At 39.2% G+C, this 72,089-nt stretch overlaps 2 protein-coding genes across 2 annotated transcripts; one reads left to right on the top strand and one right to left on the bottom strand.

Annotated features, from left to right (window-relative positions):
* Positions 1 to 41,313: 41,313 nt before the first annotated feature.
* LOC113360574 lies at positions 41,314 to 43,453 on the bottom strand. The gene is made up of 4 exons (XM_026604072.1): positions 43,056 to 43,453; positions 42,453 to 42,838; positions 42,221 to 42,398; positions 41,314 to 42,169 (listed from the first exon to the last, which is right to left on the bottom strand). Exons 1-4 carry the CDS (start codon positions 43,451 to 43,453, stop codon positions 41,314 to 41,316), a joined length of 1,818 nt encoding a protein of 605 aa, XP_026459857.1.
* Positions 43,454 to 45,994: 2,541 nt separating this feature from the next.
* Positions 45,995 to 52,770, top strand: LOC113358538 (26S proteasome non-ATPase regulatory subunit 1 homolog A-like). The gene is made up of 14 exons (XM_026602130.1): positions 45,995 to 46,137; positions 47,218 to 47,281; positions 47,529 to 47,634; positions 47,730 to 47,841; positions 47,916 to 48,084; positions 48,856 to 48,990; positions 49,074 to 49,429; positions 49,542 to 49,677; positions 49,769 to 50,017; positions 50,116 to 50,336; positions 50,429 to 50,687; positions 50,851 to 51,083; positions 51,281 to 51,791; positions 52,026 to 52,770. The coding sequence occupies exons 1-14, from the start codon at positions 45,995 to 45,997 to the stop codon at positions 52,371 to 52,373; spliced, it is 3,042 nt and encodes a 1,013-aa protein (XP_026457915.1). The 3' UTR covers positions 52,374 to 52,770.
* The last annotated feature ends 19,319 nt before the right edge of the window (positions 52,771 to 72,089 follow it).

The raw sequence follows: 72,089 nt of genomic DNA, 5'->3' as shown, positions 1-72,089 counted from the left end.
GACGTAAGGAACGCGACTGTACCTTAATCAGTTTGAGATTGGTTAGGGCTCAACTACGTTCCAGTCTGAAGTTAACTTGTAGTGGGCTAGAGTCTGTAGCGTCTTAATACAGTGTGGTGTTCAAATATGGACTAGGTCCCGGGGTTTTCTGCATTTGCGGTTTCCTCGTTAACAAACCTTCTGGTGTCTGTGTTATTTGTTTTTTGCATTATATTTTCTATATAATTGAAATATCACAGGTTGTATGTAGTTCAATCAATTGGTAAATCCAACCTTTGGTTGTTGATTGAAATTAATTGACACTTGAACATTGGTCTTTGGTACTGTTCAAGTTGTTTCTCATAATAATCAGGCTCGCGGATTTCTATCTATTTGATTTTTTGATTATATTGAGAAACAAAGATATAACTCTTGGATATATTTTCCTTGATTGAGTCTGACTGTCTAGTTGATTCTCTTGGAATTATATTGGAGTTAGTCCATACAAATTTCTTAAACGAAATATTGGGTGTGGTTGTTAGACCCCCGCTTTTTCAATTGGTATCAGAGCAGGCTAACACGTTTAAGACCTTATAAGTCTGCGTTTGTAGCAATATGACTCTATAGACAGAAACGCTATCTCAAACAATGCAACATCAGTTCAGAAACGTTCTAACTTGGTTCAAAACAATGTTTCTCCGGATAAGTCTATCACATCTTCTACATGGTCTGAGACTGTGTATAACTGGGAAGCACGCCTAAATGAACAGTTGAATGATTTTCAGATAAAAGTGATTCAGACGATGAATACGATGTTGATGAGGAAGTCTCACAATACATCAAGATTTTTGACCATCTCATAAAGAAAAAGAAGTCAACATCTTGCTTGGCTGAGTTTCTGACTCCTCTCTGTCTAGAAAACAAGAAAATGAGAAAGCTCTTTAAAGGTAACGATTGTGGATATAATCTCTTAAAATCCCTTCTTTAAGATTGAGAAGAAGATGTACGTTCAAAGAATTCTGAATGTGAAAATCTTCGTCGAAATCTCTTTTTGTTGAAAGAAGAACTTGCTGAATCTGAAGCTAAATATAGCTCTCAACAATATTCTTTTAAAGATAGAGAGAACATTTTTCTCTCACGAGAGAAACAAATGGAGGATGAGCTTTCTGCTGCTCAGAATAAGGTAATTATGCTGGAGGAAAACTTGAAAAAGTTTAATCTTAGTTCAACAAAATTATCCACTATGCTGGGAGCTTGTAAGAATTATCGTGATACGCAAGGTTTGGGCTACGAAGGAATAGACGCTCCAAGCAGTAGCAAGATTAATTTTGTTTGTACTGATAGAAATTTCCTGCAGAAAACTTGCTCTAATGGCAAAAATGAAAAATTACCTTCTACGGCAGAAGCTTCAATAAACAAAGGAAGTCAACCTCCTACTCATAACAGAAAGATTAATAACATTCCCCTAAGATGTTATTATATCGGAAACAAAGGTCATCTTGAGAAAAGATGTGGTTTTCGCTTGTGGAATGAAAAACTTCATAACATTCTTATCTGGATGTCTAAGGAAGTAATCAAACTGGTTTCTCATGTTACTGGTCTTAAACGTACAACTCTCAGACAAGAAAAGTGTTATGATGAGCCAAGTCTTGCACGTAATGATAACACGGAGGCTTTCTATAATTGTAAAAAAAATTATGGTATATAGGAACAAATGACTGCCTTGTTGATCCAATGAGTAAGGAAGACTCTTCAAACCCTTCTTCCGTAACTAAAGGAAGGGTTGGATCAAAATTGTCAATCGTTTCTGAATATATTCACATCAATAATCGTGTTTCGGAACTGAATACCAGTATAAATAGACTCAAGCACAACATTAAGAGGGAAAGGAAGGCAATAACTTCGGGTATTTCTTGTCCTCCTCTTGTTAATTCTCTTGAGACTAACTCTATTGACTTTTCTGATAATATTCTAGAAGGAAAATGGGAAAATGTCAATACTTTTGATGAGCTATATGCTCGTAAAATTACAACTTGACTACTTACAAATGTGCATCCTCTTTGAGACCGTGTGAGGATGCGCATAATTCTCAAGAAGTTCTTCTTCTTGACAAAGTGGTCTTTGTTGAATCTGCTTTTCGTTTTAAAAAATAAATTGATCATCTTACTGCCGAGCCTTGCTCCGGTTAATTATTACATGATGCAATATATTTGATCAATATCTCTTGAGAAATTTTTCTTTGTTGTTCACTTTGAAAATCTTCGTTTTTCCTTATTGACAGTTGATTTATTGACTATCAACATTTACCTTGTGCTCTATTTCTGAGCTAAGAGGTTCTGTCTTTAGAATTTGTTTTTATGAAAACATACTTCCAAAAATAAGCTCTATTGGTTCCTTGGTTTTGAACATGGTTCATAACCACGAACGTACGTGCACCCGACCCCTGCCAAACAAAGACGAGTAACCGTAGGGTGTCCCTATGAAAATCTCGTATAAATATATATCATGGGTTCCTTCTTCTGATATATACTCGTTCCGTAACATCAATATTTCTTGCGGTATTATGGTGTTCACAATGGAAGGATGCAAAAAGGAAGACAAAGTTGAAGAGGGAAAAGTCATTGAGTTTCACGAGAACCATGTTTTCATAATCTGCTACCATGCAGTCGATCATGAAAACGATCTTCCAGTTCAGATGTCATCTCAATTGGTTGGTTATCTTCTTCGAGAATTTGAGATTGTTCGTGATCAACTTGAAATTGTGACAAAGAATCTTGAATTTCTGAAGGTTAAACTGAAGAAAGCAACTGATGAACTCGTTTTTGTTCGATCCGTGGTTGTTGATTATGTCTAAAGTTTGATTTTGTCTAGGAAACTTCTTATGAGAATTTATTCTTGTGTTTTAAGAAGGATAACTAGGGTTTGGAGCAACATATATTGTGATTACACATAGCTATTGCCAACGATTTTCATCTTACAATGTTTTTAGATTTATTTATCTAAATTCGAAGTTATTTGGAAGATGATTTTGCAGTATTAATCTTCATTGGTTTTATATATTGCAAATAATGTTATGGGATATGTGTGTTTACGTCCGTGAACTATGATTGTCCCATATATGTCAAAAGTTAAGTCTACCACGTCACTATGCAAATATTGATGGAAAATAGAATGAACTTTTGAATTATATGTCAAAGATTGAGTCTATGGTATCATTATGCAAATATTGATGAAAAATAGGATGAATCTTTGAATATTCCGCAGTATTGATCTTTACCTGATCCACTTCTATGTGAAAGTACTGTACGGCTCCGTAAGTTTTCTTATGTTAAGCATTTCTGATTAAATTAATCATTAAAGTTCCTTTGTGGTCAATTTAATTAAGTATTCTGGATACAAATTCATGTTTCATGTGATTTGTTAATATCCAAAGAAATCCTTCTTTTCTTGCAAAAGTAAGATCGCTTTTGTTGTTCTTTCGGGAATGACATTATATGGGGGAGAGTTCTTAATTGAACTTGTACTTAACCGCCAAATCTTTGTGGGGAGTGCGGTTGTGGAATATTGTAGGAGTTTTTCTTGCATCTTTATAAACTCCTTGATGAATACACTAAGTTTCGACTATGTGAAATCGTCAAAACAAAGTTGATATGTTCTCTTTTAGTCATGAAGTATTTCTTTGAGAATTTCATTATGATCCCGCTAGTTTTAGTACCTTTTCCAATTTATATTGACAAAAAGGGGGAAAATTATTTTGTAGTTCACACTACATATACATGAAAAAGCGGGGGTCTAACAACCTCACCCAATATTTCTCTTAGCAATCTGTATGGACTAACTACAATATACTTTCAAGAGAATCAACTAGACGAAAAGACTCAATCTTAATAAAAAATATATCAAAGAGTTATATCCCAATCTCTCAATTCAATCCGAAATCAAACAAATACAATTTGCGAGCCTGATTGAATATAAGAGAAATAACTTGAATGGTACCAAAGACCAATGTTCAAGGATCAATCAATTTCAATCAACAACCAAAGGTTGGATTTATCAATTGATAGACTCAACACACAACCTATGATATTTCAATTATATAAAAAAATATAATGCGGAAAAGTAATAACACAGACACCAGAGGTTTTGTTAACGAGGAAACCACAAATGCAGAAAAACCCCGGGACCTAGTCCAGATTCGAACACCACATTGTATTAAGCCGCTACAGACACTAGCCTACTACAAAACTAACTTCGGTATGGACTGTAGTTGAACCCTAATCAATATCACACTGATTCAAGGTACAGTTGCATTCCTTACGTCTCTGATCCAAGCAGGATACTACGCACTTGATTCCCTTAGCTGATCTCACCTACAACTAAGAGTTGCTACGACCCAAAGTCGAAGACTTGATAAACAAATCTGTCTCACACGGAAAAGTCTATTGAGTAGATAAATCTATCTCCCACAGATATACCTACGAGTTTTTGTTCCGTCTTTTGATGAATCAAGGTGAATATGAACCAATTGATAACCCAGACTTATATTCCCGAAGAACAGCCTAGTATTATCAATCACCTCACAATAATCTTAATCGATTAACAAAATAAAATATTGTAGAATCACAAACAATGAGAAGAAGGTGTTTGTGACTACTTTTCTATCTTGCCTATCAGAGAAATAAATCTCAAGCCGATCTTACGATTGCACTCAATCACGATAGAAAACAGCAAGATCAGATCACGCAACTACAGAGAAAATAGTTGGGCCTGGCTTCACAATCCCGATGAAGTCTTTAAGTCGCTAACCTACAGGGTTTCGTGAAAAACCTAAGGTTAAAGGAGAATCGACTCTATCTTATACAACTAGTATCACACAGGAGATGTGGGGATTAGGTTTTCCCAGTTGCTAGAGTTCTCCTTTATATAGATTTCAAATCAGGATTTGCAATATAAGTTACCTTGGTAACAAAGCATTCAATATTCACCGTTAGATGAAAACCTGATTAGATTCAAGCTAATATCTTTCAACCGTTAGCTCGAACTTAGCTTGTTACACACAAATAAAATGCATCTTCGTTTAGGTTTGAGTAACCGTACCTAAACGTGTACACTTAGTTGGTTCAACAATAGTTGACCAATGGTTAGCCATATGAGCACTTTCATATCAACCTTATTCATCTTCACCATAACTAGTTCAAATGACTCAAATGAACTAGTTAAAGAGTTGTTCAATTGCTTAGATTTCATAGAAGTATACAAGATACAATTGAAGCAAACTCGATTTTGATTCACTCGAGTCAATTCATGAACATTATAGCCACAGTTTGCAAAGATTGCATTCCTTATTATATAAATGTTTTAGTTCATGAACAAACCGATTTTATAAAGTGACTTACTTAAGTATGCAAACGGGTACGCGTACGGGTGCGCATACCTATTCATTCTTCCAAAATCCATCAGAAATTCACGAACGTGAAACTTCCGCCAGTATGCGTACGAGTACGCACACTTGCCCGGTTTCCCAACAACCGCCAGTACGCGTATGGGTACACATACTTTAGGTTCTCGGTTTTGGACTTTTACGCAAATGTGAGAATACACTATGTTTATATCCAAACATGGTTACTTGTTCTAAACTCTCATTTCAATCATTGAAACTTTCTTAGAGGATGTTAAAATAGTCGTTATCCACAAACTATTTTCATCAAAGCGATTTTCAAGTTATTGAAATAATCAACATGACTTTCGTCAAGAGTAAAGATGAACTTGGCCAAAGCGAAAGCTTACCAACACATATTTCGAGAAATAGATAAGCGAGATAAACTCAGCTCGAAATAACAAATGTATAATCGAAGTATATATAACAATACAACTTTTATCTCAAAATAGGAGATAAAGTAGATAGACTTTTGAGTGGTAGATAATTTCAAGTCTCCACATACCTTTTGTCGATGAAGTTCCACAAGTTCCCTCGAGTATTTCTTCGTCTTCATTTGATGAACGGCGTGGAGTCTAGAGCTCAACTACACTTACTATGCTAATCCGAGACTTAGCTATAAGTAGACTAGAAATCAAGACTTATAGTTTTGGCAACTAAACTTTACAAACAAGCTTGAGATAGCAACGCTTGCGAGTTCGACCGATCAATGCTCTAACAATCTCCCTCTTTGTCAATTTTGGTGACAAAACTATTAATACATATGGAATACAAAATAAATAAACTTTGTAGCTTCTAATCCAAATGCTTGATCTCCTTGGTTCTTCAACATTACTCGAAATCTTCGTCACTTCCAAGTACTCCAATGATTCTAAAGATGTTCAGTTCAGCATCATCGTTGTTGAAGATTCGTAGCTATAACAATGAGAAAATAATAGCTCTCAATCATTGTTATACAGTGTCATAGTATTATTACACAACATCAAAGTTCAATTGTATCACAATTTCGACAACAATACTATGATGATATGTATCACTCCCCCTTAGTCAATACTTCATCTCACATGAAAACCAGTCCCCTTTACATAATGATCCGAAAACCATATGTATTTGTAGTGTGATACGTATCACTCTATACATTAATTCTCCCCCTTTTTGTTAATAAAATTGGCAAAGGTACGAAAATTAGTGGCATCCTAATGAAATTTCCATAGAGATACTTCATAACCAAAAGAAAAGCACATATCAACTTTTTTAGATGCAATCATATAGCCGAAACTAAATGCATTCATCAAGAAGTTTATAAAGATATAAGATAACCCCTATAATATTCCACAACCGCACTCCCCAAAAAGATTTGGCAATTAAGTACAAGTTCAATTAAGAACTTCCCCCATAAAACGTCATTCCCGAAAGAACAACAAGAGCGACCTTACTTTCACAAGAAAAGAAGGATTTCTTTGGACATTTACAAATCACATGAAACATGAACTTGTATCCAAAAATCTCAATTAAATTAACCACAATAGAACCCATGATTAATTTAATCGGAAATGGTCACATAAGAGAACTTACGGAGCCGCACAGTATTTACATAAAGATATGGATCAGGGAAGACCATTACTGCGGAATATACAAAGATTCATTCTATTTTCATCACTATTTGCGCAATGACATATAATAGACTTAATCTTTGTAAACAAAAGTTCATCCTTTCTTCTATCAATATTAGCATAATGACATAAAAAGGCTTAACTTTTGTTTGTTAAAAGTTCATTCTATCTTTTATCAATACTTTCATACTGACATATGATAGAGCTAACTTTTGAACACGTATGGGAAATCATAGTTCACAGACGCAAAACACACATATCCCATAACAAGTTGCAATATATGAAACCATAAAGATTAATACGGCAAAATCATCTTCCAAATAAACTCTAGAATTTAAATAAATAAATCTAAGAACATTGCAAGACGAAAATCGTTGGAAATAGCTATGTGTACGCACAATAATTGCTATTCCAAACCCTAGTTATCCTTCTTAAACATAAGAATAAATTCTCATAAGAAGTTTCCTAGACAAAAAGAACAACTTTTGGAGAACATAATTCGAAAAACATCAGACATGGCCATCAACTATAGATCGAACATAGACGAGTTCATCAGTTGCTTTCTTCAGTTCGTTTTTCAGAAATTCAAGATTCTTTGTTGCAATTCCAAGTTGATCACGTATGACATCAAGATCTCTAAGAAGATTTCCTACCAGTTGTTATGACATCTGAACTGGTAGTTTGTTTTCATGATCAACAACATGATAGCAGGTTATGAAAACAGGGTTCTCATGAAACTCGATAGTCTTGCCCTTCTCAACTTTGTCTTCCTTGTTGCATCCATCCATTGTGCACACACAAAAAGAATCCAGGATAACCTTTTTGACATTTCAGAACGTGTATGTATCAAAAAGAGTATGATACATATATATATATGAGTGCTTCATAGGAAAATCCTAGGGTTACTCGTATATGTTCCGTACGAGTCCGGTGTATATGTGCAAATGGTTACAAACTTGGTACATGACTGTTGATGGTGGATTTTATTTCAGGGCTAAAATTGTGAAACCAAATTTATGCGTTGACATCCTGCAAAGGATAAATCCACTGATAAAATGATGAATACTTCTTCACTTCTCTAATTTACCTAGAATGGAGCATGTAGCAACAAATCCCATATACCCTATGAATTTATAGCATTATTAATGCATGCTTAGACTTGTATTTCCTGTGTTATTCCCGCAGAACTCTCATTATTAGTGCGGCATGACGACTGAATGTTGCTCTCAGTAGAGTAACACGAATCTCCAAGTGTTAATAATGAAGCATACACGAAATACTCGTACATGCTACATCTCTCGGTGTATTATACTAGCCCGATTGAGCATATTTGAATCTGGACTGTCCATATCAGTCTCAGAAACAATCACGATCACGCAAGTTGGCCGCACGATTTAACAAGCCTAGACGAACCCTAGCAGGAGCAGGCGACCACTGTGATGACCACTAGCGGGACCATTTGCGCCCTAGCTGGTCGAACACCACGCTTCTCTTCCTAACAAGCTAAAACGCCATCCCCAAAGGGGATAGCCGCATTGCTTTGGAAGGTTTCGGTCGAGCAAGACAGTCCATGGAAGTCTCAAAGTAATCACGGTCGTCCAACTTCACCGACATGATTGGACTGCACGGATCAAGCCATATCCGGTCGGACAAGCATTGTCATGCACACTGGCGGGCCCCCTTTCTACCTGCATAGCCGACCATCTCACGACCTAGCTAGGGAGGATCAAACGCTCGCCCAAAGTTCGGCCGGCGTGATGCTTTAAGGGTCGAAGGAAAGTCCACTAAAAACCTAAAATTGATCACGACCATCCAACTTCACCAACACGGTTGGATGGCTTAGATTAACCCTGAGGTGGTCGGACACATACACCACCGGCTTAATAAGTGCCCCTTACAATCGGCCTCTCCAGATGAGGTGTATTGCATGTATTTTCGGTTAACCGAACTAGCTAACACGCGGCCGTAAAAAACCCTAATTAGGGTTTATGTCCCAAATCGATCACGAGCGTCCATTTTCTCCTGCTCGGATGAAGGGTCCAGGAATAGACTAAGCAGGTCCAGTAAGCATCAACATGATCACCGTGGGCCCACCTATCTCCACGCCCGATCGGCCAAGGCAAACCATGGCTGGATGCCTTGGTTCGCACGCCCTAAAGATGGCATGATGCGACTCTTTAAAAATTCTTTGCGGCACGAGATTTCTGTCGCGAATCGATCTCAACCACTCCTCTTCATCGGTCGAATTGAGTGGCCTAGATCGCACTTTCACAGGACAGTGAGGTATGGACATGTACACCGGCGTGCCGTCCACACGCATTCCCGGTCGGTCCTGCCAAAAAAATATCCCCAAGCTTGGTTTCGACCAAGCTTAAGATGCTTGCGCACCTCTTCAAAACCCTAATTCCACTAACGGTCGCAGATGAATGTCACAAGATCATCTCGTTAGTTCAACTTCACATGCTTGGTTATATATCCCTGGTCAGGAGTTAACTGGTCAATGAGGTGTCGTGGTGATTATCCGCCACTCTACCACACCATGTGGTCGGCCAAGGGAGGACTTTCCTGAGCATCCTCCAAACCATCACATGAAGATGGCTAGACATGCATCTATTTTAAGACGCTTAAATCGCGACTCACTCCGTTAAGCCTTAAAAAACAACGATGCTTTCTCCATATTGAATATATTCAATGCATTACATGCATAGAATTCACACGACATTTCATAAATATCGACTGCCTAAATAACTTAGTTATTTAACCTAGCATCACATGCTTTCTGTGGGAATCACGATCCACACACTTGAGACATTAATCATGTCACAAACTCGGGGATACATACTGGGGTATTGGTCTGGCGGTTTACAGCGTGCAACGCACAACGCGCCATCACAAGAACGTGTCAGGAAGACATGAACGGTTAGTGATGATGGGAGAAGTGGGCAAGACTGATCGTGTGACACTAACACACGCATCTCCACTACTCCATCACTCCACTTTTTCCACTTCCCACGAGAGACGTGGGTAAGGCTCAATGACTTGTATAAATAGGTTCTCCTCCCTATTTCCAAAACAAGACAGGAACCAAGTGTTGATACAATGGTATCCAAACACCAGAACTGATAGCTTACATTCTGCAAGCCATTTTAGCTTTCTGATACAAGTCATACACATCGAACACCTTCACAATCTCAACACCTTCTTTGCTTCCCTCCCTAAAATCAACCCCATCTCCTTCACTTTGTGACCGAAGCAAGTCTGGCACGGCCATTTCTTGGTTTAGGCCAGAGTTGTACATATTGATTTCTCGAATCAAAAGCACTCCCTTGCATTGCATTTGTTTAGGGTTTAGATTCGTTTCTCATCCACACACTCACATTTACCAAAAACCGCAGAAACAGTTTTCACCCATAAACAATTGGCGACACAGTGGGAGGTTAATCTCTCGGTCGTAAAGTCAATTTTTTCAAAATCCGATTCAACTTTATCAATTTCGAAAAGGGTAGATCTTAGGACCAATTCAATCATCAATCCATTTCAAGATGGTAGAACTCAGGTCTGGATCAGCAATCAATTCTGATGGAGCTAGTGTGGATAACACTCTCGGTATTGATGTACCTGTCAGTGGAGCTACTGTGATCAATACATCTCTTGAAGCCGTCACTTCTACCACCAACGCCAGCGGAGCAGGAGATGTTCCAGTAAGTGTAAATCCTCCCATCAACATAGCCAGAGCAGCCGCGAATCCCGACATCTCCTCAAGTGTAACACCTCAGGTGGTCACCAGAGCAACAGATTCCAATCCTTCGTCAGGATGAGGAGCCGTAGGGACGAGAGGAGGACCATCTCCCATTGCCATCGCAGACTTGATGGAGAGGCAGGAAGTTCTTGCTAAGACTCAGACGGATATGGCTACAACTCAGAAAGAGGTACTCACTTTTCTTAAAACATGAACTAATCGATTGCCACAAGAGCCGTGACAGCCCCTGAAGCCAACAAGGAACGCATTCAACGCACCCGGAGAAGGTACTTCAGCGGAGCGGGCCTACATGGACCTGATCAAAGAAGCAACATCAGATATGAGCGGTCCTGTCATGGAGACTCCTATACCGGGTACTGATCCTCACAACGATCCTCCTCAAGTCAATAGTTTCACTATGAACCAGAGGCCGGATCAGGAAGCATTTTATCCAGGAAAGTTTATGCGAACTTTTACACCTCTTGAAGAATCAGCGGGCAGAGACGTTTTGCTGCAATCAACCATAGGAAGGTCACAACCGTGATCTACATGTCACCGCACACATCAAGGATTCAGAGTTCAAGAGGGACCTTATCGACACCGGAGCGTCTTTGAATGCGATTACTCTCAAGACTCTCAGGACATCCAAGGTTCGCCAAGGAAAGGTCGTACGGAAGCCTACTACAACAACCACAAGAAGAAGTGCTAGATGCTCCACAACAACTGCAAGATGGCACCAACTCCACAACTGACGAGATTGAAATCGTTGAGGAATATCCTAGGCCTATCTCCATCAGTTCGACCTTGTCTGCGGAGGAACACACGATACTTGTGCAACTTCTTAAGGAATACCAGGACATATTTTCCTGGACGTATGAAGAAATGCCAGATTTAGATTGGTCACCCATCATCTACATGTCATACCCGGATCCAAGTCGGTTGCAGTTCAGACACGAGGAAAATAGACAGATCAGGTGCTGCATGGATTTCAGAGACTTGAACAGATGCCGCCCCAAAAAAGATTCTCCTCTACCTAACATCGACATGTTAGCAGATGCAACCAGCGGACACAGCATTTTCTCCTCCATGGATGGATGTAGCGTCTACAACCAGATAAGGATATACGAGCATGCCGAAAGTAAGATAGCTTTTCGAACTCCTCTCGGAAATTTTTATTATACTGTACTGCCATTGGGTTTAAAGAATGCCGGTGCAACGTATCAACGCTCTATGACGGAAATCTTCCACTGGAGACGATACCTCAAGAGAGCCGCCTCAAGAAGATAACGATGTCCACGCGTCATGTCGAGCAAAATCCGGGCGAGTCACTCTATCAGACGATGGTGCATGTCTATCATGATATGTTGGAGAATCTGCGCTTTTGGTCATCCTCTGGACTTCGTGAAGCTGTTGAATGCTCATCTACAACAACATCTGCCATGTTAGAAAGAACCAGTTTCGCTGAAGCAGCAAGAGGAAAGCCACCGAGATACAACATCCTGCGCGTCCAAAATTGCCAACTTCAACTCTAGTACCACATGCACGACTGCCGTAATAATGAAACAACGTCCAAGATATTCCATATCTGGATCGACGGTAACTACATCAATGAGAGACGCTTTCAAAATTTGTCTCCCGTGGAAAAAGTAGTTCTGTTACCAAAGGAGATTGCACCTGGGACTTAAGAGGGTGCCAAGTTCGTACAAGTTGCCACCACGCCTCTCCCTGCCAGTATCTTCTGATCACAGTTGCTGCCAAGAAATGTTGTTGCTTGTCGATTGATACCATCCAGAGATTCACCATATCAACGACCATTACGTACAAAAGACCCATCGGGCATACAAGATAGAACCATGTAAACCACGCTTGGGGACTGAGGCTCAGCACGAAGGGCCCAGCGGAGCATGACAAACCTTGAAGTCGATAAGAGAAGGGTTATCTTGTGAAACAGATATTTTCATATAGTTTAAAGGGCGCGGTGAACAACTCATCATCTATGTTCGGCATATCTTTGAAGCTGTCAACACTCCCTGACTTGGCATCAGCATTATCCCCAGAAGACATCTTATTAGGACCCCTTTTGTTCATCCTCCAATAAAATAAAAGCGGGGGAGTCAGTACTTGTATGAAAACGCATGGGATGTGTAGTTACGCACGACAGGACATACATTCACGTTAAAATACACCAGGCAGGGCAAAGCAAACAAAGCTGGTATTGGGCCACGTCAGCAAACGAGGACGGTGTTAGTCAAGTCCCCAAATCCGGTGTTGGTCGAGATCGCAAGGCTAATATCCCTTCACGCAAGCAAGACTGATATCACGTCACGCAAGTAGGACGATATTGGGTCACGTCAGGCCGGTATTGGTCAAGGCTGATCAAGGTCACAAGGCTAGTACTGGTCCACGTCGGCAAACAAGGCTGGTATTGAGCCACGTTAGCAAACAAAGCGGTGTTGGTCAAGTCCACGAATACGGTGTTGATCAAGGTCACAAGGCCGAACGAAACAAGACAGCAAGGCCGGTGTCGATCGAAGCCAGCAAGGTCGGGTTCGTCAAATCAGCAAGGCCGGTGTTGGTCAAGGGGCAAGTCTGGTGTTGGGGTGAGGCAAAAGGTATGGTGTTTGGTCGAAGCAGGCACAACCGGCCCCAAGCAGGCATACGGCGGGTCCCATTTGATCAGGCACAACCAACCCCAGATTGGTCGAAGCAGACACAGCCGTCCCCTAGCCTAGTCGGTCATGTGACCATCTGACTTTTTGGCTCTTTCATGGTTTGAGCAGTATTTGAGAAAATATGAAGAAACCATGATTTTTGTTCAAACGGAGGATTTTCATGAAATTAGGGAAATAATAATTATGAAAACAAGGGATTGCAAGGTGTGGGACCGGCCACGGCTAGGGCATGGTCGGCCGGCTAGGTAGCCCGGTCCCGCAACACCTTTCCCTATTTTATTATTTTTCATGAAACCGTGAAAATATGGAGAAACCGTGAGTTTTGCTCAAACAATGAAAGTTGTTTGAATGAAGGAGTTTTCATGAGTTCATGAAAATAAATAAAATAAGAAAAATAAAGGAAGAAGCGTGAGGGATCGGCCACGGCGGTATGGCCGGCCGACAGGTGGGTCCGGTCCCTAGGCATTTCTTTTCTTTTTTTCATTATTATTTTCTCTCTCCTGTTTTGTGTAGGATTCCTCGTTTGTCCATATTTTTGAATGCTCGTTTGTGCATTTGGGTGCTCGTTCGTGCATCATTGTTGAGTACACTTGCACCATTTTATTGGGGCTTACTCGGTGATAGTCCAGATGCCCGATTGTTGAGTAATTATTACTCTTGAAATTCATCGGAGAATGATTCATGAAATGGAGTAATAATTATAAATTCGGCATCTATTACTAATCCATGAAATGTAGTCGGGGAATTCAGGGAACAGAGGAATAAGATAAATTGGTTATCTATTACTAATCCATGGAATCAGCCGGGAATTAGCCATGGAACGGAGTAATGAGATAAAATAGATTATTTTCTAGAATTCAGTGGATGAATGTCACGGTAGAATTAATCTATTGTAAAATCGAGATATGAGATAGTTGAAGCATCATACTCGTTCTGAAAGGTGCATAGTCAGGGAACAACGTGCAGCGTTGTTGACGTCCAGAAGGAATTTAGCCCCCTCAACAAACAATTATGTAGGAGAGCCGCCTGAATATATACACAGTCTCTCTACATAGTCAGGGAACAACGAGTGTCTCCGACGTCCTGAAGGCGTTAAGCCCTCTCAACAAACAATTATGTAGAAGGACCGCCCAATCATTATTCTATGTAGAGAGGGGGTCTCTCTATGTAGTCAGGGAACAACGAGTATCGCCGACGTCCTGAAGGCGTTAAGCCCTCTCAACAAACAATTATTTAGGAGAACCGCCCAATCATGTTATTCTACATAGAGGGCATGATATAATGCATAGAATCGAACGCTCAGCTAGTGGGAGACTTTTCGAGAAACATATTCATCATGGCTCTGAGAGAAACTCGATTAGAGATCGTGAAACGATTCACAGATCGTAAAATATGAATCGTCACATGCGTTCCTGAAGACGGGTCGGAAACATGCAGTATCATGATTTTACGATTTTGACCTTTGTCAAAAATCCACCATCAACATTAAGTCCCCTTCTTAGTGAGGGACAGTCATGTTCCGCAGTAAGCATTAGATGGTGATTTTCCAGTCGACGAGATAAGAAGTTGAACTCGGTCGTACGAAGGTATTTTCAGAATCCTCGATTTTCTCCAATGGTGCCATGTACGAGCAAATGCTCAGGTAAGGATCTTGTTAGTATGATAGAGCGTCATCCCGTAAGCACGAAGAGATGAGGCACTACTGATTTGGACGATCGTGCTTCCTGTTTTGGACGGTTTAATGCGCGCCCGAGCCCAAAAAAGGAAATCCATGTTTTATTAGGTTTTGGAAATAAATTTAATATAAAAGGGAAGAGACCCTAAAAAAAATTTATTTCTTCTTGACCGAGCAAGCACCTTCCTCTCTTCACCACTCTCACGCTGTTTGAGGGTGAAAACGGTTTCTGCTGATCTTAGTAATTTCGAGTGTGTGGGTGAGAAACGAGTTTAAACCCTAAACAATGTACTGCAAGGGAGTACTTTAGATTCGAGAGATCAATCTGCACAAATCCGGCGTAAACCAAGAAATGGCCGTTCCAGACTTGCTTCGGTCACAAAGCGAAGGAGAAGGGTTGGTTTTGGGGAGGGAAGCGAAGAGAGTGTTGAGACCAAAATTTCACGACTTGTATCAGAAAGTTGGAAGCTAACAAATGGAAAGCTAGCAAATGTTTTCTGAGTGTTGTATGCTCCTGACCTGAACTTGTTATTCGGTAGAAATAGGTAATGCCTATTTATACAAGTCGAAGTGAAACGTACTCTGGTCTCATTAAGAAATGGAAAACGGGTGAGTAAATGGGAGGAGGTGGTAACCGGTAACGCCTGGAATTGATTTTCCATAAAAGAAAGCGTTTCACCATTACTCCCTGTATTTACTAACCGCCTCATTCTTATGACACTTTCTTATAACGGGCGTAGTGTATGCCGCACGCTATAAACCGCCAAACCAATACCCAATGAGCATCCCCCAATTTGTGACATGCGTTGATGTCTCAAGTGTTTTCATGGAAAACATGTAGCACGTTGTTGTTGTCTGACAAGTTGATCTTGGGAGACTTGCCGGCTCGGTGGTGACATTCGACGGTCGAGATTTTGCATCTTAAGAGGAAAGGTAGCCGTTGATTATTGCAACCCTTCGTTTGGTATCCAGTGACATGAAATCATGATCAGTATGGCTTTAATATGGCCTAGTTTAGGAGCGACCAAAAGTTAGGGTTTTGACTTTGTTTAGGCGCGACCAAACTAGGGCCAAAGGTTGTCATGCGTTAGCTGATAACCTTGGACGCCTAAGATTTGCACCTTAGATGAAAGAGTGGTCGTTGATTGTTGCAGGCCTTCGTTTTGGTAGCCGCATAGGGAAGGCCTAAATGGTATGGCGCGGCAAGGTGGTTGGCACATGTGGCATGGCATGCCTTGGCGAGGTTTGGCGTGGCCAAAACTAGGGTTTTGGGCCAAAGGTTACCATGCGTTGTTTGGAGACCTTTGACGTCTAGGATTTGCATCTAAGATTGAAGGGTGGTCGTTGATCATCACACGCCTTCGTTTTGGTAGCCGCGTAGGGGAGGTCGGCATGGTATGGCGCGGCAAGGTGGCTGGCATGCCATTGACACATGTGACATGGCCGGTATGCCTTGGCACGGTTTGGGCGTGGCCAAAACTAGGGTTTTGGCTTTGGGACAAAGGTTACCATGCGTTGGTTGGCGACCTTGGACGACTAAGATTTGCATCTAAGATGGAAGGGTAGTCGTCGATCGTCGCACACCTTCGTTTTGGTAGTCGCATAGGGAAGGCCAGCATGGTATGGCGCGACAAGGTGGTTGGCATGCCATTGGCACATGTGGCATGTCATGCCTTGGCGCGGTTTGGCGTGGCCAAAACTAGGGTTTTGGGCCAAAGGTTACCATGCCTTGTTTGACGACCTTGGATGGCTAGGATTTGAATCTAGGATTGAAGGGTGGTCGATGATCGTCGCACGCCTTCGTTTTAGTAGTCGCATAGGGAAGGCTGGCATGGTGGGGCCGAGGAAAATGGCGTGGACGGCTTGGCATAGTGGGGCCAAGGGTTTGGTACAGACGGCTTGGCATGGTGGGGCCAAGGCAAGGTGCGTTTGGCTTGGCATGGTGGGGCCAAGGAAAGGTGCGGTTGGCTTGGCATGGTGGGGCCAAGGGTTTGGCATGCCATTGGCGTATGGTGCGGCTAGCATGGTTGGCGTGCCTTGGCGCGGTAGACGTGGCTGGCATGGTTGGCATGCCTTGGCGCGGAGATGTGGATGGCATGGTTTTCCATTGGCACAGTGGTGCGGCTGGCATGGTCGACATGCCTTGGCGCGGAGATGTGGCTGGCATGGTTTGCCATCGGCACAGTGGTGCGGCTGACATGGTTGGCATGCCTTGGCGCGGAGATGTGGCTGGCATGGTTGGCATGCCTTGGCGCGGAGATGTGGCTGGCACGGTTTTCCATCGGCACAGTGGTGCGGCTGGCATGGTTGGCATGCCTTGGCGCGGTAGCATGAGAATTAGGGTTTGGCATAGATGATGTCAGTCGATGTTAAGGGTTATGCCGGGGAACATGACCCATAAAAAAAGGTACTCTGGTAATTCTTGCGTAGGCATGCTGATTGATTCAATAAATGTGCTAATGGTCATAGTGACGTCATGTCAGATGTACAGTTTTACGATTTTGACCCTGAGCTAAAAATCACCATCAACATTAAATCCCCTGCTTAGCTCGGAACAGGAGCATTGTTGCGAGGTAAGCATAAGATGGTGACAGGCGAGGACAAAATCGAAACCACAAGTCGTGAAAAGATGGTCAGGAAGGTCCGACTAACCTTTTTCGAGAGGTAAGGAGAGTCCATGATCCTCGTGTTTGGCGGCCTTGCGTAGATTCTATTTGTGGTGTAGACCGTGAAGTGGTGAGATGAAGATTGTCGGTTTAGTCTGGCCATACATCACCTTGGCTGGGTTAGGGAACATCATGACACTGGCTTGGCGAGTTGTTGGGGTTGGCGCGGCAAGTCATGGCGCGACACGGTGGTGCAAGGCATGACGCGGTTTGATGAAGCAAAGCGTGCGCGGACGGCTTGGCGTGGTGGGGCCAAGGCATGGCGCGGTTCTGGCGAGGCAAGGCATGTGCGGACGGCTTGGCATGGTGGTGATTTGTCTTTGCGGGCCCGATTGCCTCTTTTCCTTACTTGACTCAAATAGGAAGTCATTTCCTCATTCAAATGCCAAAGTATCACGCCTCCTGTCTCGTTTGGCTTTCATTAGGGTTTTGATGAGGGGTTTCGTTTGAGGCTGATTTCTCGGTCGTGATGCAATCACGTTCCGTTTATTCAGTCTGTGTTTCTCTTTCTTCCTTTAGGGTTTCCACAGTATTTATGCCGGTGAAGTTGCATCGTCTTCTCCGTTTTACAACAAAGATTTCCTCTTGTTGAGTCCGTCTCTCTTCATCATGTCGATCAGAAGTGAATCATCCTCGAGCTAGCTAGATTCTCCAGTCAAACGTGTGAGGCCTGACTCTTGCAACAATTCCCCCATCTGGGTCATTCGGGTCAAGAAGATCATACCGGTATGTTTTTATTGATCAACAGGTGTTTCATTGTTTGCCGATGAATGACAAAAGTTTTCTTCTGTGTAGAGATATCCTGTCGGAGCGTGCGTCACCATCATTGATGAGGATGATTTGGTTACCCCTTTTATTTCAAGCCCGATCCCATCAACCGTTGCAGATCTGGAGAACGCCGACTTAGGAATTTCTTTTCATGAGTATCCCAATACAGGTTTGTCGTTCGGAACCCGCATGAGGTGGCTTTTCTCTCACTACCGGAACGCTGGTGGGTTTCTGGTGTTGAAATAATTCGTGACTCTTTACACAAAGATATGGAGGACATATGGTCACATAGCCACCAGGAGTGTGGTATAATATTGTTCGTCTGCTTTAGTTTCTATAGTGAATTGTCTCTTGCCGATGGTCGCCGAAATGGAGAGTATGTCTATCCGTGCTATCGCGGAATCAACTATTCAGAAGTGGGAGAACATGGTGTGTACCTGTGAATCTCTGAAGTTCAACGTTAGTTGGTTGAGACATCGTCTTGATATTTTGAAAGTCGACAGAACCGGTATTCTTGCTGGCGTGGTCCCTGCTACGAAAGCTATTTTGGAAGAGGAGAAATCTCTGGCCATGGAGTCACAGAAGGTGGAAGAGTCAATCCGGAACTTGAAGAGTAGGACTGAAAGGTATCAAAGCCGGTTAAAGATGATGCTTTCGATGGATTACAATCTGTTGGATGGGCTTTTCTGAGTTATGTAGTTGCGAGATGTTTGGTTTCTTTCTGGGTTTTAAGCATGTTTTGCTCTCTTTTTTTTTGTATTTTTTTTTTGAAAGAATAAGAAAATTTTATTGATTTGCTTCAATCAAACAAAGGAAAAGAAACTTGATATTTGAGATGTGGAAGAAAAGTGGAAAGATGCCTGGCTATCCGTGTTTGTGATATGGCGGGGCGCGAGGTGGCGGTCAGGCGTAGTATGCCTTAAGCCACTTTCCGTTGATGACTGCTTCCAGTTTTCCTCCGTCTTCTTTAATGACCTTGTAGTACCCACTGTTGTACGCTTTCGTGACTATATAAGGCCCTTCCCACTTTGCGGAGAATTTTGGTGCAGACGCGTCTTGTTGAATGTGTTTGGCAGTCTTCAGTACCAAATTTCCCACTTGAAAAACCCGAGGCTTCACGGTTTTGTTATATGCTCTGGAAACCCTATTTCTGTTTGCCCGTGGGTGTTCTTCCACCCTGTATCTTCTGGAATCTATAGTGTCCAATTCTGCGACTCTGGCGCTCAATGCTTCAGCTTCATTCCATCGAACTCTGCTTGTTTCGGCAATCCTAGCCGATGGGATTTTAACTTCTGCTGGGAGGATGGCGTCTGCGCCGTAGACGAGGGAGTAGGGAGAGGCGCCAGTGGAACTCCTTGGTGATGTCCGGTATGCCAAGAGTGTCATTGGAAATTGCTCATGCCATGTCCGAGGATTATCATGCACTGTCCAACTGATGATTCAGATCAGAGTTTTGTTGATGCTTTCAGCCTGTTCGTTCCCTTGGGGGTAGTACACGGTGGAGAATACTTGCTTAATTTCGTATTCTTCGAGTAGCTCCCGTACTTGCTTTTTTGCGAAAGGAGTGCCGTTATCGGTGATGATGTGTTTAGGCACGCCAAATCGGCAGATAATGTACTCCTTAATGAATGTTGCGATTGTGGTTTCATTCGTCCTCGTAAAGGTATGGCTTTGACCCATTTGGTGAAATATTTGGTTGTTGTTATTATGTACTCGTGATGCTTTGAGGATGGTGGATTGATCTTCCCAATGATGTCGAGTCCCCAGCTGTGAAAGGGCCACAGACTGCTTATCGAATGCAGGGGAGTCGACGGTACATGGATAAGGTTTCCGTGAATTTGGCATTTTTTGCATCTCTGGACGAAAACAGCCGCATCATCCTCCATGGTTGGACAGTAGTATTTCTCGTGTATCTGAAGAAATAATTTTTGTTTCCCTTGATGTTCGCCTTCGTGCATCTCTTTCAGCATGATTGGGATTTCTTCTTCGTTCAAACATCGTAGAAAACTTCCTCCAAAGCTTTTACGATATATAATTCCTTCGTGGAATACGAATCTCTCGCACCTTTGTTTTATCTTTGTTGCATCCCTCTTATTGGTGGGTAGTATGCCATCGCGAAGGTAACTGATGTATGGCTCCTGCCAGTCCCCAGTGTGACCAATATTGAAAAATTCTAATTGATGCGGAGGCGCTTGACAGTTGGAACAAGTTTTTTGAAGTAACCGAGATTGAGCCTCCATTTCTGGCCAGTAATAGCCAAGGCGTTGCAAACGGCGATATAGTGTTACCACTAATGTTTGCCGGCAGATTTCATCATGGACGCGGTTGAGTTGTTGTTGTGCTTCTCCCTCTCCAAGACATCTTGACAAGGAACCGTCTGGATTTCGATGATATAGCACCCCTCGGAGCATGAAGAAATTTTGTAAGGTTTGAGACTGACCTTTCCCTGGAAAAGCGAGTTGTTAAGCTCTTGGATAATTGGTGTTCTACAGTCGCCAGATTCATCTTATTCGGGTTTTGAAAGCCATGTTGAAGTCACGGTTCGTCTTTTCACTGTCAGGGTTTCCTCAAAACCTTCAAATTGCAGTTTTGATGGTAGTGTGGCTAGGCAATCAGCTTGTTGGTTGCCGCTGCGCCCAATATGCGTTATGGTCGGGTCGGCGAAGTAGTTTAGCAGTTTTTGTGCCTCGGCTCTGTATGGGGCCAAGGTTACTTCCTTCAGTGCGTATACTCCGTTCACCTGGTTGACAAGTAATTTAGAATCCCCTCTTATTTCCAGACGTGTGGCTCCAGCTCATTTATCCAAGGACAGTCCGATGAGAAAGGCTTCATATTCTGCTGAATTGTTGGTGCGGGGGAAGTGTAGCTTGAAGGAGTGCGAGAATACTTCACCGGCTGGGGATACTAGAACCACACCTTCTCCTCCAGTACCTTTGTTAGGAGTAGCAGAGCCGTCGAAGAATAGTAGCCATGTTTCTTCTTGGATGAAAGAGATTTCCGGAAAGTCTCCAGGGAGGTCCTCGTGTAGTTTCATGGTATTCTCTCCCGGAAAAGCCGCAAGCAAATCCGCAACTGCTTGCTCTTTGATGGCTCTCGGGGAAGCGCATGTTATGTCGAACTCTGACATTTGGAGGAGCCATTTGGTCGGTCTTCCTATCATGGCCGGTTTTGAGAGGAGAAACTTCACAGGATCGGACTTAGATATCAACACCACTTTACTGGAAAGTAGGTAATCCTGAATTTCTGGATGGAGTGGATCAAAGATAAGCATGCCTTTTCGGCTTTGGGATATCTGAGTCCGGCATCTCTTAAAGTTCGAGTGAAGTAGTAGATGGGATGTGCAATCCCTTCGTCATCTTCTTGGGCGAGGAGAGATCCGATAGCAGTGTCACTAAAAGCAGTGTTGAGGTGTAGAGGTCTTCCTTGTATGGGAGATTTCATGACGGCTGGGGAAGATAATGTTTGCTGAATCTTCCAGAACGCTTCCTGTTGTAGTGTGTTCCAGACGAAGCTTGCTCCTTTCTTAAGTAAGGGGGTAAACGAAGCAACAAGTTGAGCCAATCCTGGTATGAAGCGGCGAATGTAGTTTATTTTACCCATGAAACTCTGGAGTTCTTTCACGGTCCACGGTGGTGGCATCGTGAGGATGGCTTGTGTTTTGACTGGGTCAACTTTAATTCCCTCGGAAGTCACCTGGAAACCTAGGAACTTGCCCGAAGAGACACCAAAAGCACACTTTAATGGATTCATATTCAGTTTGTACTCGCGACATCTTTCAAACACCTGCCGCAGAATTCCTTCATGGGTTGCCCGAGTTTTTGACTTGACCACTATGTCATCTACATAATCTTCGACTTGCTTGTGCATCATATCGTGAAAAATGGTGGTCATGGCGCGTTGGTATGTGGCTCCAGCGTTTTTCAAACCGAAGGGCATCATGGTGTAGTAAAAGTTTCTAAGAGGAGTTCGAAAAGCCGTCTTACTTACGTCGTGTTCGTACATATTTATTTGGTTGTAGCCGTTGTATCCATCCATGAAAGAGAACATACCATGTCTACTGGTGGCGTCTACTATCATGTCAATGTTGGGGAGCGGAAAGTCATCTTTAGGGCAACATTTGTTCAAATCTCTAAAATGGACACAACACCTGACCTGGCCATTCTTCTTTTTTACCGGAACTACGTTGGCCAACCAAGTAGGGTGGTGAATAGGTTTGATGAAACCAGCCGCTAGTAGCTTTTGAATCTCTACCTTAATATGTTTTTCCACATCATGCCGGAATTGTCTCGGGGTTTGCTTAACCGGTTTGGATCCGGGTATCACGTGTAAATGATGAGTGACCAGTTCTTGTTCAAGCCAGGCATTTCCCTGTATATCCATGCGAATACGTCTTGATATTCCTTGAAAAGGTCTACCATCTTTATGCGTTCGTCCGCGCACAGAGTCGAGCTGATCGAGATAGGTCGCGGAGATTCTTCACTCCCGACATTAACAACCTCAAGCTCGTCCATGGTAGAGTTGGTCCCGTCTTGTAGTTGTCGTGGTGCATCAGGTACTTTCTCCTGCGGCTCGTTACTACGTTTGTGTTCCATTGGGCGGAGAGACTGTGTGGTAGTCTCTCCTATTAATTTCTAACAGCGGCGCTGATATACGGTTTTCCCTTTTTCATCATGACCCATGATAAAAGCCCGTCCTCGCTTGGTATGGGTGCAAGCCGAACTCCGGTTTGGCGGGGGGAGGCTGGCGTGTCTTTCTTTTGAAGGGGTGATGTGAGACCGGGTTTCTCCGTAAAGCGGTGCAAGACCATTACTTTCTTCAATGGACGTCCACTTTTGGCAGTGGAGTGTGGTGAGCCTTGTTGGTTATGGCCCGTGGGCCCTTTCTTGGCTCAAAAATCTCCATGCCACAGATTGGCGCATAGGGAGATAATGATGCAGCGATGCGAACGACTTCTCCGTTTAACATGGTTTTCAAGCATTGGTGATACGTCGAAGGAATGATTCTGTTGTCGTGGAGCCATGGTCTTCCCAGTATCATGTGGTAATCTGGATCCTTTTCGATTACCTCGAACCTTACTTTTGACTGGACGGGTCCTACTGATAGATTCAGGTTGACGTACCCATACATGCTGGTTTGGTTGCCTTCGAAATCGGTCATTGTAGTGTACTGTCGCACGACTTCGTTCGGCTGTACCCTGGCCGTTCTGAGCGTCCTAAGGGTAACAACGTTGGAGGATGCTCCCGTGTCGATGAGAGCCCTTTTGAATTCCACGTCCTTGATACGGGTCGTGACGTGTAGGGCCCGGTTATGCCCTTCCTCCGCCATCATATCGTCGTCAGTAAACGTGATATTGTTGATGGACATCTCTGGCGTTCTTGATGTTTCCAAGCGTGAAGGAATCAAGGACGTGTTTGGCGTTATTCGATTGATGGCGGTGAACGTCTCCATCCGTTGATCTTTTGAAAGATGTAAGAGTTCACATAAATTTTCCACCAGTGAGGCCGCTTCTTGGCCTACTTGTTTCTGATTAGTAGTGAAGCTGTTGATTTGGGAGTGATCGTTTGGGATGTTAGTCCCCAGTCCTGGAGCTTCCGGGGTAAGTGAATCGTTCAACTCTGTCGTTAAGTTGATGAGGAAGTCCAGTATGATGGTAATCACATCTTTCATCAGACCCATGTTCTTGGTGTGGATCTCCTGAATCTGCGCCAAGTCAATCAGCCTTGGTATTCCTTCGTCGATTGCGTTGTTGGGCGTTGCGTTGGGGAGGAAACATTGCCATTCGCCTGAGTGGAACTTGAGGACACGGATTCAGCCCTAAAACCGACCATCTTCCTGAGTTATAGAAACGTATTCTGAAATTGGTATTGGAACCGAGAGATTGATCTCCCACTGTGGTCGCTAATTATTTGAGGGTGAAAACGGTTTCTGCTGATCTTGGTAATTTCGAGTGTGTGGGTGAGAAACGAGTTTAAACCCTAAACAATGTACTGCAAGGAAGTACTTTAGGTTCGAGAGATCAATCTGTACAAATCCATCCTAAACCAAGAAATGGTCGTTCCAGACTTGCTTCGGTCACAAAGCGAAGGAGAAGGGTTGGTTTTGGGGAGGGAAGCGGAGAGAGTGTTGAGACCAGAATGGTTGATTCTGGAAGAGTAATTGTTTCACGACTTGTATCAGAAAGTGGGAAGCTAACCGATGGAAAGCTAACAAATTTTTTCTGAGTGTTGTATGCTCCTGACCTGGACTTGTTATTCGGTAGAAATAGGTAATGCCTATTTATACAAGTCAAAGTGAAACGTACTCTGGTCTCATTAAGAAATGGAAAACGGGTGAGTAAATGGGAGGAGGTGGTAACCGGTAACGCCTGGAATTGATGTTCCATAAAAGAAAGTGTTTCACCATTACTCCCTGTATTTACTAACCGCCTCATTATTATGACACTTTCTTATAACGGGCGTAGTGTACGCCGCACGCTGTAAAACGCCAAACCAATACCCAATGAGCATCCCCCAGTTTGTGACATGCGTTGATGTCTCGAGTGTTTTCAAGGAAAACATGTAGCACGTTGTTGTTGTCTGGCAAGTTGAGCTTGGGAGACTTGTCGGCTCGGTGGTGACCTTCGACGGTCGAGAGTTTACATCTTAAGAGGAAAGGTAGTCGTTGATTATTGCAACCCTTCGTTTGGTAGCCAGTGACATGAAAGCATGATCAGTATGGCTTTAATATGGCCTAGTTTAGGCGCGGCCAAAAGTTAGGGTTTTGGCTTTGTTTAGGCGCGACCAAACTAGGGCCAAAGGTTGTCATGTGTTAGCTGGTAACCTTGGACGACTAAGATATGCACCTTAGATGAAAGAGTGGTCGTTGATTGTTGCAGGCCTTCGTTTTGATAGGCGTATAGGGAAGGTCGGAGTGGTATGGCGCGGCAAGGTGGTTGGAATGCCATTGGCACATGTGGCATGACATGTCTTGGCGCGGTTTGGCGTGGCCAAAACTAGGGTTTTGGGCCAAAGGTTACCATGTGTTGTTTGATGACCTTGGACGGCTAGGATTTGCATCTAGGATTGAAGGGTGGTCGTTGATCGTCGCACGCCTTCGTTTTGGTAGCCGCATAGGGGAGGCCGACATGGTATGGCGCGGCAAGGTGGCTGGCATGCCTTGGTGCGGTTTGGGCGTGGCCAAAATTAGGGTTTTGGCGTTGGGCCAAAGGTTACCATGCGTTGGTTGGCGACCTTGGACGGCTAAGATTTGCATCTAAGATGGAAGGGTGGCCGTTGATCGTCGCACGGCTTCATCTTGGTAGCCGCATAGGGAAGGCCAACATGGTATGGCGCGGCAAGGTGGTTGGCATGCCATTGGCACATGTGGCATGGCATGCCTTGGCGCGGTTTGGCGTGGCCAAAACTAGGGTTTTGGGCCAAAGGTTACCATGCGTTGTTTGACGACCTTGGCCGTCTAGGATTTGCATCTGGGATTGAAGGGTGGTCGTTGATCGTCGCACGCCTTCGTTTTTGTAGCCGCATAGGGAAGGCCGGCATGGTGGGTCCAAGGCAAATGGCGCGGACGTCTTGGCATAGTGGGGCCAAGGGTTTGGCACGGACGGCTTGGCATGATGGGGCCAAGGCAAGGTGCGGTTGGCTTGGCATGGTGGAGCCAAGGGTTTGGCATGCCATTGGCGCATGGTGCGACTAGCATGGTTGGGGCCAAGGCAAGGTGAGGTTGACTTGGAATGGTGGGGCCAAGGCAAGGTGCGGTTGGCTTGGCATGGTGGGGCCAAGGGTTTGGCATGCCATTGGAGTATGGTGCGGCCAGCGTGGTTGGCATGCCTTGGCGCGGAGATGTGGATGGCATGGTTTGCCATAGGCACAGTGGTGCGGATGGCATGGTCGGCATGCCTTGGCACGGAGATGTGGCTGGCATGGTTTGCTATCGGCACAGTGGTGCGGCTGGCATGGTTGGCATGCCTTGGCGCGGAGATGTGTCTGGCATGGTTTTCCATCGGCACAGTGGTGCGGCTGGCATGGTTGGCATGCCTTGGCGCATAGATGTGGCTGGCACGGTTTGCCATCGGCACAGTGGTGCGGCTGACATGGTTGGCATGCCTTGGCGCGGTAGCATGAGAATTAGGGTTTGGCATAGATGATGTCAGTCGATGTTAAGGGTTCTGCCGTGGAACATGACCCATAAAAAAAAAAGGTACCCCGGTAATTCTTGCATAGGCATGCTGATTGATTCAATAAATGTGCTAATGGTCATAGTGACGTCATGTCAGATGTACAGTTTTACGATTTTGACCGTAAGCTAAAAACCACCATCAACATACGCGAGCAGCAAGAGGAGCAAAGGATTTCCGCCGGACATCAGTCGCCGCCGACCATCACCAGCCACCGTCCGGCCAAATTCCGGTCGGCGCCGACCAGGTAAGTCCGAGATTTTTTTTGTTGTTGTTGTGTATGTTTTGCTTGTCCATAAGTTGTTCAAAACAAAATTCTATAGGTATACATGCATGCATAGGTTTTATGAGAATCTGTTTTTAAAAAAATATGCCCGTTTGTTCGTTAGTTTAAGAAACGAGCAATAATCCCTAATATGAAAGAGATACGTGAATTTTTGAATAGACATGATTCAGTTACAATAGATAAAATTTTGTTTATGAGGTTTCATAAAAATTAAAATTTTACTTTCAAAGCATGAACTTTCACACAAATACTAAGATATTTTTGAAATAGACTTGCACTTCATGATAAAGTTTTGTTTGTGAACTTTCAAAATTTTATTTGGAATATGTGGACCTTTACAAAAATATAAAAGACCCTCGTTTCATACGCTAATGCTCGTTTGAGCAAAACAAAAATTATTTTTTTTTTTTAAATAACTCACGTAATTTATTTATTTTTGTGGTGAGTTTAAAAAGAATTTTGTTAAAGAAGTCAAATTTTGATTTTTGAGTCATTGTTGAAAGCAAACAATGTTTCCATGAATTCGTGATTTTATAGAAAATCAGTGAATGTTCACATGAAGAGGTTATGTGAATTGCTCACACGATGAAGATTATGAGACTATTCAAAGTTTCGTGAAAAGCCAAGTGTTGACTTTAAATAACGGATATTGCTCGTCCTTGCAGGTTTGAAGGAGTGGGCAAGATTTTCGAAGTTTTACGTTATTATCACTACAGCTAGTGAAACCGTAAATAGGTAAGAGTTGAGAATTACCATTTTGTTGCAAATTTGATATTGGTACATCCATGACTTTATGTTTCTGGATCCAGATAATGTGACTCCCAGCAGTAGTGACCATTATTCTAGTTCTTCTAAGGAGGATTCTAAGATCCTTAGGCCAGAGATGAAGATTTATGTAGCGGAAGCACGTGCCAAAATGAATCGATCACTGAATGATGCTAAGGAGATAATAAATATCATGCCTCTGGATCATCTGAAAGTTATTCGTGATGGACTTCTGAAGAGAGAAGTCGGGGATGAGAAGTTAGCCACTTATCAGCAAAAGAGGCGTCGACTTCAGCAAAAGAGGCTAGCAGCTGAGGATGAAACTCGATCTCGTGCCGATGGTGTAGCCTCGGATTCATATGCCGAGGAAAACGAATCTTCTTGGGAGCCTATCGGACGCAAAGTTAAGCCACACCCGCCTAGTATAAGGGTTGAGCGGTTGGTTAGAGCTGATTTCAAAGCTAAATGTGAAGAAGATGACTACTTGGATGCGATGTACAACGACCCTGAAGATGATGAACAAGTTCTTAATTCCGAAAATAGCTCTGAAGAGGATTCCGATGAGGACTCTACAGAATATGACGATTGCAGAGACAACGACGAGGTCTGACACATCTGAATCTGATGATTAAGCTTGCTTGCAAATCTTTCTGAGACCATTTATTTATTTTTAAAGTAGATTTTACTCTGATTATTTGAGTAATTTGACTGTGGAGACGTTGGATTAGAAATTATTTTCGCATAATAATCTCTTATTTTCTCTTCTTGCCCAATCCTTCTCACACTTTAAATGGACCCATGCCAACGCGCGTGAAAATTAACCGCAGTCTTCTGAAGTATGACTGCACGAGCAAACTAAGGAATCACGATTTGCACAGATCATCAATTTCCGTCAAAATATTGACTGCGCTTGGTTGAACCATCAGTCCCCAGTATTGTCGCTCTTCTTCCACATTACCAACGCAATATAGTTTGAGATCTAGAGTCTCAAAAGAAATCTCAACTGATTTGACCATTCGTAGAAGATAAGTATCCACCGTCTTATGTTTTGAATTTCAAAACTTAGGGTTTTCTATTTATACGACACATCTTCTTTTTCTCATGTATATTACTTCAGAAAAGATTTTGATCACGATCATACCCCTCATTATCACCATGCCTGGTACCAGTGCTTCTTCTCAAAACAGATCTCTGGAAAACCATGAGGTTGGGACGTCCATCTCGGTAGGTTACACGCTTTATTTTATTTTCATGTAGTCATAATGGCTGACCGAAGAAAATGATTTATTACAGGGAAATCAGGGGAATCGACTTCCTTTTTCCTCTTATAGTTTAAGGCCTAAGCAGACTGTTAAAGCTCCTGCTCGCTATAGGTCTGCTCGTGTTGCTGCTGGAACATCCGAGAGTCTCTGACTGAAGATTTCCTTCGATCAAGCGTTTTTCCAATTTTACTGAAATTGAACATCTCTGTAGGTTGATGTTCATATCATCGTCGATGCTAGGAAGAGAAAGAATGAAAAGTCTGTGGTTGCGGCCGATGATGATGCTGACAACCGTGCTGACGAAAACTCAACCAACTCTGTAGATTCTGATTACAGGGTTCCTGTTCGTGAGTACCCAGCGGCCGGGCTTCCATTCGATACTCCCATGGTCAACGTCTGCCCAGACAATCAACTAGTCGGTGGTTTCATCGTTCCCAAGTGTTATGCATCCCGTTACACCAACATCTGGAGGAGATACATGCACATTTCTACTACTGAAGTATGGAGAGGTTTTCTGCCAACCTTGTTGACTACCGTCGCCGGTTTGTTGCCTATTATTGATGAGATGAACCGGACAAATCTGCGAGATGTCAAAAACCAAGAATTGCATAGATGGGATGATATGAGCTTAAACTGTGAGACCTTGAGGTTCAACATAGGCTGGCTCCATCGTCGTCTCGAGGTCATTGAGATTCATAGAGCGGCAGCTGCTGCTAATGTGATTTCTGCTGCAACCGCTGTCATGGAAGAGGAGAAAGCTCTCACGCTGGAATCAGCAAGAGTTGAGAAAGTTGTTCAGGACTTGAAAGTGAAGATTGAAAATTTTCAAAAAAGGCTTGAAATGTTTTTCAGTAAAAATTATTTGTTGTTGGGTGATTTGCTCCGAGTGAGCGTTTGAGAGAGATTTTTTTTTTGTAAGATTGAGACTTGTTTTTGAATAAAATAGATGATTGGAAGAATTTTGTGAGATTCATGATTTTTTTTGAATTTCGAACGAATGAGCATATTGCATACTCTTTAAAGGAATATAAATTACATTTTGAAATTTAACATATAATTGTTTATTGATCGTTCAAGCATAATATGCCTTGAGCCACTTGCCATTGATGATATTTCTTTCCACTCCTCCGTTAACAGCTAAGATTTTGTAATATCCGTTGGATACTGCCTTGATGATTACATAAGGACCTTTCCATTTCGTAGAGAACTTGGGAGCAGACATGTCTTGTTGAATATGCTTTGTTGTTTTCAAAACCAAATCTCCTACTTGAAATGTTCGAGGTCTTACCATTTTGTTGTATGCCTTGGAAATCTTTTATTTGTAGGTTTCCACATATTTTTCTACCTTGGCCCTTCTCGAATCGAGCATGTCCAATTCAGCAATTCTTGAATTAGACACTTCAGCTTCATCCCACTGCACTCCACTGGCCGCTGCGATTCTTGCAGAGGGAATCTTGATCTCAGTTGGGAGAATAGCATCAGCGCCATAGATGAGAGAATACGATGAAGTCCCAATTGAGCTTCTTGGTGTTGTACGGTAGGCCCATAAAGCCATGGGAAATTCTTCATGCCACGTTCGTGGATTTTCATGAACTGTTCGACTAAGAATCCGGACAAGGTTTTGTTGGTGCTCTCCGCTTGTACGTTTCCTTGGGGATAATTTGGTGTGGAGAAAATCTGTTTGATTCCATATTCCTCGAGAAATTCTGCAACATGTTTGTTGGCAAAAGGAGTTCCATTATCCGTGATGATATGTTTAGGAACACCGAATATACATATGATGTATTCTTTGATGAAAGCTGCAATTGTGACTCCAGTGGTGCTTCGAAGAGGAATAGCTTCGACCCATTTGGTGAAATACTCCATTGTTGTGATGATATATTCATGCCTCTTTGAAGATGTTGGATTGATTTTTCCGATGATATCCAATCCCCAGCTATAGAAGGGCCATGGAATGCTCATGGAGTGTAATGGAAGACAAGGAGTGTGAATGAGGTTACCATGAATTTGGCATTGATAACATCTCCGAACATAGACAATTGCATCGTCTTTTATGGTCGGCCAATAATATTTCTCATGGATTTGGAGAAATAATTTCTTCTTTCCTTGGTTTCACCATCGTGCTTCTCTTTCAAGATTGTAGGAATTTCATGCCCGGCCAAGCATCTCAGAAGGTTCCCACCAAAGCTTTTGCGATACAAAATCCCTTCCAGGTAGACCAAACGTTTGGCCCTCTGGGTGAGTTTGATCGCTCCTTTCTTCTCCGAAGGCATATCATTGTCACGAAGATATTTTATGTAAGGTTCTCTCCAGTACCCAGTGTGGTGAATTGTTAGAACCTCCAAATGATGAGGTGGTGTCTGACAATTGGGACAGGACCCTTGTAACATTCTCGACTGAGCCTCCATGGAGGGCCAATAGTACCCGAGTCTTTGAAGCTTTCTGTAAAGTGTGACTACCAGGGTTTGTCCGCATATTTCCTCATGTATGCGTTTGAGTTGCTCGCTCGCTTCCTCGTCTCCAAGGCATCGTGACAAGGATCCATCAGGATTACGATAATATAATGCTCAATGCAGCAGAAAAAAGTTTTTCAACTCCTTGAGGCTGATTTTCCTTTCTGTAAGAGAATTGCTCAATCCATGAATGATGGGTGCTCGTCAGTCGCTCGATTGAGCATCTTCAACTTGAGTAAGCCAGATCGATGATACAGAACGTCTTTGCACAGTGATGGATTTCTGTGACCCTTCAAACTGCAGCTAGGACACAAGAGTCGCTAGACAGTCAGTGTGTCTGTTGTTGGTGCGGCCAGTATTCAGAATTGTTACATCAGAAAAATGCCTTCATCGCTTTTCGAAATAAATTTCCCTTTCTGTTCACGATCCTTTAGAATGTAGCACTTACTGCCAAACACTCTGAGATAGTGTAAGTTGGGTTTCTTACCGTACCACAACTCATAGGGGGTGTTTAAGGTCTTTGACCGCAAATAAACACGATTGATCAAATAGCAAGCCGTAAAAACAGCCTCACCCCAAAACCTTAACGATAAGTTTTTGTTATGGAGCATTACCCTTGCCATTTCCTGATATTTATATTCTTCTTTTCTGCAATTCCATTTGCTTGTGGAGTGATAAGTGGAGAATATTGCTTCGCTCGATGATCCAATATCGTAGTCACATTACAAAGAATTAGTCCAAAAACAAGTGTATATTCCTTAAATTAGTGGGAGAAAAACCACTATCAGTTAGACGTTGAATCGTGAGAGATTTAATAAGTGGTGTGGCCTTATTGGTAACAAAAGTGGGATTTAACTCAAGTGCTTTAAAGTGAATATATGTTACGTTTCAGAGGGGATGATATATTTTTCATCCAAATATATCTCTAGTGCATTAGAAAATTTATGTCTCTTGGAAATGATGTACTTTTAATTCCATAAGTGCAGACAATGTATAAAGTTCAATTGAATAAGATAGTCAATTGGCTAAGCATAGTTCTTCTTGCCAATAAATTTGATGTTTAAAGTATGACCTCCCTGTGGAAATCGGTTGTTACTATGGTACCCCCATTGTATTGCTTGTACGAATACCAGTAGAAATATTCATTCCCAACTCTTTCCTTTTGATGTGAGCTAGAATGACATCTTATCTTGATCCAATGCTCGGTTGATACCTGTACTTTGGTGTTATTACTACCTGGGACAATAATACATATTTCTCTCATATATGTATAAGTTTGTTTTCACATGCTTCACATGAGTCAGTATGCCTAACCCTCATTACTTTGGGGTTTTTCATTTTCAATGTTGCTACGATTAGCTTAGTTTGAGAAATTTCTTTATCTCAACAGGACAAAAGAATCTCACTTCGCATGTCAACCACTTACTTTATGTTGAATATATTACTGAAGATAGTGAATCTCTTGTTGGCATACTTCAAGATAAACTGGTTTGTTAGTACCATGAATGAAGTAGAAAAATGGAAAAAAAACAATTTTCGACTCATATCGCCCTTTGTAAGTGCTTCCACAAAAATTGGAATGCATGTGCTTAGAAACATAAGGTATATTTAGCTCCACCTAGACGGTGCTTTGTCATTGGCAGAAGGTTTTATGAAGGAATATATTCATTTCTCACAAAGAAATGATTTCCACATCAAAAAAACATAATAATGGTTCTCAAGTACTTTTGGATCCAAAATGTTATTTTTGAGTCGAGTTGGGACCAACCGTAAAGTGCCATAATAAAGGACATTAAAATAAATAATTCCAGTATAATAATTCCCAAACCAAATTTCTTTATGGTCAAAATGGATTTTTAGAGACCAAATTTCTTGATGGTTCTAAAGGTCAATCGGTTAAGTCAGAACTCCAGCCAATAATCATAATTCAGTTAACAGTCAAAGTTGATAGTCAATAACCAACCAGTGATAATAACCCCGTTAATGATTGACAATACTTAGTCAATTGCCAACAATAACGTCATAACATTATAATAGTACATACATTACAAAAAAAACAATGTGAAAAATAACACGAAACATGGAATGGTGCATAAGTTACAATTTATTTATTGATTTAATACAAACAAAATGAATGAAAAAATAATAAAAATGGACGTTATAATTTATTAAACAAATAATAAAAGCAGGCGTTACAACTAATTAAACAAATAATAAAAACAAACATTGCAACTAATTAAACAAATAATAAAAGTAGACGTTACAACTAATTAAACAAATAATTAAAACAGACGTTACAACTAATTAAAAACGTTGCGACTAATTAAACAAATAATAAAAGCAGACGTTACAACTAATTAAACAAATAATTAAAACAGACATTACATTCACAGAGCACTTAAAAAATATTAATTATTTTATTATTAAATTTCAAATCAATCAAGATAATCACACACATACAGTACACATGCAGTACAGACAATCATGATCAGAAACTTTTCAAAAATTAAAATAAATCACTGGTTGAAAAAGTACATACAACTCTTCGACATAAATAATAATAAAAAAATCTTATAAAATAAAACATGTGAAGATCACCAAACAAAAAGAATAAACAAAAAAACGAAACAGTCCAAAATTTTCTATTTGATGATGGCATATGAAAACATTTAGTAACATATGATGATATAACAATATATGAAAATATTAAATTTACACAACACCAGGCATATTAAATCAAATTTTATCACATAGAGATCATTAACATGATTTTAGTATGAATAAATAAAATGACATCAAACATGTATCACTCATATCTATTAGATAGACAAACAGATTTAGACATGTTATACAATTGATTGAACAACAAACAATACAATATTATATTATAATAATCATAATAATCTCGAGAAACGAATAGGAACAAACAGATTGTGTACAACAAACAAACATCTCACAACAAACATTAGAATAACATATATATATATATATATATATGTAGATCATAGATTAGTACATGGAGGGATCATTAGAATAATATATATATACGCAATCATAAATTAAAAAAATTCATTCAATCAATCAGAACATGATCGACGCATGTGATACAAATATACATGTGAAGAAAGAAAAAAAATTACATACATACAACATGAGAACATGGAAGATAAGATCACATGTTAATTGATAAAAAGTTTAGGTATACCTCAATGTATTGCTTGATTGAGAAAAAAAATCAGAAATACGGATCCAACTAAAAGTAGCGCTTCCTTCAGTGATTTGATAATAACCCAAAAAGAAGAAAAAAAAAATAGTGGTTGAGCTCGTGCATGATAACGTTTTGCAGTGGAACAGTAAGAGATAGAGAAGGAGAAGAACTTGGTATTGATAAAGAGGCATATACGGCACGGGCATTATAATTTCATGATAATTGATTTTCCGAAATGACATTACGATATAAGCTCTTCCATTGTAGGATTTGACTTTCACTCACCCTTCTGTTAGAGAGCACTACATTTTCTATTTCTTTGTGGGGAGGAATCGTATGCTTTCCTTATAAATTTATTAAGAAAGTGATACCGAGTGTACTTCAAACAAAGTTTGCAATAATTAAAGGAACAATGATGCTAGGCTCAGTAAAAATTTCTTACCATCACCATTAGGATACATATACATGCGTACTTTGTTGCAGCATGTAGGTACAAATAAAATAAGACATATAACCAAAGGAACTTAACAATTGTTATAAGAGTCACTTTACTGCTGATTTAAGAACTGAAAATAAATTTTTCATGGACAAATGATCAACTCTATAGATCTAGGAGTTGTGCGGTTGAATTCATTGACAAACTTAGGTAAACACAACCAAATAATTAGCATTCACCGATGCATCCATTCCCAAGATGAAATTCTTTTTTCATGTTTGTTGCGATGTTCAGCAAACACCTGCAAAACCACCAAAAGTAAATTAAAGATTTGTGTTACTCAAAAACTAAACGACACAGGGCCATAAAGACGTTACCCCATCCAAGAGTTTCAGAAACCACCATTATATGTTAATGGATTACCTGAGTTTTATGATATTTGGAACAGTTTCAAACACGTCGGATCAGTGCCATCTTCTGCTTGGACCTCAACTTATTTCATTTAACATTGCCAAGTTGGGTTGACAGCTTAAGTGTTTTCACCAACGATGTAAAGATTCTCAATCATTCCAAAGATACCTTCGACCTTTGCTAGTTAAACACGCACTATACTTGCAAATCTTTGGTAACATATTGCCATCCTTGATGACTCATTGCTGAATCAAATTCTCTTCATTGCCACTTCTTGAATACAAACCTACTAAGTGTAAAAAACTAAGATGATGACTAACAAAATATCATATACTTGATGTCATTTTGTCCTTTTCTGAATTATTCATAAAATTTGAATACAACTATTCTTTATAGTAATGTTGCAGCCCTAACGTAGTATGTCAGTGATCTATTATGTATCTTAGTGAAAGAAAGAGACTAATAGACAAAAGATCTTAAAACGGTGGTGATATTTTAACAGGTCAAAACCTAAGAGAACAAATAAGTATATCATGTAAAACTGAAACATGCAGATCTGTGGATGTACGTGCAGCAGACAACTGGTGTAAATAACAAAGCAAAGTAATATACAGTTGGTATGGTTTCAAAAGAACTGTAGTTGATTAATAGATTATGTCATCCTAAAAACCCTATAGCTTTTTTTTTTTTGAATCACTATGGGAAATGTGATGCTATAGTAAGGCAGTAAGGGTAACAATTATCTTATGTACTCAAAGGTCTTGAATTAAATTGAGTGATACATTAACAAATCTAGCTAAAATTAAGAACAGAGATAGTCCGGAGGAAATACCTACTGGAAAATGTAAGCCTAAGTGTAAATCTAGTGAAAGGGACATTGAAAGGCGCCAATCAATTATATGGAGAGGGTGACTATATCAGGCAGAGGATAAAACCCACAATTTTATTTAGCAAATAAGAAAATAACAAAAATAAGCCAACTGAGTTTGGTGTGAAAGAGAATATAAAACTTACATAGTACAGTTACATGACTGAGCGGCGCGATGTAACCTTCGAAGAAGCAACAAAAGGACAAAAACCATGGCTGGCTGACCCTAAGATGAGCTGCAAATCATGAAACAAGAATAAGGACGATGTATCGAATCACAAATGACTACCCGCAGTTTGGTTAACAGTACAATCAAGTGCGATGAATAATGTCATTTCCCCGAAATACAAATAAACATTGTAAGAAGTCTTCCAGACCTTGCACAAAATAGGAAATGCAAATGTAACATCATACAAACAAAATACTAAAGTAACTAAACCATCAAGGTTAATTGTTAGCATGGATGTAAGACGAAAACAATGGATATTTCAGCAAAACTGGTTTAACAAATTCTAATTGTATGGAGAAGGGATAAAGAGCGACTTGCTATATATCGTGGTTTCCGTTCTTTGCACTGAATGAACAACATCGGGTTCAACTGGATACATAAAAAAAACCATACTAACTCCATTAACAACCCTGTAAGTATGTCACATCAAATCGGGAAATGACGGAACATACTGGAAATTACAAAATGAAGCAACTAAATTCCGTGGAAATCATGTATCGAAAAGATGTAAATTGCGCGATCAAAAGTTACAAAGGGGACATGATAGGACTGATGTCCAATGGAGCTAAGAAACTTTGTTACTTCTTGAACTATTCTGAAATGGTTTGGATTGCAACCAAATCAGTAAGAACTAAAAAACATGAGCAATATATTAAAAGAAAATATTTTGAAGAACAACTACCAATACTTGATATTAAAAGACATGCACGATTGAATTCAAGCCATAAAAGAAACGAACCTAAAATGTTGCTACGATCATGAAACCATAAACTGCTTATTAAACTTTAGATAATTGTATGTCTCTTCAAAAATAACATCGATGGTTATCGATTGTTGTGTAAATATGCAATTGAAAATCACCCCATCAATACGAAGTTGGCCCTTAATTAACAATGAACCCCTCAAATTCTTAATGTCAGCAAACAAAAAAGAACTCCGAGAAACCAAAACAAATTTGAATATCCAAACCAGTATGGCTTTTATGATTTTACCCAGTGAATTTTGAGAGATCGATGAAATTCCTTGACAAAATGACGATTGCTGTGAAAGATAAGACCAAAGTCGGTAAGAAGGAAATTGTATAGAAGCAAAAGAGGTTTTGATGATTCCGATCACGGTTCCAAGAAGAACAAAAATAATAAATCCAATACACAAATTTGAATTCTTTAACTAATTATTGTTTTTAAGAAACGCAGGTTCAAAGCTGGAAGTACAAAACAAATATTATTATTATTACCTTCAACAACATTATCAACAAACCTAATCTCTTACGCCACCATTCCCCCATGACTGTTTCACTAAGAGAGGGAGAGAAGCAAGTAAAAATAGTAATTATTGATACAAACAACGAACTAAAATTTGATTCTTCAGGGACTCACAATATCATACCTGTAATCTGATTTTTGTTCCCAAAAATTGTTGATTCATCTTCTCAGGGAACGAAATCAAATTAAAAATCATGGAGAACATCACCAAGATTAACATGATGAGCAAAATAAACCCCAAAACGAAAAATGAAAGGCAAGAAAACTATGTGATTGATCATCGGGTTTTTAGCAGCGGCAATAGATTCTGGAAATGAGAGAGTCGGAGAGAACGATGGTTTTCTTTTAGCAGCGGCGATCTTGGATCTCAGATAGGCAAATAGAACGACAGGGCGTACGATGGGGCGTATTACTGTATTCTCATTCCTAAATCTAGAAGTTATGCTACACGTGCGATTATTAGGGTCTGGTCTGGACAACCATATCCATGGATTTATCTTTGCCAAGGATATATCTGAACCACCACTTACAAGGCAAACTTAGCCAAACTGTGCTTTATACTATTGATGTTCTCTTATATACATGAAAGGGAAGACCTATTCATCTAATGGACCGCACATCCATGGGCCATAGGCCCTATAACAAATTTTGATTTTTCCTGTGTACCATCTACAAAAGTCAAATATATATGATCATGACGATTAACATTCTATTTGTCTTCTTCTTCATTAATCTCTCATTTTCATTAAAAAAACATCGAGTTAAAAACCCTAGATTAGATTTTTATTCAATTATTATAACATATCTATTCATTATTTTGCATTCAATTCCCTTACATCACAAATTTCCTTTCCTTATTAACACAAGTGATAACAGGTGATGCTAATGAAAACTGATAACAACAATATATGAAATAAAAGGAACAAAAATAGGATATCGTCCAACAGAGTAAGTGTTGAACCATAATTTGATTGAAAATGCACATTTTCTTATTCCCTAACACATCACGTAGTCTGTAAGATTGTTTAATATCATATAAGTCGCCATCACTCTCATAGTTTGTTGCATTTGGTTAATCGAAGACTTGTGAATGATTGGATCGATACCGATGTAAAATTTTATTTCCTTGTGGTATAAAATGAAAAATAAAATCTGTCTTTGTACAAATATATAATGTGATTATGAATTATTCATGTGATATTCAAACTTTCAGACTGTGGGTTGGTGCAGAATACTGCGGAAATACTACGTCTAAATGTTCCATGAAACTCGAATTTGATGGACTTGATTCCAGTTGCATAATTTTAATTTGGCATTTACTTGGTCATGAGCTTGCATGGATTCTCAAAAAGCTTCTCATGGATGCCATTGATGGATTTTATTGGAGGGAACCATTTTGTTATGGTTTCCCCTAACTTCACTGTTTTGGGTTTTGATTTTTCTATAACACTTTCTACTTTCTGGAAGCATCTTTTGATACAAAACCTGCAAAAATAAAAGAAAAGGTAATTGAAGGTGGTGGCGGATTGTAGATGTCGGGAAGAAGATGTAGCGGTTGATGGTGAAGATGGAAAATAAGTTATCTGTAAATTGAGTTTTTTTTTTTTTTTTAGTTGTTGGGTGACTTTTGTAAATAACAAGTCAAGAGATGGTATTTAGACACACGAAAACTACATGAATGGTACATACGATTATTGAGGATGGGAATTTATATAGTTGGGAAATAGGAAAAGTAGGGATGAGAGAAATAGGGAAAACCAAAAAAAAACACAATCACTGAATGCAGTGTAATTCTTTTGTGGGTTTTCGTTACACTTTGGTTTAGAATATAAGTTCACGCAAGAAACAAATGAAGGTGGTTGTACAACCACGGAGTTAGAAAGAAAAGAGGTAGGTAAAGTTGAAAGAGAATAATGTTTGTTCCGTAAAATGAAAGAGGTAGTTTAGGGTGTTCGGAAAAAACAAAGCAAGTTTTCACTTTGTTTATTCATTTTTTCTTTCTTTCTAGGTTATTTAGTTGTTGTCATGTTTTTTTAGTTATCTACACTATCAGGTTGTTTTTATCTCCTTTTTGAAGATTTATCTATGCTTTAATGGTGGTTATTGGTTACTAATTTGGGTTTTAAGATCAATATGGATGTTCTCCAACGACGAAACCTTCATATTTGTTGTCTCCGGAACGAAATCTTCATCATTAATTTATCCGGCGACGGAAACTACGCGGTGATTTTTTTGACGACTGAATCTCCATCCCTAATTACAAGAGATTTGAGCAAATCACTCCTATTTTGGGAGCACATCTGTCTATAGTAGAAAATCAAACAAAATGGTTGAATTTTAATTCCTAAAAGAACCATCTTCCTCGGATTTAATCGGATCTTATTCATACTTGTATTTGTCTTACTCCGGTAATCCTTCTCTTTCTCTTGCCGGATTTCTCAATATTGTACTCTTACGGTATGATCTTGTTTCTTTGTATTCTCTTATTTTCGATCTTAAACTCATTGTAACCTCGAATTACCACTAATGAAAAGGTTCCTTGTTTATCAAAAAAAAAAAAAAAATTGGGCGGATCAATGGCTATTCACATTCCATAGTGTAGCATCTAATTTGATTTTTTTTTTAAATCAAGCTCCTTCAATTCGAATGAGTGCTGCCTCTCACACCATATTTTTTTTTTGGTAAATCCAAATTGTATTAATAAAAAGCAAGAGAATTACAACTTAATTTGTAAGAAAAGAGGCACAAATTAAGTTCAACCAAATAATTTGTTCGAATTCTAAAGCAACTATAACGCAGGAAAGTTCAGCCAAGTAATTTTTTAGAATTCCAAAACCAACACTCATAGCGCCCAAAACATTAACATTAGAATCACAAACTACCACTCCAGCACCAGCCCTTCCCGGATTACCTCTTGAAGCACCATCACAACACAACTGCAATTCATTAACCTCAGGATGAATCCGAAAAAATTCCTTTGGATCCTAACACCTTACTCTCCCGTGTTGTCTAAAGTACTCAAGAACACGCAAATCATATTGGCAAATCAAACATATAACCCTTCAAACGTCTCGAATAGTCATGGATTTGATTGAAAACCTTTTTATGGAAGAAGTTCCAATTAACCTTTTGATTCCCGTAAATAAAACCATTCCTTGTCATCCACAACTCTGAGCGAATCACCAAAATAGACAACAACCATAAATCCTTGAACATTCGACTCTTAGCTTTTGCTCTTTATAAGTTGTTATAAGATTTTGATTAGGAAACAGACCAAACACATCGGCAATCCACATCCATCCCTTAACATCAAAGTCGCAAGACCAAAGAATATGATCCAAAGACTTTTCCTCTCTGTTACATAAGAAACATTTGTTAACCACTTGATATTTAAATCTACTTCGTACCTTATCAAGAGTTGCACAAGCTCCACGTTTTTTTTTCAATTTCTTTCAGTAAGAGAAGGATGAATAACAGGACGCCATAGCAAAGTAGCACCATCAAACTTAGGATATCTCTTGGAATTAGGTCTTTAGCCGAGATAACAGAGAACTGGGCCTTGATGTCTGACTTCCAAACTTTGCAATCCACTCCACCCATTGGAACTGGCAAATCATCCAAGACAATTCCAGCAGCTAAGAACGTGTTCAAAGCCTGGTCCGTGAACTCCCATTCACCATTCAAAATCATATCAATGGCTCTAACCTGCCTATCCAAGTCATTCAGACCTAAGATATCAGCAATAGAAGTATCTCCCCACCATGAACCGAAATACAAAAATGTAAACCTTCCATCACCTATCAACACCCTTGTATTTAACTCCACATCAGCATAAAACAAACGAAAACCAGGAAAGATAGAAGACTTCGTGTAACCCACCAAAAGCCCATTTCTAGAAAAGAATTTAGCACTTAAAAATCTAACCCATACCTTTTGAGAAGTACAAATCTTCCAACATAATTTCATAAGCATAACTTTGTTCATGACTCGCATTTGAGTAATACCAAGACCCCCTTCAGAATACAGAGAACAAACCTTGTCATACGCCACCACAAAAGATTTACTCACCTTTGAATCCCCTGACAATAAGAAGTTACAGATAGCCACCTCACATTGATGAATAAACTTAGTAGGCCATTTATAAACAACCATGTTATGAATAAAATAACTTGCAATAACTGACTTGACAAGCATCACCCTGTCTTGAAAAGATAGCATCCTACCCTTCCAACCCGCTAATTGCTCTTTAATCTTCTCTACCACATTGCTAATATGATGGTATTTAACCGCTCATGACATTACCTTAACTCCCAAATACCTATCCGGAAAAGAAGTACTGTTCATGCCCAAAAATTCAGAGATTGTTGCCCTCCTCCTCCTCCTCAAAGAACACCCTCCATAATAGAGCTTGCTCTTCTTTCTACTAACAGTCTGACCCGAAGCCTTTTGATAAGAACTCAAAAGAGCCATCAAATTTCTCAAACTCTTCATGTTACCTTTAAAAAAAATCATAATATTATCCGCAAAAAATAAATGAGTAGGATAAATACCTTTTATAGTGGCCATGGTAGTCATGGAACCCTCACGAAACAATTTCATGATATTTCTACTTAAAACATCCTCAGTCAAAACAACAATCAGAGGAGACAAGGGATCACCCTGACGAAGGCCTCTATCAACACTGAAAAAACCTTCCGGACTACCATTCACAAGGACAGAAATTCTAGATGATTTCAAAATCTGCAGGATCCAATTGCACCAATCATCCGAAAACCCATATCTTCTAAAAACCTCCATAACAAAAGGCCACCTCACAGTATCAAAAGCTTGCGTGATATCTAACTTTAAACCCACATTGTCATCCTTACGCTTAATTTTCATTTCATTAACGATATATGAAGCAAGACTAATATTTTCATGGATATTTATACCCTTCCTGCCACATGCTTTTCAGAAACTAACTTGTCTAAAACACTCCCCAACCTCGTAGCCAAAATCTTAGTAAAGATCTTAAAAAATAAATTACTAAGACCAATAGGTCTGAAGTTTTTAAGAGTATTTGCCCCTCTTTCCTTAGGCAAAAGAAACAACAAGCTAGAATTAACCCCATTAGGAATAAATTTATTAGTCCAACAAAAAAGAACGACACTTACCAAATCATCCTTAATGACCTCCCAGCAATGCCTATAAAAAAACTAGCAAAACCGTCTGGACCAGGAGCACTATCCGCATCTAAACCAAAAACAACTACATGAATTTCTTCAACAGTGGGAAAATGATCCGTTCTATTCCTCTCCTCATCCGAAAGACTATCATGCTCAATGTCAAAAAGAGAATCCACCGGAACTGCATCATCTCCATTGAATTTTGCTTCGTAATAGCCAACCATAAGATCTCTAATCTGATCACAATATGTTACCGTAACCCCATTAGCATCCACCAACTCCGAAATAGTATTACTACTACGACGCATACGGATACTATTGTGAAAGAAATTTGTATTACCAGCACCCTCCACCAACCATTTATTCCTGGACTTTTGCTTAAGCATTGTAACATATTGCATATGGATCTCATTGACCTAAACTTGAGCGTCCTTCATCACATTCATCTTATGCAAATCAGTAGGATCCTCATCAGCAGTTCGTAAAGCCCCTTCAAGTCGAAGTTGAGCCTGTTTTAAACAAACATTTACATTTCCAAAGACATGTTGATTCCACAACTTCATAGCCACTTTGAGACGTTTTAATTTTTGAGGATAAATGTAGGCTGGAGAACCCACCAATGGCTCATTCCAACTGTCACGTACCATCCTCATAAAATCAGTATGGAGGAGCCACATTTTTTGAACACGAAAAGGATCCCTTCGCGGTCTCGTAACCTATAAGAGGAGAATGATCGAAAACTTCCCTAGGAAAAGCTTTACACCGCCAATTCTCAAATTTATTCAACCAAAATTCATTTATAACAGCACAGTCTAATTTACATATAATTCTTCTAGCCCCCGTCTGCCTATTAGACCAAGTAAAATTACAACCTAATGCTTCATCTTCAAAAAGACCATTATCATCCATCCAATCACTAAATTCATTAACCACAGCTGTTCTAGGAACTCCCCCACCCTTCTTCTCATCATTACGAAGAACAAAATTAAAGTCTCCTATAACCAACCAAGGTACCTGCTGATCACCCAAATTAAGCTGCCTCCAAAGGTCTCTTCTTGTAACTTGTACAAAACTAGCATGCACAAAAGAAACCATCACACCATCAACTCCAACCGTAACTTCCTGACGAGAAGTATTTAAAACCACTTACTCTAAGATATTCAAAGACCACATCACCCATAGCTTCCCAATGTAACCATCCATAGAGTTATGTATTGTAGAACTACAAAACCATCCAATTGAAAACGTCTAATATATCTAGATTTTACTGACACTCTTGGCTCAGCAATGCCAATAGTGTCAGGCTTGTACTCCTTAATTAATTCTTTTAGTCTGCATTGTGCTTCATCACGCACAATCCCATTAATATTTCAAAAAAGAACTTTCATTAGGAAACAACTTTGTTGGGGTTATTTACCTTAACTCGATGCGCTGATCTGACATAATCCATCTTGTTCACAACCTCTCCAGATTTATGTTTAGAACCAACTACAGTTTTTGAAATTGTATTATCATTCAAATTTGTATTCTCTGAAGTCCGAGAAACTCCAGGAATTAGCAGACTGTCTTGATAAAATAACTGGCGTTTTATAAGTCCACCTGCCAGAAGTACTATCAAAAGTTGGAGCTGACCCTTCCTGACGGCCTGTTTGCATGGTAGAACCAACTGTCACTGAAGTATCTTCAATCAAACCAAGTTCTGCATTCAAAACGTCAAACTAGTTTGGCGAGACAATACTTTCACGGAGAAGTTAACTACAGTCTTATCAAGTAATGAATTCCTACTCTCACTCGCTTCAGAATTCAAAGTTGACTTAGTACTAGGCATACTCTCTATATCACTAGATACTAAAACTGCATTCACAACTGCCCTTTGTCCAGTTCTTGCCAATTCAACATAGGCAGAGCGAAAGACATCTTCAGTCTTAGCTAACTCATCTTGTAACTGTTTAGCTACAACCGCTTGAACACTCCCTGATACCACCTCACCTTCCTCAAGACCTAACTGAACAGATTCCACGTTAGCATGCTGGCCATGCACAACAAAAATCTGTTTCACATTAGGTATGCTACTGGCAGCTTCATGAACAACCGGAATGCTACTGGCAGCTTCATGAACAACAGGAATGATGGGCGCTGTCTTTCCTTTCCTGCGTCTAGCCTCTTTCCACTCCTTCCCAACACTTGGATCAATACTGCTTCCAGCATCCGTTTTAGCTGCCTGCAAGTTTTGATTCCCTAGAACTGAAGTTTGTAGCTGCTTATTGTTTGAACTATTCTTGTGTTTCCTTCGGCATTTTGAATCAGTACGACGTACAATCTTACACTTTGAACAAAACTTAGACATCTTTGGGATATCTATTTTTTGCCAAAAATCCAATCCTCCCACAGAAACATGTATATAATCTGTGTCATGTTCAGCAAAGTTAATATCAATTAATACCGAAACAAAGTAACCATACTCATGAGCCAAAGTCCTTTTATCAACCACAATTGGAGTCCCCAAAGTTTTTGCCATAGCCAGAAGGGATTTTTCAATCCCCTCAACCAGGAAACTTCACCCATATTTGGTTATAATTTTAGGATAGAGATTGTTTTTTTTTTTTTTTTTTGCCTCTCACACCATAGCCATTCCTATTTGCGGGTGGCGACGGGTCCGTGCTTATAATTGGGGAGCTCATATTTGGTTAAGGGGCAGCCGAATCCGTAGAGATGGAAATTGGGCTTACCTTTTTCTTTTTCCTCCTTTAACAAGAATTGAATATCAATAAAAAGGGGATCCATCGGCCTTTTCTTGCTAATAGCTCTCTCTGAAATATTATCTACTCCAAGAAAAATCGAAAAACCCTAATCTTAACCTAAATTATTTTTCTCATTATCATCACAGTTCAAGAAACTAGAGGATTCTAATTTTAAGTCGAATCACCATGGCCACGATGGTGAGTTCTGCAAGTGGTTTGCTTGCTATGCTCAATGAATCACATCCAGCTTTGAAGCTACATGCTCTCATCAATTTGAACACATGTGTGGATTATTTCTGGCATGAAATTTCAACTAGCGTTCCTATCATGTATGTTTTTATCAAACTTTGTTTCTTGATGTTTGCTTCTTGTTAGGGTTAGGGTTTGGTTCCTTTTTCTTTTTTGTAGATCTGTTATAATCTCTTTTTACTTTGCTTACTTTATTTCACTCTGTTATTAGTGATGTTGAAGTCAGGGTTTTGATGATTGCTGGAAATCGTTAGGGTTTGTTTGTGATCAAAAGTGTTTCACTAAGTTTGCTCTATTTTGTTAGTGTTCTAGGCGAATTAGTGGGAGAATTTTGAACCAGTAGAATTATATGTTTGGATGTTGGTTTTGAGCTAGAGCTAGAGCTAAGGTAAATAAGTAAACGAGAACGCTTTACAGTTATAATTAGGTTATTGGTAGTAGATGAGGTCTTGGCATAAGGTAGTTATAGCACTTAATGAGAAACAATGTGGCATGCTTAGTTTAGTCTAGAGTTTTAGTTTCTAATGCTATTAAAATTGACCACAGAAAAGTGTTTTGTTTTTTCTCTCTTTTTTTTTTTTTTTAAAGTTAGCTCACTTGATCTATTTGCAAATCCCATGATTTTTTCTCTATAATAAGAAACAATGTGGTATGCTTAGTTTAGTCTAGAGTTTTAGTTTCTAATGCTGTTAAAATTGACCACAGAAAAGTGTTTTTTTTTAAAGTTAGCTCACTTGATCTATTTGCATAGCAAATCCCATGATTTTTTCTGGTACTTCAGGCGGTTTTCCTTACACCTTCTTGCCTTTTGCCCCTTCTTATCAGGGTGATATTTTCTCTCTCTTTAATTCCCTTAGCTTGTTATGTTGAAGAAGGGTTTCCTTGTGTAGTATAACAAGTTAATATATTATGGAGATTCCGAGATTCTATCGCTTTGCATTTCACCTGTCCTTGTCTGGAAGCTTGCATGTTTCTGGAACTTAGAACAAGGGTCAAATACTAGTATGGTTACTAATTTTTTTCATATGTAAAAGTTAGGTAATGCGCATTAGGGTAGTACATGTAAAAGATTTTGGGAATGCTTGCTTGTTCAAATACATTGCTTATTTCTATTTTGTATACATAATGTTTATACGTGCTGAACTCATTTGGTTTTGCAGTGAAAGCTTGTCTGAAGACGAAGAATTTGATCAAAGACAACTTGCTGCATTGGTTGCATCAAAGGTTATAACAAGCCTTTTTTTTGTTTCATTTACAGTTAACATTGTTTATCTCAGCCATGATTTTTGAAAGACGTTAGCATTGTTTATCTCAGCCATGATTTTTCGAAGACAACTTGCCATGATTTTTCTTGCTTACTCTCTATCATGATGAGATGTAAATTAATAATTGGTTGGATTCCGAGAATAAAAGTGTTACTGGTTTTGAGTTCTGCTTTCACATTCTTCTTTTCTGTTATATGGTTCCGCAGGTATTCTACCATCTGGGTGAACTAAATGATGCGTTATCTTATGCTCTATCAGCAGGACCACTTTTTGATGTCTCAGAGGACTCTGATTATGTCCATGCTATTCTTGGTATGAATTGTATTTATATGTCTTGTATGATAGATTTGTTATGAGCCACTTGTCGTGGTTGGATACTAACTGAGAAGTTGGTCATTGTATCTCAGCTAAAGCTATAGATGAATATGCTATTTTTAAGACCAAAGCTGCAGAATCGAACCAAGAAGCAGAGAAGGTGGATCCTAGATTGGAGGCTATTGTGGAGAGAATGCTGTGGAAGTATGTTGGATGTTTATTTCATTTATTACTATATCTTTAATTTTACACATTATAACCATTTTGGTTTCATGCAGGTGCATCTTGGACCAAAAATTCCAACAAGCTATCGGGATTGCGATCGAGTGCAGAAGGTTGGACAAACTTGAGGAAGCTATTACAAGGAGTGATAATATTCCTGTAACACTCGATTATTGCATCAATCTTGCTCATTCCTTTGTTACCTTGAAAGAATACCGCAGTGAGGTACAAATATCATTTCAGAAAAATGGTCCTAGAATCTTTTTCTAATCCATGTGGAGTTGTTGTTCAACTGAATTAAAAAAGGGTCCTTTTCAGTTAATTTTGTGTCTGATGGGGCATGCGACCAAGATTTGTATCATTTAGATGCTCAATATCTTAGATTTTTAGGGTTAGTAAGTCAATCAGTCAATGGTGCTACCCACTTTCTAGCTCAGAAGGATTAAGTCTTGATAGAGATTACTTTGTGTATTGATATGTTTTCAGATGTCTTCCCTTTGATTTTTTTAATAATGAAGTCCACATGTGACTATTCTACGTTTATCTGTATCAGTTATAATGGTTAGGCTAACATCCCAATCATCAAGTAACCTATATCTGGAGCCTAAACTCTGAGTTATGCTTAAGTAGGGCTTCATAAATAAAAACATGTTTCTCTTTGATTTACCTTTTTTTTGTAATTAATTTCTACTTTTGTTCCAGGTGCTTCGTGTTATGGTTAAAGTGTCTTCCCTTTGATTTTTTTTAATAATGAAGTCCATATCATATTTCACATGTGCCTACTCTACGTGTATCTGTATCAGTTGTAATGGTTGCGCTAACATCCCAAGCATCAAGTAACCTATATGTGGAGCCTAAATTCTGAGTTATGCTTAAGTAGGGCTTCGTAAATGAAAACATGTTTCTCTTTGATGCCTTTCTAGAGGCCAAATCCAAAAACTGCTTTAGCTGATCTACCTTGATGAATTTTGTAATTAATTTCTACTTTTGTTCCAGGTGCTTCGCGTCATAGTTAAAGTGTTTCAAAGCTTGCCTGATCCCGATTACTTGAGGATTTGCCAACGTCTCATGTCTCTGGATGAATCTGCAGGCGTTGCGATGATACTGGAGAAGCTTTTGCAATCTGAACAGGTTGGTTACTTAATTATTATTGGTGTTTGGTATTTGCTTGTGAAAATTGTGTTCTCTTAATTGAACGATGCTGTGGCTTATAGGATGATGCTCTTATGGCGTTCCAAATTGCTTTTGATCTTGTTGACAATGAGCGTCAAGCTTTTCTATTGAGCGTTAAAGGTCGTTTTCCTGATCCAGTATTGAGGCCTACAGAGAACAGTCAACTCGTTTCTAATGATGAACCGGGTTCAGTTCAAAGTGGAAGCTCTTTGGCAGCTAATGATCAAGTAGCAGCCTCGGAAGACATTCAAATGTCAGATGGAGCTAATGCTCCTCGTGGAATTGTAGTCGAGGCTGATGAAGAGAGATATAATGAGAGGGTAGCAAAACTTAAGGGAATTTTGTCTGGGGAGACGGTCATAAAACTGACTTTACAATTTCTATATAGTAATAACAGGTGTGAGAAACATCTATTGCTTCTTACAGTCGTACCTTGGACATAACGTTTTTGAGGATTCCCCTGTACTAGTGACTAACTTCTTATGCTTTATGTTATAATTTGAACGCAGATCAGATCTTCTAATTCTGAAGACGATAAAGCAGTCGGTTGAGATGAGAAACAGTGTTTGCCACAGTGCAACAATATATGCAAATGCAATCATGCATGCTGGAACAACAGTTGATACTTTCTTGAGGGAGAACTTGGTAATAGATATATTTTATTCCATATATGAGCTATTCTTCCTTTGCATTGTTAAATCTGGTAATGTAAATGCTAACTTATGTGGTTTAACAGGACTGGCTGAGTCGAGCTACGAATTGGGCAAAGTTTAGTGCAACAGCTGGACTTGGTGTTATTCACAAGGGTCACCTGCAACAAGGGAGGTCACTGATGGCACCTTATCTTCCACAAAGTGGAACTGCTGGTGGTGGTAGTCCATATTCAGAGGGTGGTGCCCTTTATGCTCTGGGACTGATACACGCTAACCATGGCGAGGGTATTAAACAATTCCTCCGCGACAGCTTACGGAGTACAAATGTGGAGGTATGGCTTGTTTAGGAATCTATTGCAATTTGTGTGCAAAATCCTCTATGACCTTCCATATTGCTGATATTATGCTGATATGTATCCTTGGTGCACAGGTGATTCAACATGGGGCTTGCTTAGGTCTTGGATTGGCTGCTCTTGGAACAGCTGATGAAGAGATATATGACGATATAAAGAATGTACTTTATACCGATAGTGCTGTGGCTGGTGAGGCTGCGGGCATTGGTATGGGTTTACTAATGGTTGGGACAGCTAGCGAAAAAGCTAGTGAGATGCTTGCATATGCTCATGAGACTCAGCATGAGAAAATTATTAGGTACGTGGAGCACCGGGATCTGTATTGTTGGGCTTCTATTATTAATAGCTACTTCGGGACTTACATATTCTGTTATTTCTATTCTGTTTTAGGGGGCTGGCATTAGGCATTGCCCTTACAGTGTATGGGAGGGAGGAAGAAGCTGACACACTGATTGAGCAGATGACTAGGGATCAAGATCCTATCCTCCGTTATGGTGGTATGTATGCGTTAGCAATGGCCTACAGGGGAACAGCAAACAACAAGGCCATTCGCCAGTTATTGCACTTTGCAGTTTCTGATGTTAGTGATGACGTAAGGAGGACAGCTGTTCTAGCTCTTGGATTTGTTTTGTCCTCTGAACCTGAGCAGGTTGGTACTTCTGTCTGTCTAATACTATTCGTTATTTCTGTAACTTTGCTTCTCTGTTTGTTTCAAGGTTTCTCGAGTTACCGTTTCCCGAAATCGCTGTAGCTTTTATCCGTTGTTCTTGATCCTAGCTAACACGGAATTTATCACGTTGTTGTATTTCCAGACTCCACGAATTGTATCCCTGCTCTCCGAGTCTTACAATCCACATGTTAGATATGGTGCTGCAATGGCAGTGGGCATTTCATGTGCAGGTACAGGTTTGAGTGAGGCCATCTCGTTGCTGGAGCCACTTACATCAGATGTTGTTGATTTTGTTCGTCAAGGGGCACTTATTGCAATGGCCATGGTGATGATTCAAACCAGTGAAACTTGTGATTCTCGTGTTGGGTCTTTCAGGTATTTTTTATTACTTCGCCCTAGTAGACTAGTTTCTTTATGTTTTAGTTTTTATTACTTTCTAATGCCCACCTTTTTTATTACTTTCTAATGCCACCTTTTTATGTTTTAGTTTTTATTACTTTCTAATGCCACCTTTTTTTTCTTTATGTTTTGTTTTCTTCCATGGAACTCATTTGTATCTTGTTTTATCTTAGGCGCCAGCTCGAAAAAATTATTCTTGACAAGCATGAGGATACCATGAGCAAGATGGGAGCAATTTTAGCTTCTGGGATTCTTGATGCTGGGGGTAGAAATGTGACCATCAGGTTGCTTTCTAAAAACAGGCATGACAAAGTCACTGCAGTAGTTGGATTGGCAGTCTTTAGCCAGTTTTGGTATTGGTATCCGCTAATATATTTTATTAGTCTTGCCTTCTCCCCTACCGCATTTATTGGCCTAAATTATGACATTAATGTTCCAAAGTTTGAGCTCCTATCAAACGCCAAACCATCTCTATTTGAGTACCCTAAACCGACTACTCCCCCTGCTGCAACATCGGCTGTAAAACTCCCCACTGCTGTTCTATCTACATCTGCTAAAGCAAAAGCTCGTGCTAAGAAAGATGCAGATCAGAAAGCTAATGCCGAGAAGTTAACTGAGGACTCCATTTCAGCCAGTCAAAAAGGAAAATCTCCCCCCGAGAAGGATGGGGACTCGATGATGCAGGTATTGCTTTGTATATCAAAGAAAAAAACTGAACAAAACAGAAGCTTGCATTATTATCCTTACATGTATGCTGAAGAAATTCCATATTTGGTTGTTACTTTTTAAAGAACTTGAAGATACATTAAGGAATATTTACAGAATAAACACCTGCAACTGTATATTTTTGGAGTACTTTCACTCGATTGTCTTCGTGGTGCTAGACAATAACTGATATGTATGTTGTTGGATTTTCAGGTGGATGGCTCTTCATCTTCAGTGGAGAAGAAGGTAACTCCGGAGCCAGAACCCACTTTCGAAATATTAACCAACCCTGCTAGGGTTGTGCCAGCACAGGAGAAGTATATCAAGTTTCTCGAGGATAGCAGATATTCACCAGTAAGTTTAGCCCCATCAGGATTTGTTTTGTTGAAGGATCTTCAACCAGAAGACGCAGAAGTGCTCTCTCTCCATCTCACTGACACACCCTACTCTATCATGGCACCTGCCTCAACAACAGCTGCTCAGCAAGGACCACCTCCTGCAGCAGCAATGGCTGTCGATGAGGAACCTCAACCCCCTCAACCTTTTGAATATACCCCATGATCTGTTTTTTTTTTTTTGCTTTATCACAAATCTTTAATGTCAAACAAGAATCCAAGATAGTGTGCTATTCTACCCAGTTAGCAGAACTTCGAGAAGTAAGAAAGACTAGAATGGAAAAGGCTGGCCGCAGCTTATTGGATAGGGGAAAGGAGGGTGAGAGTTAAGCCCTTCCTACAGGTCATAGGCGAGTGAATGTTTTGTTAGTGTATCGAGTTGGGTAACACTGTTATTTAACGTTTTTTTCTTCATGAATCCTGAAACCGTTTATGCTTTTAACAATGTCCTGTAATTTGGAATTAATTTTGCTTTATATGTTGACGAGGACCCTGTGTATTTTAAGAAGTTGTAAAACCATTTCATATGTGATAAAAAAACAAAAGAAAACACGTTTTTCTCATGCCACACAAGTAGTAATCGTATGCAGAAATCAACATTGAGTGATGCTAAAAGCAACGGCAGTACCTCCGGAATCTTAGCATCACTAGTTGCAGAGCCTGGGGATCACTATGGGCTGCCAGAATTGCAGTACAACATAATTGGCCACAATTGATTTCTGAGACAGATTCTTTATCCAGCAAACAAAGCTTCAACTGCTTCAGCTTATAAACTCAAATGTATTGTTGTCTTAGTTTGAACCGTGTTTTAGGGCATACAAAAAGATTAAACTAAGGGTTATCCTAGGTGTTGATGGTGGATTTTTGACAAAAACTCGCAAAAATTTGGTTTTGTATATTTCTGACCTAGTTTCAGTTGAATATATTATGGTCTAGACATGAAAGCTCATGTTAAAGTTGTCTCTGACTGATCATGTAGCCTCTCCGTAACACAAATGCCTAATTGGAGTCTCTTAGTTGAGCTTTCACTATTCCGTCTATTAATTGGAGTCTCTTAGTTGAGCTTTCACTATTCCGTCTATTTTATATGCAATTGCAGTATCCACTTTTGTATAGAATCAAAAATGATTGGACGTTTTCTAGATGGATTGATCACTAATATAGAGCAATAACGTCATCAAGATGTTGCAAATGTTCCTTGACTATACAAAATAAATGTTTAGAACGAGTATGACGTTTCTGCCGTCTCATACCTCGATTCTCGAATAAATATAATGTCCTGAGACGCCTGCTAGTATAGAGCCATCAATTAATTTTAATGCAGTATTCATCAAGTGAATTCCTAGAAAATATGCTACACCATAATATTTTATTACTTCAATTCAAGGCTTTTCTCAGTTGAATTCCATGAATTAGTAATAAATATTCACCTTTCGGACATACGGGCTACCACTGAATAAACCCTAAGGAACTGGTGCAGGTGTATTTAGTGATAATGCTCAAACGAGCACCCTAAAGTATGGACAAAAAAGTACTCCCTCCGTCCCACCATTAAGTGACCTATTTGATTTTAGATTTTGTCCCACTAATAAGTGACCTATATCACTAAACAAGGAGATATTTCTAAAATTATCCTTTTACTAAATTATAAAAAATATAAGAAATGTGCATAATTTGATAGGCATGTTTATATTCGTTATGTAGGTGTTTTAAAATGCTTTTCAATGGTATGAAGTTTACGAACATCTGTGGAGTAGTTTGAGAGATAAATAATTTCTAAATTTCACTTGTTATTATTCATAAGGGTATAATTGTAAAAAATGCTTAAAAATTACTTCTTTCCTTGCTTGCCTTAAAAATTGTGCAAACTTGAACTAGGTCACTTAATAGTGGGACGGAGGGAGTATATGGAAAGTTCACCAAAAAAGAAGGGAGAAAAATAATATAAAATAAAAAGAAAAGGAAGTGCGGGACCGGGCCAGCGGCCGACCGGTTATGCCACCGGTGCCCCTCCCTTTTCCACTTTATTATTATTATTTTTCCTTAAATCTTTACTGCTCATTCAATCAAACTCATATCTTTGTCAAATATTGGTTAATCCACTATACGGTTAACTAAGGAAGTGGTCCCACGATCATTAGGCCTTTACACCATATAATATGTTAAAATATTATTATTTTAATATTTTCCAAATACTGGACGTTTAAGCAAAAATCTTACTTGCTCATTCAAGCAAAATTAAGAATTTCAGTCAAGGTCAAACTCTTCTGAAAATACAAAATAATGCTTAAATGTCCAACAAAAAGTACCAAAATTTTCATGATTGGACAAACGTTGATATGGTGACCCGTGCACCACCGGTCAGTCCACTTTCCACCATGGCCGGCCAGTCCCTACCATTCCTTAATCCATATTTTGATTAATCCTCCATATTTTGATTAGTTCCAGTTGGACAATCCTCCATGCACCGCCTAGCTGGTCTCTCCACCACCAATTGTCGGTCCTCATAAAATTAGTTGGTTGGTCTCTCTATCCATATTGGACAATCCTCCATCTCCTGGATCCAGGGTTTCCTAAAAGTAAGGTTTCAAACTTGATGATAATTCTAATCGAGTTTGAGCACCAAAATTTTTCATATTGATCTATCTATTAATATTTTAATTAATATTTAATGTTTGGTCTTGCTACCAACATATTGTTGCTCGATCAAGCAACATTTTATTGGTCGATCATCCACTTGGGCAGTTCTCCAATATTTCATTGGACGACCATCCACATGGTCGATCATCCAATGTTTACCAATATTTTAATCTCCACTTTGTTATTCGACTGCTCATGACATGGTGGATCGAGGATTATAATATAATAACTCAGCAATATCTAATCTCTTGTCAAACATATCAGAATACACGTTGGTCCATGGTCGAACAATCTCATTAGACTGACGTTCATCAACACAACTTTTTCGAGTATCATTGTTGCTTCAAATGACACAATGATATGTCACATTCATCAAACTCGACATCTAAGCATTATTGAGCAGACCTTATGCTCAATCCATCATGATGAGTAACATGTCACATTCGTCATTGACAATTATGCTAAACTCATCAAATCTAAGGTTCACGGTCTAGCCAAGTCAACAATTGACCAACTAAATATACGTCTGCCTTGCAGACTTCACATGAGGCATCAACCATGTCATATGGGGGAAAATTTACTAGGATTTTGGTCTGGCGGCCTAGCACGTGCGGTGTAGCAATACATCCACGATGAGAAAGTGAGTAATTCGTGCTGGCAGTTGAAGGAGTAAGTGAAGTAGTGGATGGAAAATCAAACAAGCATCCCACGCAATGTGGAACCGTTTCAACCACGATTTCCCACTTCCCTATTCTTCCGCTCCTCTTTAACCGTCACCACTTACTAGAGATCAATGTATTAATCACTCTTGCAATAAATAGGTTCATCAACCTATGATTTGAGAACTAAACTCAATCGAAATTAACTGAACAGAACTCAATCAATCTGATCAAAACTTATCGTAACCCAATTTACGACAGTCTATCATTATTCAGCACGTAGAACCCTCCAACACGAAGAATTCGACACATCCACAATCCATCAATTACCATTGATCTCACACTTCTCAGCTTCCCTCCTACAGATCGACCCTCATCCCTCTTTGTGACTGAATTGACTCTGAAACGACCATTTTCTTTAGGCTGGAGTCTTACAGATTGACCTCTCGAAATCAAAGTACTCCCGTGCAGTACCCCTGTTAAAGGTTTAAGCAATTTGCTTAACTGAGATCCGCCTACCGCCCGATAACAAATCGTTTTTACCCATCAATACTAGGATAGGTAAATTACTTAATTATCCTCCATTAATTTATTATTTTACTTAATTATTTTTTAATTTTCTTAATAAAAATATTTTTTTAAAAATTTTTTTCTTCCCTTCTTTCCCCCCTATACCAAACCGAACTGTACAATAGAAAGTATTTCCCACAAACCCATGTCTTACTCTTGTGTTTGATTGATAAATTAGGTTTAAATAAAAAAAAAATAGAATTTCCCTGTAGTTACAGAATTAGGTTCGGCTGATAATTGAAACAAATTATCAGCCCAACTGCTTATTTTTCTTATCATTCTGAAAGTGCTGATGAACAGTTTGACTAATAATTAAACACGAAAACAATAGGCGAACTTCGCTTTATGAAGAACAACACTAAGTATAGTTGTCCTATTTTTCTCTCGAATCAGCCGAACCTAAGTTCGACAGTTACAGAGTGAAGTTCGGCTGAGAACTTGTCAACCGAACCTAGGTTCGTTTTCAAAATACGTAGGTTCGACTAACAAGTTATCATCCAGACTGCTCATTGTTCTTCATGTATGAAGAATACTCGGAAGTTCGGCTAATAACTCGTCAGACGAACCTAGTGTGTTGCAAAATAGAAAACAAAAAGTTTTTTTTTTTTTTACAAACAATTAAAAAAATTGAAAAAAATTAATAAAAACTTTAAAATTGAAAATAAAATAAAATAGATAAGGGTCGTTTTGCCACTAAACCAAAATATATGGATGAGGGGCTTTTAAGATTACTATCTAATAACCCGTTTTTTTCCTTATTTGATAATCCCCAAATTTTTTTCTATGTATGCCCTAATACATGGTTCCTTAATTTCTTCCAAAAGATTGTAACTGATAATTCCTATAGGATGTCTTTTCCCGCCGCGTTATAAGTCTCCACTAAATACTACAATCATCTTTTAGAATAAACAAATAAAAATTTCGAGTTAATTAAGTCGAGAGGTTAAGGAACTAAATTTCAGAATGATTTAGTTAACAACATATCTTCCTTGTTAAGTAAAAGAGACTTTCTTTCTGAAATATGAAAACTAGTTTTGCTTTTAGTTGCTAAACAGACTCTAAGACTGACTTTTATGGAGGAGGGAAGTGGGATGATGGAGACGTAAAACCATCGCTTAAAGTTTGGTTCCCTTTCTCTATGCTCTAAACCAAGGAACTTAGAGGAAACATTAATACATGCGAGGATTCCGGAAAGAATACAAAAACGAGGATACAATCATACCTTATTCTCTTTTATATAGAAAAATCTAAATCTAATAGAATATATTAAAACCAGATTTTGTGCCATCTTTAATATTTATATAAATAAAATATTCGAGGTATTTTTCTCCTTCACCACTCCGCTTAGACATTCCTCCCGCCCTACGTGGCACCACTGTTCAACTCATCTTTCCCTCCTCCATAAGAGTTCGCCTAAGAACTCGACTAGTTTCCTCCCAAGTCCCACCTCGACCAGTTCCTTTGCAAGTCCCACCTAACCATAACCTAACTTGTAAATGGAATATATAAATGAAATATCTATTTTACAAAAATAAATGTGTCTTATTCAATCCAAAAATAAATGGAAACTAGATACTAACCCGTGCTTCACACCTGAAGTATGGTTTGATCGAGGTTCGGCAAATAAGAGTTCATTCATTCCATGAGTCAATGACTTTATGTTGCGATGTCATAACTCACGACCAATTTCTGGATACGAATATTATAAGTGAACTGATGTGTTTGGAGATGCAAAATAAGATTTTAATAATTTATATATTAAACACCTCAAACATGTTTTAATTCATATTTTTGTTTACGGTCCGCGAATTATAACCCCAGAGGTGTCATCATCCTTCCACAAAAAACCCATCAAAACAAAAGTAACACAAAAACCCCATCAAAACAAAATTAACACAAAAAACCCCAAATTTAAATGTTGGTTTCATCAAATTTAATTTTGTTTTCATTAAATTTTATGATGAAACCAACATTTAAATTTGGGGTTTTTGCATCAATTTTTAAAAATTTGGGGTTTTTGTATAAATTTTGTTTACGATGGAGTTTTAATGGATCCCAACATTTGAATGGGGTTTCTGTACCACAAGTTTGGTCACCTTGGATTTTTATGACTAGTTTTGTTTATTATATCTATTTAAACACCTCAAACTTGAATTCACTGTAAGATTTAAAATGAGAGCACTTGTTGCAACGAAGGTGAACACTCTTCAAGGTTCACATGAGCAAAAAATTACATAAATAAGGTAATTTCAATCAGTTTCGTTAACAAAGAAAACATAAGCCAAGTAATAAGAGACTTAACGACAATCTTTTTCCTCAATAATTGAAAGAACTCTTCTGTTGTCATAGATTTCAGTAAAAAATTCTGAACAAGCTCAGAGATTGGAGGTCTCAATGCTTATTGCTCCACCAACAAAGTGAACAACATGACATATTGAAGAAAAAAAACTACTAAAAGTGCAATTGAAAATAAACCGAGTAGTATTACTGAGAAAGAGAAACGACACCTTTGAGCAACCGTACTTTGGCGAATCTTACATCTTTACTAAATTATTACACAATTACTTGTGATTCTCAAATATACATTATAATCATATTGAACCTTTTAACTGATTACATTAGTACACACACCGAAATTTCTGACAGATCAAATAACATGAACTTTGCTTGTCTTTATTGAATTGTTAAGACAGAAAATCATATACATATATACATATATCAAAAAAATATCACCACTTTGTACCCGGACGTCCAACATTTCGAAATTACCCGTTTCATTTAGTTCAAAGATTATCCACTACATCTGCAGTTCATCTGCATGATCTCAAGGTCTTAAAAACTGATACCCGACAAAGTGGACATGTTATCAATAATTCAAAAAAAAAAGTCCTTTGATTTATGAGAATAATTTATTGAAGAAACTGGAAGGCAAAGATTTTCGAAAGATAGTATAGGGACACCATCCCTGTTTAAGAAGTGCGTACAACATATATATATAATGCAAAGTAGATAATTTTATTTAAAAGAAAACACAAAGTACAACCATTACACCATTGTTAAAAAATCAAGGCATTTAGAATTTTCGACACTTGAGCTTCGTTTCATAAATGAGCAAAACTAATAGAAAAAAACCAACATTAACTTTCTTCCTTGAATGATTCATGTTATACTCATAACATGTGTAATTACGCAAGGAAAGACTTTTTTTTTCCCCATAATACTCCCTCCATTACTTTGAATGATTCATGTTATACTCATAACCTTAGGTTTTTTTTCCATTACTTTTTTTGTTGTTTTCTATACATACTAGGAAGCATGTGAATTGTTGCACTACTTTAAAAGTTAATCAAAGTGCTTTGCGAGTTTAGCATCGACGATCCGCTTGTTGTCCTACTATGGTTTAGAGGGAAGTTGTAAGCATAAGCATGTTATACCAAACAGTAATAGTCAAATCTAGATATCTTAATCTTGAGCAAATTAAAGTCTCCCATTAGTATAATAAACCTAAGTACATGAAGCTGTGAAGCAACTGAAAGTAGGTTTACCAATACCAAGAACTTACACTATATCCAGTACAATGAAGACGTGTGTCGGTGATTTTTTTTTAGTTTAGCTAACATAGTATCTTTCCCCACATTTCATAAATGTATAAAAAATAATATTCAATAGTGTATGATAGTGTTCAAAATATGTTGTGTAGCTTTTAAATTGAATCACCATGATAGAGTATTATGATAGTGTTCAAAATATGTTGATGTGGTAGTTATTTGACGAGTACACCGGTTCTAACTTTCACAAACAGTTAGAGTACATCAATCATTATGATGTCAACAATCAAAATCTTCTAAGCAATCAAAAAAATTATCTGAATAATGTACACTACAAAGCAAAAATCCAACTCACCGTACTGAAACTAAATTGAGTTACCTCTCCGGTTTCCCCCTTTGTTTCCCTTCCTATAACTCAATCCATTATTCTGCAAATAATTTTCCAATATAGATTACTAATTAATCAATGGGAAACAGAAAAACAGAAAGCATAAAAGAAAAATGAACCGATAAGAAGCCGATGATGCTAAAGTTGCAGTTGGAGTTCTTTCCTAACAACGGATATTTCAAGTATGTAAGATTCTTAAACAAACCCCAATGCTAAGGCTGGAATTACGATTAAGAAGAAACTGAGACTTACCTATAAACCATTTGAATAACACCAAGTTGTATTAATCAGGCTTTTCTTTTTGCATACCCACATTGGAAAATAATATGCACATGAAAATAATTAACCCTTAGCGGGGCTAGGGAGCCCCTAAAGGGGAGCCAAGTCCAACACGAAATATGGGAATTTGGAGGCTAAAGTCCAAGTTCACTAAGAAGTATCCATAAGATAGAAAGGATAATGAGGGAATTAATAGGAAATAAGAAGGTTGAATTAGAGAAGGATGGCATTAGTAGTAATCAAAGAGATTTAAGACATGTGGCGTGATGTCATAAAAGAAAGGGTTTTTGGAAAGTCTATATTAGGAGGTACATAGTACAATGGAAAGGGAGTTCTCTCTCATACCATTCCTAGAAAGTGTTGTCATTAGGTGTGACTAGGACCGGTAGAACCAATATCATATTCATACTTCAACATTTGGTGACCGCAGTGGGAGGCTCGTTCCTAGCTCACCATGACACACCAAGGAAGCACTAGCTCGGACGCGCTAAACAACCAATCAACCAATCGTCCTGCTAATCTCGACGAAGTAACAATAGAAGAAGAAAATGAAGATAGCGAAGAGGAAATACCAGTACGAGGCGCGATCGCAAAGCCGACGATGCATGAGCCCTAGAATGAAGAGGCGAGAACAACACAAGGAAAGAGCACAGAGCGAGTAACCAAGACACTACACCCCCCGTCTCTAACGCTACAAAACATACAGAAGGAGCTGAAGGGGCGCGTGCAAAGGAAACAAGAGCTGAAGAAATGGATAGAGCAAGCTACCGCGACAGAACAAGGTATCACCGAAGGAACAACAGTGAGCGGAGGATACAAGGATAACAAGCCGACGACAATGTCACAAGAAGTCGTGGCACAATACCTAGAAACAAACTACCGCGTGGTAAAGCAAGACAACTACGACTCCATGAATAGTCCTTACCCAGCAAGTATCAGCGAGTGTCAATACCCAGAAGATTATATATCACCAAAATTCAGAGTATACGATGGACAAGGAAATACGAGGGAGCATCTTAGCCGATTCTTGTCGGCAATGAATGACATGGCCTCTGATGGAAATCTATGCCTGAGAGAATTCCCCAAATCACTCACAGGCACGACGTTCACTTGGTTCGATAACTTAAAGGCGGACAGTGTAGACTCGTGGCAGGCCATGTCCACTCTCTTCCTTAGAAAATTTTACTCAGCCAAGAGAAAGATCACATCAATAGATCTGAGCAGGTGTGGCCAGCAGACAGGAATAGGGAAATACATTTCTTGATTACGACACTTCGCGTTAGACTACCACGAAGACATCAATGAAGGGGCGCTAGTCGAAATTTGCATAGAGGAATGATGCCCGCCTTTAAGAGGAGCCTGATCAACTTCAGGTTTCAAAATTTTGTTGAACTGGAAGAAGCGGCAGAAAGGATTGTCGGCTGCGTCAAAGAGACACATATAGATCACCCCTGGCACTACACAATCAGCACCGTACCAGAAACACCACGCAATGTAAATCCCAACGCCGGTAAAGGAAAGAAATACCTGTTTCATACTACTGAGGGGAACCCAAGAGGAAACAGATGGACGAAACGAGACTTCAACCCTCCGCCTCCTCTGCCATGCATCCGGGAGCAGATAATCGAACTCCTGAAACAGTGGATAGCGAACAAGGAAATTAAGCTACCCCCGACAGTAATGGATATAAACAAGATAGACAAAAGCGCTGCCAGATACCGCCATTATCATCAAAGATTAGGCTATCTGACAGTGGAATGTTTTGTCATTAGGAGCATTTTCGACCGCAAACGCGCAGCTGGGGAGATCGAAATAGCAGGGAAAGCAATCGAACACGACCCCTTCCCCCACAATTGAACCATAATTAGGCAAGGCACACATAAAATAAGCAAACTAACAAGCGGCAGAACCGCGCCCTCCCTTTCGCAAACCCAGTAACAAACAACAATGTCCCACAACCAAAGGCAAGTTGTATCTCCTTTTTATCCCCATGATTGGTAATAATTTATAACAACAAGTAGAGACGTTGCAAAGAAAATGTGTTGGCATTACAATTTACAAAAAGGCTATGGGATGCCAAAGGCACCTGGTCGACCGATGAATGTACAAAAAGGCTACGGGATGCCAAAGGCACATGGTCGGCAATTAATGTACAAAAAATCTACGGGATGCCAAAGGCACCTGGTCGACCGATGAATATACAAAATGCTACAGGATGCCAAAGGCACCTGGTCGGCCGATGAATATAACAAAAGGCTACGAGATGCTAAAGGCACCCGGTCGGCCGATGAATATAAAAAAGGATACGGGACGCTAAAGGCGCTCGGTCGGTCGATGAATACACAAAAAATTACGGGACGCTAAAGGCACCTGAGTGGCTAACGAATTCGAAAATCATGGGATGCCAAAGGCGCTCGCGAAAAAAGAAGGGATAGGCGCGTTTGATATACGCCCTATCCAATCCTACCAAGGCGAAACAAGACGCTGCGTCCCATCTAAAACAAAAAGAATGGGGAAGTAGGCGCGTTAGATATACGCCCTACCCAATCCCACCAAGGCGAAATAAGACGCCGCGTCCCATCTAAAACAAAAAGAATGAGGAAGTAGGCGCGTTTGATATAAGCCCTATCCAATCCCACCGGCGAAACAAGACGCCACGTCTCATCTAAAACAAAAAGAATGAGGAAGTAGGCGCGTTTGATATACGCCCTATCCAAATCCACCAAGGCGAAACAAGACGTCGCGTCCCATCTAAAACAAAAACAAAGGAGTAGTAGGCGCATTTGATATACGTCTTGATAGGATATGGAGATACCTATTTATAATAAACCGCAATCGCACGGCGTCTATAATGTAGACAACGACAAGTACAGGTTGTTTCCACATGGAGCGGTGGAAATACTGTATCCAATATTCCTAATCGACTAACCAATAAAAGATGTTTTTGATATTTTAGGATTATAAAAATAAAGAAAATAAATTAAACTAATAAAATAAACCCAATGGGAAACTTGGTAACCAGGGTTTATAGTATCCACCACAACTTCTTTTCAATTACTGAAATGAAACATAATCTATGAATTATTTATCGTTCGTTCTATCGACAACACCTATTATATGTATTAGAGTCGCAAATATCATTGGGACGCCCTAAGCATGGCACATCAAAAGATTAAATCGAAGCATGCACCATCAAATTGCATTAGCGAGAAAGTTATACGAAACTAAAATATTGATTGACAACTATTATATGACTCTTCTAAGCATAACCTATCAAAGATATTAACCCAAGCATAGAATTATCAAATAATGAGACAAAAATATATTATGAACCTAACAATTACGCACAAAGGTTATTGTAACCGGTGAAGCAACAACTCATATCATCGTTAAATCGATAAATAAAATCATAGAAGTAATTTTTTCAAATCATAATGGTCTTTTGCTCAATTTTATTCAATTCGAAATAGCCTAAAACTCCATGTGGTTTCAACATAAACCCTAGTTACAAAACATCTAGCAAGACATGACTTTCTTAAAAGTCATAAATATATATAAATCAATAGCAAATCGAAACAGAATCGAGGTAATGGAACTTCAAACCGTCTTCTTCTCTATGCTCTGCAGCGGACCATCGTCGCCTCCAAAGTAGTACCCCAACAGAAAACTCCAGCCGACCTCCTTTCTGTTTGTCTCCCCAAAACCGGCCTCCCCTTCAATTTGTTTCTATCCGTTGATATATAGTGCTGCCAAGGGTTCGAATGAGACCGAATGAGAAACAACCCAATAGTCCCAATACAATACCACCAATTTCCTAATCCAGGGCCCATTACCACTTTCCTAAATATCACCGTTCTCTATCAACTCAGGTCACAACACTTTCTCCACATCGGCTACAACTTCATTATTTTCCCAGCTGATGCCGACTAGCCCTTAATCGAGATACGTACTGTTTCACAGTACCAATACCTGAATTCGAGCACCACTAGCTTCAGTGCCTACTTTACATGCTTCTCTATCGGTACTGCACATCAACTCCATCGAAGTTGAGTTTATGTATATTAGGGTAAGTAAAGAGAAGAGAAGAAGAGGATTTAGGAGAATTGTTCTCTATTATTCAATGTATTTTTCACAGTACATATTACAAAGGATCGACCAGGTATTTATATGTACAGACTCTTTAGAATCCTAAAATACGTAAATACTTGTAATACAAGTATTTCCTAAGTTTAACCTTTCCTAGAATACAAGACATTCTAAGTTTAAGAACTTCTAGAATATTACGTAACTAAGGTTGTCCTAACACCCTCCCGCAAGCGCAACGGGTCATCTTGAACCGTCAGCTTGAGTCTTAGAGATGCAAATCTGTCCTTAGCAAGAGGTTTTGTAAATATATCTGCCACTTGATCCTTTGAAAAAATAAATCGAAAATCCAGTTGTTTAGAAGCAACTCGATCACGAACAAAATGATAATCTATTTCGATGTGTTTCAATACGGGCATGAAATATATGATTAAATGTAAGATATGTTGCTCCAAGATTATCACACCATAAAACAGGTGGAGACTTAGTCGATACTTGTAATTCTGAAAGAAGAGATTGAATCCACATGATTTCGGCAGTAGCAATAGCAAGACCACGATATTCAGCTTTAGTGCTGGAACGAGATACTGTTTTCTGTTTATGAGCACTCCAAGAAATAATATTACCTCCCAAAAAGATACGATAACCACTAGTTGAACGACGATCTTCCAAAGAACCAGCCCAATCCGAATCCGTATAAGGAGTGAAAGATAATTGCAAACTGTTGGCAGGTTTAACAAAAATTCTAAACGTAGAAGTATCCTTCAGATAACGTAACATACGTTTAACTAAACTCCAATGATATTCTGTTGGAGCATGCATGAACTGACAAACTTTATTAACTGCATACGCCAAACCAGGACGAGTGAATGTCAAGTATTGCAGTGCACCAACAATACTTTTATATTCTGTAGCGTCAGTCATTAAAATGCTACGATAAGATGACATATCTTCAGTTTTGCTGAGTGGAGTTTGAATTGGTTTGACACCATCCATTTTTGCTCAAATGAGAAGATCTTGAACATACGTCGTCTGTTTAAGAAATAAGCAGGAAGACGTACGCTTTGCTTCGATTCCAAGGAAATAAGATAAAGAACCAAGATCTTTAGTTTTAAACTCAGTTTGTAAAGAAGTACGAATAGATTGCAACCCCGATGAACTTGAACCGGTAAGAATAATATCATCAACATAAACTAGCAAGAAAACAATTCCAGTATTATCACGCCGAATAAAGAGGGAAGAATCACATTTAGAAGTAACAAATCCATTCTGCAACAAGAAAGTACTCAGTCGATGGTACCAGGCACGCGGAGCTTGTTTCAATCCATAAAGAGATCGATGAAGTTTACATACATATGTAGGAAAATTAGGATCAACATATCCCGGTGGTTGTTTCATGTAAACTTCCTCTTCAAGATTGCCATGTAAAAACGCATTTTGAACGACAAACTGATTGATAGACCAATTATGAGAGAGATCCAGTGTAAGAATAACTCTTATAGTACAAGGTTTTACAACTGGACTATAAGTTTCACCATAATCAACACCTTCCTGTTGGTTATATCCTTTAGCCACTAAACGAGCTTTATGACGTTCAATAGTACCATCTGCTTTTCTTTTAATTCGATAAACCCATTTACAACCAATGAGATTCATAGAAGGATGATAGGGTACTAGAGTCCATGTACCGTTTTGAAGTAATGCATTATATTCCGTATCAGAAGCTTCTCGCCAGTCTGGAATTTCCTTAGCTTGTGAATAAAAGGTTGGTTCAAGTTGAGAATCAACAACAAGTGCATATTTAGAAGTATTTGGTTTGAAAATCCCATCTTTAGCTCGAGTAACCATGGGATGGCCAGTAGTTACGAAAGTAGTGGACGTAGATTGTGTAGAGTCCTCTTGGACAGAAGAACAAGCATCAGATGAAGGAGGAAGTACAGACTCCAAGTTTAACCTTTCCGAAGAAGACTGTGTAGTAGTTGGCTGTACAGACCCCGAGTCTAATGTCGCTGATGAAGGCAGTAGACTGTCAGCTGATGCAGTAATGAGTGATGGCTCATCTGGAGACAAGACATCAACTGTTGGTGATGTAAGTGTCGCACCATCATTGGAAGATGGGGGATGCTGCATGATATTATGTGATGAACTCACGAAAACCGGTAGATCATTCATAGAGGCAGAAATTACCTGATCAGTAGCTGGGAGAGATGTCGACGACGCAACAAAGGAAAAAGTAGTCTCATTGAACACAACATCACGACTGATATGAATTCGACCAGTAGGAATGTGGAGACACTTGTAACCTTTATACATGGGACCGTATCCTATGAAAACACAAGGAGAAGATAACGGTTCCATCTTATGAGATCTGTATGGACGAAGATGAGGGTAGCATAGACAACCAAAAACACGTAAATAAGTGTAGTCAGGTAACACACCAAATAGAGTCTCGTAAGGAGATGTTTGTGCATGTGCTGAAGATGGCACACGGTTCATTAGGTAACATTCCGTAAAGAATGCATCATACCAGTAGGATGAAGGGATGGAAGCCATAGATAGTAAAGTAAGACCAGTTTCACGTATGTGACGATGTCTACGCTCAACTAAACCATTATGTTCAGAGGTATGTGGATAAGAAAACCTATGAAAAATACCATTTTGTTGAAGATAAGGGGAGAGTTTACGATATTCAGTAGCATTGTCAGACTGAAAAATTTTGATTTTTCGTTTAAAAAGGTTTTCAACATGTTTCTGAAACACAAGAAAGATGGAATAAACATAGGATTTGTGAGATAAAGGAAACATCCAAGTGAAACGACTATGTGCATCAATAAAAATAATATAGTATCGATAACCTTCATTAGACAAAACATGAGAAGGACGCCAGACATCTGAAACAATCAAGTCTAAAGGATGCAAATATATAGTCATACTAGAAGAAAAAGGTAACTTATGACTTCTATGCTCATGACAAGAAGAGCAAAAAGTTATAGTTTTACAAGAAACTGGAAGAGAAAATTTTGAAATAATATGACGCACAGTTCGCATCATAGATTTCCTAGTCTAGAGTGCCAATTATATAAACTGGCTCTTTCACCAACACAAGCTTTTGGAGAAACCGACGAAACATCTAGTTCATAGAGACCACCCTCCCTACGGCCGCGTAGAAGAACCTTCCCTGTACACCAATCCTTTACAAGACAATAGTCAGGGTGAAATTCAAACAACACATTGTTATCACTTGTAAGTCGAGCGACAGACAACAGATTATGAGAAATATGGGGAGTATAAAATGTGTTGGAGAGATGTAACTTACGATCAGGTGTGACTAAAATTGATGAACCAAGATGAGAGATTGGAATAGAATCACCATTAACCAATTTGATTTGATCAGGGCCGCTATATTCTGAATGAATATGTAGTCTAGAAAAATCATTAGTTATATGGTCGGTAGCTCCACTATATGGAACCCAAGGAGCACTGGAAGGATAACTTGACGCTTGAGCAACATAAGCACGAGGAGGCTGAGCAGTTGAAGCTGGTGACTGGCGAGGTAGTTGCGGTTTAAAATTTCTATCAAAACGCTTCTAACACATGGAAGCCAGATGACCATATTTGTCACACAATTGACAAGGTATTGTTGGACGAGTCCCTCCATTCTGTGGCTATATAGAGCTGGTACGTTGTTGGTAAGCAGCAGTAGACTTTGTAGAAGAAGCAACATTGGCAACGGGCTGAGAATGCAAAGATTTATTCTGTTGTTCAACGCGCAGCTCAAAGGTTAGAAGGTAAGTTATAAAGTCTTCAAGCTTCATAGTTCCCATAGAGGTAGTAAAATATGTTACTATGGCATCATAAGACGAATCTAAACCAGCTAAAATACAATGACGTAGCTCAGTATTAGTAACTGTGGTATCAGCAGCAGCAAGATTGTCGACGATATCACGAGCACGGTCTATGTAGTCTCTCATAGAAAGAGATCCTTTCTTCAAAGCACGTAGTTCACATTGGAGATGATGAATATGTGCATCATATTTAGAAGCAAATGGGGATTCAAGAGACGACCAAACTTCACTTGAAGTTGTCAGACGATGAACCTTCCTTAAAACAGGAGTGAAAGAGGAAAAGATCCACCCATGAAGAATTCGATCTCGTTTTATCCAGGGAGAATATTCAGGATTAGGGTTTTCGGTATTTTCAAAAGTTGCAGAAGGGCAGGGTTTTTCACCACTAACATAACCATCTAGGTCATATCCTTGAAGGTAGGATAGAAACTGGGCACGCCAAAGAGAATAGTTTGTTTCATCTAGTTTGACAGTAATGATGTGATGTGGCTGAGAGAAAACAGAAGAAGCCATCATAGATTGAGAGGAACCAATAAGTGTAGAAACTGTGCTAATTGAAGAAGATGCGGAAGACATGGAGAATCGAACAAGGATGATACCAAGTCGAGTTTATGTATATTAGGGTAAGTAAAGAGAAGAGAAGAAGAGGGTTTAGGAGAATTGTTCTTTGTTATTCAATGTATTTTTCACAGTACATATTACAAAGGATCGACCAGGTATTTATATGTACAGACTCTTTAAAATCCTAAAATATGTAAAGACTTTTAATACAAGTATTTCCTAAGTTTAACCTTTCCTAGAATACATGACATTCTAAGTTTAAGAACTTCTAGAATATTACGTAACTGAGGTTGTCCTAACAATCGACTCCATCTCTGAAATCATGTTGCAGTCGCTCCAAATCACCACTGCTTCTTTCCATGGCCATCTCACCATGACTCCGCAGCTTAACCAATTCTGCCAATACCCATCTTCAGTCCTTTTGCAAATACTCAACCAATCACCATTGTTGTAGAGAGCTCCATAATATAATTCCGCCACTATCACTTCTATTTCCCGAGAACAAAAACACCATACAAAACCAACCAACATACAGAGCTTTGCTGAATTCCCAATTGAACCATCAATTTATATTATTTTAGCCAAAACATATCAGAACTAAATCTCAATTCAGTTTCATTGTTATAGAACTGACAACATATCATGGCTATGGATTGCAACTGCTCCATCCATCGACAACCACCATCATTAGGAATATATGTCAGTTCAAGTCTGTGTCACATGTTATGGGTATAAATACCCTTGTCCTGTATTTGTGTAAGGCATCTGAGACATTATTCATCAATAATAACTTTACCATTATATTAAATAATTTCTCATGGTATCATTCGGGAAAAACAGCCACTAAAATTCTTTTTCGATCCTAATCTTTTTCATATCCACTCTCTAATGGAGAATCAATTTTTTGGTTTCTGCTGCATCATCATCATCATCAAAAGGTTTTCCTAAGAAGAAGAAGAAAAAGAAGAAGAAGACGAAATCAAATTCTAATGTTGAAGAAGATTCTACTTTAACAACTGGTAATGCGTTGAAATTTGGGGTGTTCTTTTCTTAAGTACGATGATGATGATTTTCCATTCAAGAGAGGTAATTTTCGTTACAATTACAAATATTTTCAACTCTTGTTTTTAAATTAGGGTTTTCAACTTTGGGTTATTGAAACTGCTGATTAATGGTTATGATTCTTTACAAAGACCCATTCATCCTTTGAACCCATCTCTGAAGTTGTTTCTTTCTCTAATCCTTCAAAACCCACTACTAGAACATCATCACCATCAACCTTTCACATCAACAAATATTTCACATCAACAAAATCATCTCCTTTATTACTGTAACCAATCTTATTCTTGAATGAGTTTTGTGTCTATTCAATATTTCGCTGCTATTATTGGAGATGATTTGAAAATTTACGTATCTCAATTCTCAACACAAAAGTTTGTGTTTTTTGGTGATTTCTTCTTAGTATCAAGATTAACCTCAAATAGGTTTGTTTTTCATTTGATATTGGATCAAAATCAGTACTTAATAATGGAATACACAAAAAGCAGTTGAATATGATGAATTCTGGCACCAACAGTAGTACACAAGGGGTATCTTCAAGGATGGTATAAGAGAAACTACTTTTTTATGAGTTTTATGTCAATTGAGATATCACTACTTCTTGGAACTACTATTTCCAACAACATCAACATCAACATCAACTTCTTATATACATGATCAACTAATTAATACCAACAACAGCCTCTTCAATATCACTCCAACAGCAGTAGAAACTTCCGGGTAATGTCAACATTGGGTAATAACTTTTTAATAACACTTTTCCCCCAATTGTTCATTGTTACTTCATTTTTGTGTGAGTTTAGCATATGAAGTAATAATTTTCAATACCTAGCTGGTCCTAAAAACATTTTTCAATAACCAGTTATATGACTTGTTACTTCAAAACAAGTCATATCAATACCTTTACAGATCTGGTCTTACAAACACCAGTTTCTAAATATCATTTTTGAGTCTCTTAACCAACAAAGAACACCAAAAACAATTTAAGTCTCTTAACCAACGGAGAACACCTATAACAATTTGAGTCTCTTAACCAACAGAGAACACCAAAAACAAATACTGGAAGCGATTATTACTGTTGCTATTCAACTTGTGTTGATGCTGGTTCTAATGTTTCTAAAAAGGTTCATCAATTACTACTTGTCCTGCAACTATTAGTTCTGCTACTGAAGATGTTTGTACTACAACAAGTTCTGATTGTGTTTCTCTCTTCAAAAACTACTTCTGTCACTGATTCACTACTGGATGCAAAGCTCAACTATAAATACATGTACAAGTTGTCAAATACTTCAACTGAGAGAGTCAATTTTTGATGCAAGAGTGCACTACATATTTCTTCGGCTCCCACTATTATTTGGTTTATCCTACTGCACCAACTATTTTCGCTGCTGCCTGTCTACTACTACATACTCCTATTGCATCTCCTGCTACAGTCTTGCTATTTGGACTTCAGTGAGAATCTATTTGGACTTCTACGTTGCGCTACTATTGGTCTTTAGGCCTGTATGGGTACGGTACATATCTGCAGTTTTATGAAGCCTTATTGTAGTCAATTTTATTCATGCTGGGTTGCATATGAGACTACAAAATATCATTCCAATGCAAGGTATATTTGGTCAGTTCTTTATGTCCGCTTTCCTACACTAGATCCTGCTCTGCCCTTGCATCTATGACTTTTATTCACTGCGATTGTTTCCTACTGCAACACTTACCACTGCTGCTGCACTGCTATTACATGCTGCAGCAACCAGCATGGTTTGTTTAGTATACGTGTGAGTCACTGAAAGTGCAGGATATATAGTTCAACGCAAAATATCAGTCAGGTTATTCTTCTTAAATTTCTGCTCCAAGTACTTCTACTGCCATACTTTTGTAATGTTTGATAAGAAGGTTCACAATTACTACTTGCTTTGTTACAATTGGTTCCACTATGGAAGATGACGAGGTTTGATTCATGCTTCTACTGATCTTCTGCAGCTTAGTTGTTGTGCTTAGCTAGTGTTCTTCTGTAATTTCATTTTGAGGTGTAATATTTTTCAGTCAAGTCTGTGTTGACTTTTGTTTCTCTCTTCAAACTGTTCCAGACTTTTCCAGAATCTGTCTGTAACGTTTGAGGGGGTATATTAGGAATATAGGTAAGTTCAAGTCTGTGTTGACTTGACTAAGTCTGTGTGTCACATGTTATGGGTATAAATACCCTTGTCCTGTATTTGTGTAAGGCATCTGAGACATTATTCATCAAAAATAACT

The sequence above is a fragment of the Papaver somniferum genome, chromosome 3, assembly GCF_003573695.1.
Source record: "Papaver somniferum cultivar HN1 chromosome 3, ASM357369v1, whole genome shotgun sequence".
NCBI classification, from domain to species: Eukaryota; Viridiplantae; Streptophyta; class Magnoliopsida; order Ranunculales; family Papaveraceae; genus Papaver; species Papaver somniferum.
The sequence above is the reverse complement of the archived record's forward strand: the minus strand, read 5'-3'. Positions and strand labels throughout refer to the sequence as shown.

Bases quoted from the DNA above. Each gene is read 5' to 3' on its own strand.
- LOC113360574 (XM_026604072.1), bottom strand. From the start codon at position 43,453: ATGCTTAAGCAAAAGTCCAGGAATAAATGGTTGGTGGAGGGTGCTGGT. The intron at 42,839-43,055 runs GTAAGTGTCGTT...AGCATGTGGCAG, and splicing joins AGGTCATTAAGGATGATTTG to GAAGGGTATAAATATCCATG. The intron at 42,170-42,220 runs GTATTTGGGAGT...CCATCATATTAG, and splicing joins AGTACTTCTTTTCCGGATAG to CAATGTGGTAGAGAAGATTA.
- LOC113358538 (XM_026602130.1), top strand. From the start codon at position 45,995: ATGGCCACGATGGTGAGTTCTGCAAGTGGTTTGCTTGCTATGCTCAAT. The intron at 50,018-50,115 runs GTATGGCTTGTT...CTTGGTGCACAG, and splicing joins TACGGAGTACAAATGTGGAG to GTGATTCAACATGGGGCTTG. The intron at 51,792-52,025 runs GTATTGCTTTGT...TTGGATTTTCAG, and splicing joins ATGGGGACTCGATGATGCAG to GTGGATGGCTCTTCATCTTC.